General features: G+C 46.2%; 1 protein-coding gene across 1 annotated transcript; it reads left to right on the forward strand.

The window, feature by feature from the left end:
* Positions 1-25,454: 25,454 nt before the first annotated feature.
* PROSER2 (proline and serine rich 2) lies at positions 25,455-47,317 on the forward strand. The gene is made up of 3 exons (XM_052651267.1): positions 25,455-25,593; positions 44,377-44,629; positions 46,257-47,317. The coding sequence occupies exons 1-3, from the start codon at positions 25,456-25,458 to the stop codon at positions 47,228-47,230; spliced, it is 1,365 nt and encodes a 454-aa protein (XP_052507227.1). The 5' UTR covers position 25,455; the 3' UTR covers positions 47,231-47,317.
* Positions 47,318-71,760: the final 24,443 nt, after the last annotated feature.

Genomic DNA, 71,760 nt, shown 5'->3' on the forward strand with positions numbered 1-71,760 from the left:
CTGCAAACCGAAAGCTAGCCAGATAACAGGAGAAGCAAAGTTGTCCTTGGCCAAATTCAGACCAACCATGAGTCTTCAGGCTTATCTCTGGGGGGGATGTCATTCACCTTACTGTTGTTTTATTTACAGAGTCACTCCTACTCTATTTGGGGATTAACAGATGGATGGTGACCAACTAGTTTATCATTGGAGTCTCGTCTGTATCCCCCAAACCCTCCTGGATCATAAATTTTCCTTGGACAGGGAACCCATCCATACTGCTCATTGTTGCACCTCTTGGACTTTACCCTTCATAACACCTGGCACATAAGAAACCACAAATTATTTTTGGATGAAGAATGAATGGGCTCCATACATCCTCTCTTCCTGTTTGGACCTCGGTCACTTGGCGGGTCCTGAAGCTCGAATGAACGGTACTTCTTCACCATGCATCTTTTAGAAACTTGCTTCTCTTTCAGACTCTTTTTGAATTTAGATGTGATTTATTTACTACTTTATTCCATATTTGTTTCTTCCACATGCATTTTTCCTTCAGAATATGGACCTGGAAAACAAACAAGGCCGCACGTGATCTATCTGCTTTCAGGAAGGATGGGACCACTTTATTATCGTCTTTTAAAGTTTTTCTTAAAATCGTCACCAAAAGCCCTCCAGGTTGTAATTTCCTCATTGGTAGAATAATTTCTTTTTATAAATCAAGAAATTTCACTAGCAAGTCATCTTTGAAGTACATCAATCTCCTTCTATTCCTTCCTTCTATCATCTGCCAAATATTTGCTGACTGTTTGATATAAGCCAGGCTCTATGCTATGCACATTGGCATTTATTGTCTCAAAAAGATGTGTATGCCTATATTGATTTACAAAAGTCATGTAGAACCAGAACAGAAAATTTGGGACATATACAATACTGAAAATAAAAATGACATGATCACCAGAAAGAATGTTTTTTGATATATTCACTCAGTTTTTTAACATATACATGCATTTTCCATAGCTGAAACAGTAATTTACACACAATTTTGTAAAGTTCTTTTTTCCCCTTTAGGTATTTTCTTGTGTTCATGAAAAATACTTCATTTTTAAGAGCTGCATAGTTTAATAGTTTACTTAAGGAGCATGTGTGCATACTCACAAAGAGTCAGACACGACTGAGACTTTCCCCTAATTTTGGACTTTTTTGGTTGTTTATAATTTTTGACATTATGAAAAAGGGGACAGTGCACAAATTTTTGCACTCATCTCTGATTATTTCTATCGAATCCCTAGATATGGAATTATAGGGCTGGAGTATACAAATATTTTTCCAGTAAAGTTATATCAACTTATGTCCCATCAATAGTATATAAAACTTTCCATTTCATTGCACTCCTGCCAGTACTAAATATTAGACTTAAATTTTTTTCTAATATAATAGATGTGAGTATTGCTTACTATTTTAATTTTAAATTACTAGATAATCCAAGCACTTTAAAATACAATTACATGGGAACTCCCTGGTGGTCCAGTGTCTAAGACTCCATGCCCTTATTGCTGAGGGCACAACTGTGATCCCTGTTTGGTGAACTAAGATCCCACAAGCCTCACGGTGTGGCCAAAATAAATAAATAAATTTGAAAATTAAAAATATATAATGACATACACACTAATCATTTTTATTTCCTCTTTAAGAAAATTCTTCCATTATTAGAGTTTTCTTATCAATGTGTGTGTGTACTCTTGTATTGAGGATGAAATGAACTGCCAGATTTGATTTCTATAGTTTTGTAAGTTTTTATCTCTTTTCAAATTTTGCTTACAATATTTTTAGTTAGTTGTCAAAATTTTAAAACTCTCATGTAATGTAGTCTACTGGTCATTTCCTTTATTTTTTCATTTCTTTTATTCCCTCATCTTGAGGTTACATAAATATTTGCCTAAATTTTCTAGTTTTAAAGTTCTTTAATGTAGCTGAAATTTCTTTTAACACATAATGAAAGGTATGAGCTCAACTTGATTTTTTTTCAAATTACTAGTTTTCTTAAGTCCATTTATTGAGAATCTGTCCCTTTTTTATTTATTTTAGATGACTCCATCACATATTAAAATCTACACTATATTGACCCAGTGTCTTTTTCTGGGTTATTTACTCCATTTTATTATCTGTATCATTCAATATATACTACCATTCTATTTCTATATGCTGCTGCTGCTGCTGCTAAGTCGCTTCAGTCGAGTCTGACTCTTCGCGACCCCAGGGGCTGCAGCGTACTAGGCAGGCTCCTCCGCCCATGGGATTTTCCAGGCAAGAGTACTGGACTGGGTTGCCGTTGCCTTCTCCTTCCTATATGCTAACATTCACTTTATTATTTACACTATGTTTAACTACCAAGTGGGGAAATTTCCTGTATTTTTCTTCATGTTCATTATTTTCTTAACATTTTTCATCTGCCACTTGTTCAAGTAAACTTTAAAATAATTTCGTTTTAGCTTCCTAAAGTAGGTTTAATAGCTTCATCATACAAGTAAGAAACTGAGTCTCAAAAGGAATACATAGTTCAAGTTTACACATATTCTAAATGGAAGAGGCATAAATCAAAAACATGTCTTTTGGAGAATTCCCTGCTGGTGGTCCAGTTGTTAGGATTTGGTGTTCCCACTGCCAGGCCCGAGTTCAATCCTGGTAGGAGAAATATGATCCTTGCAAGCCGCACAGTGCAGCCAAAAAAAAGGAGAGAGAGAGAGAAGGAGAATCATGTCTTTTGATATCTCCCCTTTTAGCTCTAAAATACTATAATTTTTTAGTAAAGAAAACTCTTGAAATTTATTTTCTGTTCTTTCCCATTTCCCATCTACCTCCCTCTAGTGGTCATTACAGATATTGCAGTTTCTCAAGCCAATTCACACAGTACACATTTTAATACAAGAAAAATCATTAGCTTACATTTTTAAAGTTTACTTAAAAGTTGTTAACTTACACAAAGGTAATAAGAATAATCGTCTAATATTTGGGGCCGTGTATCATCGGTATTTTCTTAGCAAAGACCAGCCTCAAAAGAATTCAGTAAAAAGTCAAGTGAACAGAAAGCAAAGTTTTGTCAGTATCATGGATTTTAAAGTAGTAAAAATTGCATATCCACAACCCTCCAGATGTTTCTTTGCTCTTTTCTCCATTGATGTTACCCAAGTACTTTTAAATACAAAAAAAAGTACTTTTAAGAATCTTTAAATTCCCCCTCTAACCCATTTTTTGCTTTCTTCATTTTGTATCCTTTCTCACCATCTAACACCTTTGGGTATGTTCAGTTGAGACAGAGGTATGTGGACAGGGGTGCAGAGGACTCAGGTACTCATGCTGGGCCCTGGCCAGTTCTGCACCAGCCCCAAAGAAGGGCAGCCTGCTTGAAATTCCCACAAGGCTCGGGTCCCAGTTAGCAGGGCTGCCTTCATCCCCTACTGCCTTGGTTGAAATCTGTCTCATTTTCTCCCTGTTCATTTCTTGTTCCCTTCCCACCTTTTCTTGTTTGCCTTTTTCTTTTCCCTTTCTTCCTTCCTAATCCCATCATCCTTCAATTTCTTCCTCCTTATATTTCCTCTTCACCTGGAAGAAGATACCATGTAAAATTTAATTTGTATGCACAACATAATGTGTACTTTATAATAACTAAGTTAAGCATATGCATATGCATAATAAAAGTTTAACCAAGCTAAGAAAAACAACAACCAGTAAAGAGGAAAAAAAAAATTCTGGGAAGCACTTATCATAATGTCTGTCTAAAATCTGAATTTATGAAAGATAGAGGTTGCCTATATTACCTCCCACCCGTGGCTATTTAATATTTTTTTTACTAAGCCAATAAATGATAAATACATTAACGTTTAACAATATGGTACAAAAGAGGAAATAAAAAGAACATGGACAGAAAGCTTAGGTGCATTATTTAAGGAGGATTAAGGACTTAAGTCTCTTCTGGATTTGGTTCAGAAAGAGGGGGTAATAATACTTGCCTAATTAAGTAGTAAGTGGGGTAGATTAAAGTGTTTGTAAACATTAATTAAAGATGCAGGGAGTTAGATGAGGCCAGTGTGTTATTAGTGAAAAAGTTTTCTTCCCTTTAATCAGGTACCTCCTCCTGGGAAGGGCAAAGAAATGATATCAGGACTAAGGAATTGAGGCTCAGCCCTAAGTGTCGCCAGTGACTCAGTCATCCTTTGCCATCAACCACTTCCTTCCTTAGCTTTCTGTAAAATGGGGATAAGCACAAACAGCACTCTGCAATACGAGTTTTTATCATATCTGCCATTTGAGTATATATCAGACCCTGCAATTAATAAAACCCCATAACTCTTGCATTCTCCCTTCGTACAGAGTTGTCCCACCCCATTAATTTCCACCAACATTAATTTCCACCAACTTACAAAAGCCTTCCACAACCAGCTAATAACCTCAGTGAACATTTCCATGGTGATAAAGGAGAAACGGCACCGAGCAATAGGGTCAAAACCTCTTGGACGCGTTTCTTCGCCTCTTTGAACGTCCGTTTTCCTTCTCTGTAAAATGGAGATGAGAAATCAGGCAGCTGTTCTAAGGATTTAATGAAATTATGTGTGTCTATTAAACGCCTTGTCGGAGGCTAATAAGAATTCGATTCGTGATAGTTATCGCTAAATATAAAATAACCTCTTAAAGCTGACTATAGGAGGAGGAAAAAAATGTTTCGTTTCATTCAGACTTTCAAGTGCAAATCCGTATGTTTCCTCTGTGTAATTCAGAGATGGGGCTAGGGGTTCACTCAGATCGGACCAATTCAAACCTGGCACCGACACCAACGACCCCTGCGGGAGGCGGCTGCCTGGCAGCACCGGCGCGGGGACTGGTCCCTTTAAATGTCCCGGGCACGCGCCCTGTAAGTTTGGGGAGCGAGACAGCCAGGACCCCGGTGGGAGCGCGTACGAGCACGCGTGGCGGCGCGGCGCAGAGGGCGCAGCCGGGTGTGCGCGGAAGCGAGCGCCCCGCCGGGAGCGCGCGGCAGAGGACGCGCAAGAGCGCGCGCGCGGCGGGGCGGCCCGGGATGGTCCGCGAGGTGCGCACAAGCGGACGGGCGAGCGGGTGGCGCGGGCGCTCGGCTCCCGGTCCGCCGTCAGGGTGGGCTCCTGCGGTCCCCGGGGAGGGCGCTCCTGCCAGGTGAGTGCGGGCTTCTTTATCCGGGACAGGGTGGGAGAGCGGGAGGGCGTCCTGGCAGCGGATCCCTTCGCCCCGCACGACAGTGAACCCGGTGGTGTCTGGAGCCGATCGCTGGCAGTCGGGGTTCGGGTGGGGCCCAAGGGAAAGGGCGACCCCCTTTCCTAGTGAGCCAGCGGCTTGCGCTTCCCGCGGGTCGCTGCCGGGGCGGTCCTGGCAGGGATCTCCTCTAAAGCGCGTTCTTCGGTTCTTTCGCATCTCGTCCCTTGGAAGTTTGGAAAGACTCTGGCGCCATCCGAGGGGCTGTCGTCGGCCCTGTGGCCTCTCACCCAGGAAACTCGGGACCTCCCTCGGGATCCCGGGAGTAGGCGTGCGTCCGGCTCGGGGTCGGTGGGGAGGACGCGTGGCTTTCTGACTCCGAGGGTGTCCTGGCGGGGGGGCGCACGGTGGTCAGTGGCACGTTTCTTGCTTTGCTCGCAGAGCGGTCCGGGGTTGTCTCAACACTCCTGCCCTGGCCCCACTGCCCTCCTCGGGGGAGCCGCAGCGGCTGTCCAACTCCCGGGCACTGTGTCCCTTCCGCCGCAGGCAGGAGGGGGAGAGTCTCATATTGGCAGGAGGTGGCCGAAGCCACCTGTTAAACTTGAGTCCTACGCAAAGTGACCAGTGGATTTCCGTCCCCACCCCCGCTCCCCAGCCCCTGACCCCCAACAGGTAACAGTCACGCGGGAAACATGCAGGCACTGCCGCTGAGCTGGGGCGCGAGGGATTACAAAAGAGAAGACTTTGTGGCTGATGTGGTGCAATTTAACAAAAGGCAATAAAACAAACTCCAGTATTTCTCCAAGGCTTTGAAAGTTTCCCAGTATTGTTTTACGAAGTCTAAATTTAAGCATCTAGCCTTTTTTTTTTTTTTTTTTTAAACCGCAGGAACTAACCTCAGAAAACATTTAACTCTTTGCCAGGACCCACTTGGTGCAAAACGAACACTCACAGGAAAGGAAAATGATTTTTGTGCCTTTCCCCCTGCTAAATACAGTAGAACATTCAGGTCTGTTGCTGGAGACTGTAGGAAGAAGGTTCCTCTGGCTCTAATTTTCATGGAGAACTACTTTTTTTTTTTTTTTTTAATCTGTATTTCTGGAAGTTATAGAAACACCAAACCAGATATAAGTGTAAGGTCACAGGAGAACCTAAGTTTATTAAAGATGTTTTTCTTTAAGCACTACATTTTTACTGCTCTAGCATGCACTGAAAAAAGTCTGCCCTCAAAGCTCAGTTTCTGAACGTTAGATTGTTTTTCTAGGTGGAGGAGGTATTTTGGTTTATGAGACCAATGTGGAAATACAAACAAATGCCCTATTTACTTGGGATTGGGTGGGAAGAGTGGAAGTTGTCAAAAATCTCTCTTGCCAAACTTGACAGTGTATGTATGGAATCTTGTGTATTTTCTTGCTCAGACCTGTAATGGCCATTTTTAAGGGACTGGGTATATGCCTTGGTAACAGCACTGCAGAGGTTTTTTTACATTTGGAAGGGGGTAAGATATTGGATGCTGATAATTTAAAGGTAACACATTTTGTCTTTTAGTAGAAATCAGCCAAAATCAGATTATTTAGAGAAGTCTGGAAAGAAGAAAGATGATTTTAAGAAAATATGAGGGCGTTTGGCTCCACGTTGACTCTCTTTGAGGTGGTGGGCAGGATTTGCCTGTTTTAGTGCAGGCCCTGGGCATTCATGGGGCTTCCCTGGTGGTTCAGAGGGTAAAGAATCTCTGCTTGCAGTGCAGGAGACCGGGGTTCGATCCCTGGGTTGGGAAGATACCCTGGAGAGACGAATGGCTGCCCACTCCAGTATTCTTGCCTGGGAAATCCCATGGATAGAGGAGCCTGGCAGGCTACATTCCACAGAGTCTCAGAGTCACGACTGAGCGACTAACACACTGGGTGATCGTAAATTAATTCAGCAATATTTGCAAGCTTGTCTGACCACTTACAATGTGCTGAGCACTGACCTAGTCATGAGACACACCAACACACCTAGATAACAGTCACTCGACCCGAACTGATTAAAACCAGATCGAGTAAAGCCTTCATCGGGAGCTGAAGATACACCTGGCCCTGGTTCCAAAGCTCTCAGACACCTTAGGAGCCTGTGGTTGGCACCCTGTGTTGATTGTCAAGATCATCTCAAATAACTCCAAGAGATAGAGCTGAGGCTTGAAGCCTGGGGGAGAGAGGGGAAAGGCTTGGGTGGAGCAGAGCTGAGAACAGGGCATCCTCTGGAGCAAAAGTTCAAATGCATCTTACCCACTCGGTTGTGTACAGCTGCCAGTGGTACTGGGACATCCTAGGAGCATCCCAGAACCTGAGCCTTCGCTGCTAGGGGGCAGCTTTTCCTTTCAGCTTCCACTGCCCTCTCTGTGGCAGTGTTGGTGGCTTCAACGCTGCCTGCATGTTCTCAGGACAACGGGCTGGGCAGCTCTACCCCGGGGCCCTGCAGCCTTCCTCTCTTGAATCTGAGTGGGTTCGGCTTCTGTTTACATTAGCACAGTGACATCAGGACCATGCAGTCCCCATAGCAGCCTCTGTAGAGAACCACCCTGAAGCTGCACTTCTCAGCAAGGCTGTTGCCCCCCTCCCAAACCTGCAGCATTAATCTTGAATCGTGTTTTGAGGAAGTAGGTGCTAGGTTTATAATCCATGCAGTCTGGATCCAAGGTAAAGAAATGTGCAGGGCAGAACATGCTGCCTTATTGAATTGCGATGTGATTGTTCCCTACAAACTTGTATCTTCAGACTGGATGTTTCCAAACATCCATCAAGACTTGGTTCTCTCTCTGTCTTTGGTAGTGAAAAACATAGAACAGTGAATTTTTTCATTTTAGAGTGTACAAATCAGTGACATTAAGTACGTTCACATTATATGTGTTTGAGAAGCATGTTTTCTTTCATTTTGTTCTGTAGAGGTCTACAGATACCCGTTGAATGAACTTTATTGAAATCCTATTTTTTTGTTGTTGCCTCTTTATTATATGTCTCTCTTCGTATTAGTTAATACCTACAGTTGTAATGGCTGAATGCTGCGCTGCGTGCTGCTCAGTCACGTCTGACTCTGTGACCCCATGAATTGTAGCCCGCCAGGCTTCTCTGGCCATGGAATTTTCCAAACAAGAATACTGGAGCAGGTTGCCATTTCCTACTTCAGTAAATGAACTTTATTAATTTCATCATTGCTCACTACCTCTGTGTGTGTTTAACATGTCAATCATTGAGAGAGGTGTATTGAAAGATCCCACTATAACGGGGTCTTTGTTGATATCTCCTTATATTTGAGCTAAAAAATATTCTGAGACTATATGTACATACAATTTTCGATTTTAATTTCTAACTATGCATCTGTAAGTTTATATTGTTAGACATACACTGTCTAATAGAAATTGAATTTTTATCATCATATAGTTACTTTTATCACTAGTGAGGATTTTTGCCCTAAAGTCTATTTTGTCTGATGAGGTATAAAAAGAAAGTAAGTGAAGTCGCTTAGTTGTGTCCAACTCTTTGTGACTCTGTGGACTATAGCCCGCCAGGCTCCTCCGTCCATGGGATTTTCCAGGCAAGAATACTGGAGTGGGTTGCCATTTCCTTCTCCACAGGATCTTCCCAACCCAGGGATCCAGCCTGGGTCTCCTGTATTGCAGGCAGACTCCTTACCATCTGAGCCACCAGGACAGTCCCTGATGCAGTATAGCCAGAAGTGATCTTTTCATTGTTGCTGTTGTTAACATTTGCTTGATATATCTTTCTGTGTTAAAAATTTTCTTTCAAGTATCAGTTGCTCAGTCATGTCTGACTCCATGGAGCCCTCCAGGCTCCTCTGTCCATGGGATTTTCCAGGCAAGAACACTGGCGTGGGTTGCCATTTCCTACTCCAGGGTATCTTCCCCACCCAGGGATCCAGCCTGGGTCTCCTGCATCTCTCGCATTGACAGGCAGATTCTGTACTGCCGTACACTTGACATTCAGTAAGCTGTAGTACATTCACAATGTTTTGCAACCATCACCGCTATCTAGTTCCAGAACTTTTTCATCACCGCAGAAGGAAAATCCACACCCATTAAGCAGTCAGTCTCTACTTCCCCCCGTGCTTCTGCCCCTGGCAGCCACTAATCTGCTTTCTGCCTCTGTGGATTTGCCTTTTGGGATATTTCATACCAGTTGACTTATACAATGTATGTCTGGCTTGTTTTACTTACGGTGCTCTCAGGATTCATCCATTTATAGCATGAATCATTGCTTCATTCCTTTTTGTGATGGACAGGGAGGCCTGGCGTCCTGCAATTCATGGGGTCGCAAAGAGTCGGACATGACTGAGCAACTGAACTGAACTGAACTGAACATTCCACTGAATGGATATGCCATAGTTTACTTACTCATTATCAGTGAATGTACATTTCAGTAGTCTCCACCTTTTGGTCTGTGAGTACTGAAGTTACAAGAAACATCCAAACCGTTTTCCACGGTAGCTGCACCATGTAACATTCCCACTAGCAATGTTTGAGGATTCCAGGTTCTCCACATCCTGACCAACACTTGTTTTCTGTGTTTTTGTTTTTATTGCCACCCCAGTGGTCATGAAGTAGTGTCTCATTGTGGTGCTGATTTGTATTTCACTAATGACTAATAATGATGAGCATCTTTTCATGGACTTAGTGACCACTTCGAGATTTTCTTTGGAGAAAACTCTGTTCAAGGACTTGATTCTCTTTTGTATTAACGTTTCTATCACCAGCATCTTTTGAGTGAGTAAGAGTAGGGTGTTTTTTTTTTGTTTTTTTGTTTTTTTATTTGGCTATGTCAGTCTTAGTTGTAGCACACGGGCTCTCTAGCTGTGGTGCATGGGCCTAGTTGCCCTGCAGTATGTGGGATCTTAGTTCCCTGACCAGGGATCCAACACAAGCTCCCAGAATCGGAAGGCAGATTCTTAACCACTGAACAACCAGGGAAGTCCCAAGAGTGCTTTGTATAGTATATTCCTTCTCAAACCCTCATTCTGTTGTTTGGCTTCATTTTTTTTTTTTTTTCCCCGTTTTCTCTTTTCGGCTTCTGCTATATCTCCCAGAAGACTAGTTGTCCAGCTGGTGCTTTGAAATATTTAACATTCTACCTATTCTAGTTATCTGAAGGCCTGGTCTGTTCATTCAGCAGTATTTGTAGGCTGTTGGGGCATCTGCCATGTTCTGGTCACTGAACTGTCCCCGGAGATTCAAACCTACCACTGCTCATACACTTCTGTTTTAGATGTTTGCTGATTACATTTTATTTTCAGTTCAGTTCAGTCGCTCAGTTGCGTCTGACTCTTTGTGACCCCATGAATTGCAGCATGCCAGGCCTCCCTGTCCATCACCAACTCCCGGAGTTCACTCAGACTCACAGCCATTGAGTCAGTGATGCCATCCAGCCATCTCATCCTCTGTCGTCCCCTTCTTCTCCTGCCCCCAATGCCTCCCAGCATCAGGGTCTTTTCCAGTGAGTCAACTCTTCACATGAGGTGGCCAAAGTACTGGAGTTTCAGCTTTAGCATCCTTCCCTCCAAAGAAATCCCAGGGTTGATCTCCTTCAGAATGGACTGGTTGGATCTCCTTGCAGTCCAAGGGACTCTCAAGAGTCTTCTCCACCACCACAGTTCAAAAGCATCAATTCTTCAGCCCTCAGCTTTCTTCACAGTCCAACTCTCGCATCCATACATGACCACAGGAAAAACCATAGCCCTGACTAGATGGACCTTTGTTGGAAAAGTAATGTCTCTGCTTTTCAATATACTATCTAGGTTGGTCATAACTTTTCTTCCAAGGAGTAAGCATCTTTTAATTTCATGGCTGCAATCACCATCTGCAATTATTTTGGAGCCCCCAAAAATAAGGTCTGACACTGTTTCCACTGTTTCCCCATCTATTTCCCATGAAGTGATGGGACCAGATGCCATGATCTTCGTTTTCTGAATGTTGAGCTTTAAGCCAACTTTTTCACTCTCCTCTTTCACTTTCATCAAGAGGCTCTTTAGTTCCTCTTCACTTTCTGCCATAAGGGTGGTGTCCTCTGCATATCTGAGGTTCTTGATATTTCTCCCGGCAATCTTGATTCCAGCTTGTGCTTCTTGCAGCCCAGCGTTTCTCATGATGTACTCGGCATAGAAATTAAATACGCAGGGTGACAATATACAGCCTTGACGTACTCCTTTTCCTATTTCATTTGTTCCAAAAACTGTTACAATTAATTTTTATTGGAGTACAGTTGCTTTACAACATTGTATTAGTTTCTGCTGTAATTTTGAGCCTGGCACCGGGAAAAAGAACAGTACTTAACTCTCTCCACTAAAGGTTTCAGCACCAAATAGCTGTGTAACCATCAGGTTCGCCACTTTACCTTTGTGGACCCTAGTTTCCTGGTCTGTGAACCTGTGGGCAGGACTAAGTGGCTTCTCTGGCACTTGTAGACCTTGAAACTGGAGATGATACACTTAGGCTTTACCCTAGCTCTCCCCTACAAACCTAATTCTCTGAGTGTCTGTAAAATAGTTCTTTTTCTATAGCTCACTTCAAGGAATTGTCTTGTGTGGAAAGACAAAAGATGGCTGTGTTCTTGTATACTCAACAGGTGAGTTTGGTCAGTTGCTGTTTTCCACAATGGCACATTTGGCATTTTCTGTGAAGATCCCTAGGGTTCGAAGTGCTTTCATGAACACTCAAGTTCCTTCTGTGCTGTGCATACCTGGGAACGCAGATAGATGTCAGTGAATATGGGCCCAGCCTTTGAGAAACTTGTGATCTGGTGAGATTGATACAGGTGTCAAGTGGGAGTCGATCTCAGAGGCCCATGCATCTTTTGGAAGCAGAGGTCAGAGGCACCATGACCTTTCAGGAGGTGATGTTGGAGCCAGGCCAACAAGGGCAGGACAGTGGGTTGTCCGAATGGTGAGCCATGGCTTTACTCATCATGCTGAAGAGTTTGGCCTTGAGTTTGGGGGCATGAACCATGGACAGGTCATGAGTGGCCGGGTTCTGCAGTGGAGGAGAGGTTTGTACGTACGCTGAGGCAGTAACCTGAAGTTGAGCAGGGTGCCACGGGTTGAGGGAGGGAGGCTAGAAAGATGAAGGAGGTAAGATGGTACAGAAAAGGGGATGGCACTGGAAACGTCTGAGGTTGAGCAGAAGTTCTGGTACAGAAGAAGTCTGTAAAGGCATTCCTCTAGAGTGGAAAGCTGAAGGCTAAATCCAGCTCTCTCTGACCTCGGTTTCCTCATGTAATTTGTCCTCCACACGCATCGAGAACCAGTGTATTTGTTGACTGAGCTCCTGCTGAGCTTCACTTCATCAGTCAGGTTGTAAAGTGTGTGCGACGTAAATCTGTTGTGTATTTTTTTCCCTCCCTGTTCATTCTTACTGTGAAAGAATGTTGTGATTTCAGAGGTATTGTGTGAGGAGAAACATTTATTGAAAAAAAAAAAAAAACCTCATAGTTCCAACCAGGCACGTAAAAGATCATTTTACACCAGGGATCCCACACGGAACTCTAAGGAGCCAGGAATTGTGGGCTCATTTTCCTTATAAGCCAGAGACCTGTTTTAAATCCCTTCCACACAATTTGCAGGATGAAGAGAGAGAGTAGCGCTGAAACACACACTACCAGATGTAAAATAGATAGCCGGGGGGAATTTGCTGTATGACGCGGGGAGCTCAAACCCTGTGCTCCCTGACTACCTGGAAGGGTGGGGTGGGCCGGGGGGCGGGGAGAGGTTCAAGTGGGAGGGGACACGTGTATGCCTATGACTGATTCATGTTGATGTAAGGCTGAAACCAACACAATATTATAAAGCAATTATCCTCCAATTAAAAGGAAGTTAATTAAATGGAAAAATATTTTAACATCAACGGGTGCTAAAGCCATACTGCAACAAGAACTGCATCTCAAGAACACTTTCCTTTTTTTACAGTGTTAATTGTCAGTTCAGATCCAAAATCGTCAGGTTGACCATGGCTATTCACCTGGATTTTCGCTCTCACTGATGGTGTTGTTTTCTTATTTATTTATTTATGGCTGTGTCGGGTCTTCCTTGCTGCCCAGGGTCTTCTCTAGTTGCGGAAGGTGGGGCTCCTCTTCATTGCACTGCTCGGGTTTCTCACTGCCGTGGCCACTTTTGTTGAGGAGCTCAGGCTCCGGGGCACGTAGGCGTCAGTAGTTGTGGCACACGGGGTTAGTTGCTCTGCTGCACCAGGGATCCTCCCAGACCAGAGACTGAACTCATGTCTCCTGCATCGCAAGGAGGATTCTTAACCACTGAGCCAGCAAGGAAGCCCCAGCTATTTCTGACCTACGTCAGTGAGTTGATCCACCAACGGTGGGCCAGACGTCCGACCCTTCCCTTCTCAAGCTCTGGAAGAATGTTGTCCGAGAACTTGAAAATTCACATAAAAATACAGTGTGTTTAAGACTGTATCCCCCGACTAATTCTCATGTCAGTCAGTTTTCCAAAGCAGTGGGGAACCTGACAGCTTCAGTAACCAAGAGGCCTTTGTCACATTTTGAGTAATTTGAGTAATCATCAAATTCCAGTGCTGATTCATTCAAGGTGCCAAGTTTTTTTCCCAGAGTTTGATAAGCAGTCCTTGAAATGCTGACATCAGTATCACCTTGACTGTTCATTAGAGTCCTCTAGTTTTTTCAACAAACATTTGGTTGTCCACATTTCTTTGTTTTCTTTCCTTTTTTTTTTTTTTTTAAACTGAAGCGTTCAGGTGACACTGGTGGCAAAGAATCTGCCTGCCAAGGCAGGAGACAAAGGAAACAGGGGTTCGATCTCTGCGTCGGGAAGATCCTCTGGAGAAGGAGAGTATTCTTACCTGGAGAGTTCCAAGGACAGAGGAGCCTGGCGGGCTGCAGTCCATGGGGTTACAAAGAGCCGGACATGACTGAGGACACACACAAATAGTTGATCTACAATATTGTGTTAGTTTCAGGTGGACAACAAAGTGATTCAGTTATACCTACATACGCATATATCTTCTCTTTTTCAGATTCTCGTCCCTTAGTTCCCTGTGCTAGACAGCAGGTCCTTGCCGACTATCTATGTTACATTTCTTGTTGTTGTTTAGTCACTACATCAGGTCAGACTCTGCAATCCCATGGACTGTAGCCGGCCAGGCTTCTCTGTCCATGGAATTCTCCAGGCAGGAATACTGGAGTGGGTAGCCATTCCCGTCTCCAGAGGATCTTCCCTACCCAGGGACTGAACCCAGGTCTCCTGCTTTGCTTCCCTGATAGTTCAGTTGGTAAAGAATCTGCCTGCAATGCAGGAGACCCCAGTTTGACTCCTGGGTCAGGAAGATCTGCTGGAGAAGGGATAGGCTACCCACTTCAGTATTCTTGGGCTTCCCTTGTGGCTCACCTGGTAAAGAATCCACCTGCAGTGCAGGAGACCTGGGTTTGATCCCTGGGTTGGGAAGATCCCCTGGAGAGGAGAAAGGCTACCCACTCTAGTATTCTGGCCTGGAGAATTCCATGGGCTGAATAGTCCATGGGGTCCCAAAGAGTCAAACACAATTGAGCAACTTTCACACACTCCTGTATTGCAGACAGATTTTTTTACCGCTGAGCCACCGGGGAAGCCTATTTCATATTGGTCCTCATTTCTTGAAAAAGTCCTGAAAGCCCCTGATCTTTTCCCCTCTGTTAAAACTGGGGTAGGAGCCTGTGCCCACAGGCCTGGATTTACAGGGAGGGAGTTGAGTGCTTTGTTCCTGGATAGCAGGGGGTGTCCAGGAAGAATGCGGGCAGGAGGAAGCCTCTGGAGATGCAGGCACAGGACTTGCAGAGAGACTGGAGAAGACGGGGTTCAAAGCTGGACGCAGTGGATGGACCCAGCAGGAGGTCCTGCGGGAGTTCTGCTCCCCTCCGGTTTGGATTTAAATCTGTTCAACCTGAGATAAGACATGTAAACCAGGTCTTGGCTTCCGGTCTCACCAGGTGTTATAAATACCAGAGCCGGATGAACGTGCTCTCGGTCAGCTTTATTTTTGCTGCGAGGAGGAATGAAAGACTCAGCCAAGAATTTTTTTGAGCTTCTCAGGAGAAAGAAAAAGCATTATAGAGCAATAAGGCATACTTATTATGTCCAAGTAAGAAGTTCTATGTTTTAGCACCGTGGAGCAGCACGCAGTGGCTGCTCCGGTAACATTTGCTGAATAAAGAGAAAGCACACAAGCTTGTTTAACAAAAAAAGAACAACTTAAGCTGGGATTTTTCCTTTGATCTTTTTTTTTTCAATCTGTCAAGCAATCCAGAAATGCAGTAGGCATATGTTTAGTTGCTCAGTCGTGTGCAACTCTTTGTGACCTCTTAGACTTTCAACTTGCTAGGCTCCTCTGCCCATGGGATTTCCCAGGTAAGAATACTGGAGTCGGTTGCCATTCTCTTCTCCAGGGGATCTTCCCGACCCAGGGATTGAACCCAAGTCTCCAGCACTGCAGGTAGATTCTTTCCACTTTTAAAAAATGAGCTAAAAATATCAAAAATTGAAGTGTCTACCTTTGCAGACATTTCATCAGATGAAGCTAGATTTCCCTCCTGTTGATTCTTTTACGTTTGCTTCTTCCTAGGTCATTACTTTTTGTTATTAGTAACAAAACTCAAATCTGGTTAAATTTGTTTTCTAGTGAAGATTTCCGTTGGGGAGGTCTGATTTCTGCCTCCTCTGTTCAGTGGTAGTACACTGGAGTGGAAAGACTGCTCCCCTTGGGGCAGGTTAACCAGCCTACCTGGGTGAGGCCTCTGATGTGAAAGTGTTTGCTTACATGCAGGTGAATCAATTACTTTCATGTGCCGTATGGCCTTAAGTAAATTAATTACTGCCTCCTATCAACAGTTGAAACTATTCACAATTGAGATGATCTGAAACCAACCTTGTTTTTCTATATTTTTCAGTAAGAGCTTTTTTTCTAATTAAAAAAAAACAAAAAACCTCTAAATGAAACCATGGAGATTCTTCTGCAGAAGTAAAACTGCCAGGCTTTGAAGTGTTTAATTGTCTTTAATACCCTTGAGTGCTAGTTAAGAGTTTAAGGTCCTAAGTTCTTACAGAAGACATTTTCAGAAGTAAGGAAAATACCCAACTCAGAGAAAAAGCAAAACCGTAGGAAAAGGATGCTAAACCACTGACCACGTCAACGATTTAAAACTCCAGACAAGTAAGCCTCTGCCCGCAGCTCTCCCAACAACTACCAGTCTCTACCTGAGAGTCTCCTTTGATGTTCTGTGCTAGGATCTAGTCTTAGTTTGCTAGTTCGCATAGTGAGTATTTTTGGAGGCATTCTTTTCTTTTCAAGGCTTTGTTTTCTTGACATGGAGAAAGAGCCCATACTAAAGAATAGCTGCTATATGCTTCTTTTGCTTCTGCTGTCTGTTTCTGTGGCAGCCCATTTTGAGATTTCATGTTGGTCCTGGTCACACCTGTGGATGTACACATGGGTGCATGTATCCTGTAACTTGTCACGTGTTAATATCAGGAAGCATTACTGGTTTAGCATGTCCGGTGTTATTGCTACCAGGCTTCTAACACATCATCGTTCGTGCTTAACGTTCTCCCCTCCTGCTCCACATTTGTCCTTGATTGAAATCTCTAGGTTGACTGGGAATAATTTCTCCTAAATTTCAAGGCTTTGGTCTCTGAATATGACAGAGGGATAAAGGGTGATTACCGCAACGAGGTTAACGTGTCTAAAATGATTCTTACACGTTTAACTTCTCCTTTAGGTCAAAGGTCCATTTTAAGGATACTCTAATGGTTTTAGAGTTTTAAAATATAAATTCTGTGTTCATATCAGTACTATTTACAATAGCCAAGACATGGAAGCAACCCAGGTGCTCATCAGGAAATGCCTGCATTAAGAGGATGTGATGTATACACAATATAATATTACTCAGCCACAAAAAAGAATGAAATACCGCCATTTGCAGCAATGTGGATGGACATAGAGAGTTTTGCCTAGTGAAATAAGACAAATACCATATATTGATTATACATGGAATCTAAAAAATCATACAGATGCATGTAAATACAGAAACAGACTCATAGACATAGAAAACAAACTTATGGTTATCAAAGGTGGGGGCAGGGACAAATTAGGGGTATGAGATTAATAGATACAAACTATTATAGGATATCGTGTATAGCACAGGGAATTATAGCTGTTATTTTATAATAACCTATATGGAATTCTCCAGGCCAGAATACTGGAGTGAGTAGCCATTCCCTTCTCCAGGGGATCTTCCCAACCCAGGGATTGAACCCAGGTCTCCTGCATTACAGGCAGATTCTTTACTAGCTGAGCTATCAAGGAAGCCCTTAATAACCTATAATGGAATATAAATGCACAAAATACTGAATCACTATTCTATACACCTGAAGCTAACACAATACTGTAAAGCAACTATACTTCCATAAAAAATTTGTAAATAAAATATAATAATTTTTTCTTATATAATGAATACTAAGTCAATAGTTTGGGACTAATATTTCCAAAATCCCCAGCTATAGTTTAAAAAGAGAGAGAGGGAGCTTCGCCTGCAAGTCCAGTCTAACTGAGGAAGAAGAATTACACGCATAATGAGATCTGGTGTGTGAGTTGTATCCAAGGGACAGAGGTGGCATTGCATGGTTAACAAGTGGTGGGAGATGAGCAGTAGGTGGGAGGAACAGGTGAAGAGAAGGGTGACGAGCAACTTCCAGAAGGAAGGGAGGGTGGAAGAGGCTTGCCGTCGTTTCTGAGCCAGGCTCTGAAGATGGGGAGGAGAGTGACAGGAGGCAATCCAAATGTGGCTCAGAGCGTTAGGGAGACCAGGCTGGATAAAAGGGTTCGTATCGTGGAAAACAGGTTTGAAGAGATAAAGTTAGGCCGATTCCAGAGACACTTGAAAGCCCTGGTTCTTGCAGGTCAGCTCTTTGGCAGGATTAGTTAGGAAAATGAAAACTGCCAACTTTGACAGGCCTGTGGTCCCAAAAGGAATCCAGGATTTCAGAAAGGTTAATTAGGTCCGTGCAACTCACTGGTGAATGTTGCATTGAGTCTTTGTTTTATTTTTAACAAAGTTTTGAGAGCATAAAACTTGGAGGAAAATGAATTTCAGGACCTCAGAAGTACTTTGGCCCACCTGCCAGGTCAGTTCTGTATGTTTGTGTCTACGCGAGCATTTTTGGTACCTTGGGGGATGGTTGGGGGGGCATGCAGAAACTGTCCTTTATGTGTGAAATGGGAGACAGGATGGAGCTGTGTTGCACTATCAGGTGTGTTGTGATAACCAGAGCATGATTGTTTCTGTGGAGTTTGTCTGTAAATTACTAGAGGGAGAAATGAGATGATTATTTATAGCCTAAGAATTCTACTGAAGCCCTAATTAAGTTGAATAGTAGAAAAGAAAGAATATCAGGACTCTGTTTCCTTTTAATTTATGGACTGGGCTAATGAAACAATCACAGCTTCATCTTCTAGGTAATTCCTCATTATGAAACTCATTTTTGTTACTGCACATCACCACCATAGAACTAGGAATGAGCACAGAAACTGAAACTATAGGAAACCATAAAATAGGACTCCTGCCATCTTTGTTTGAGTAACTCAGAGCATGTTAGGACAAATGAAGATTGTTAAGAACTGCCAGCATTGGGATGACCCTGGTCCAGTAGCTAAGACTCCGTGCTCCCAGTGCAGGGGGTCCGGGTTTGATCCCTGGTCAGGGAACTAGATCCCACATACCACAACTAAAGATGCCACGTGCTGCAACTAAGACTTTGTGCAGCCAAAATAAAAATATTTTTTAAAAAACGCAAAAACTGCCAGCACTAAGGCTAACAATGTCTATTGTGTATATTCAGATTATTTTATCTCAGAGTGTATACCTTCCATGTAATATGATTCTTATCTTTACTTGCACCCACTGCTTGACCAGAGGAAAAGCCCACACCTGGTAATGATCTACGGTAACTCAGAAACAGTTTCCACTGTGAAGCTCCTGCATTTTTAATATCCCTGAAGGTCAAGAACTTATCTTTTTGGAAGCAGCTTGGCTGCTAAATCATTATATTGGGATTTCTCAGGATATAGCCGTCAAGGTAATTTCTATCCTCAGATTGTTTTTCTAGGTTTAGGAACAAAACTTCCCAATGTTCCTGTGAGTGGAGAATGAGATGATGGAAGAGCGGGATGTAGGTTTGCACATGGATCCGGCCTGCCCTGGGAAGCGGGGGTGTTTTTAAGGAGCTCGTTTCTCCCCCTTTCCCAGCCGAGGCTGTGCTTCTGCCGACAGTACCTCGGCTCTGGCAGTTCACAGTGGGATCTGGACAGGAGTTGGGGTCTCTAAGCCTGGATCATAGTCCGCAGGGTTCAGAGCCCCAAGACCCAACCCAGATCTTTTGTGAAGAGTTTGCCTTCGCAGCAAGTCGGAGCAGTTCTCATTTTAGAGCTGTCACACAGTCGTGCTAAGCAAAATTAGTTCCACATCACTTGGTTAAGGAGGATCATTTTCCCCTTCATGTTCGGAACTGCAAAGACAATAATCACCCTTGTGATTCCGTTTAGCTTGTCTGCAGGGAATCTTAAGTCTCAGAAGAAGTTGATCCCCTCCCCCCACCCCAGTGGGACAAAGCCTAGTAGCTGAATGGAAGGGAACTCATCTGTTCCAGTTTAGACTCTTTAGTAAACTGGGTCTGGTCAGCCTTTGCCTGGCTAATTTTGAGCTAAGTTGTGGTCCAAGAAAAGTTTAAATTCAGGGTTTCTCCCTCCAAGTAAAGCCAGGCTGTCTTCAGTGTTTCCTTTCTAGACTGTCCCCAGGTTTCTTGACTGTGGGTGTCTCCTCTGCTTCTCTCATTAAATCCAGACTCATCTGTCCTGTATCACCTCCTGAGACACTGGGCCTTTCGGAGTTTCCCAGGCAATAAAATGATCTGATAAGTCATTATTCCTCAAATCTCTAGGGAACCTGGTCGAAGAATTAACATCCTCACGTGCCACGGGCCAGCTAAGCCCGACTGCCACAACTGGAGAAGCCTGTGTGCACCGCAATGAAGACACCCCCCACATTTTTTTAATTTTTTAAATTAAACAAAACAAAATTCACGCCCTGCTTTGCTCAGGTCTGCTCCTTGTACATCTATTTGCACTTCCTCCCTTTTCCAGCTCGCTCGGCGTTGTGCTTTAGCCCAGTTCAGCGCTTCACCTCAACCACTCACCACTTTTCAAACAAGCCATGTGTTTCCATAGCTTTGCTTACTCTCCGTTTCGAATGCCCAGCCCGGTTTGCTTAATTAGCAGTCTCCTGAAATCTCAAACATCTCTTAGTGGTGGCCTTTCTGAAAGTCCCTGAGCCCTCCCAGGGAGTGTGGGCACCTTCCCCTTGATTCCCGTGTGCTGTGTCAAGGCGCTGAACACAGTGATGCGTCCGTCCTCCGTTACAGTTGGCACCACATGGCAGAATTACTAGTGGAACTTGATAAAGATGCACACGCTCAGGTGTTACCCCCGAAGCTGTATTCAGTAGGTCTGGTCTGACCCGTTGCTAGATTAAGGACCAATACCTTGATCAAGTTCCCCTGAGGAGGAGATGCTTCTTATTCACCTGCCTGTGTTTTTCTAGTACCTGGAATCTGTTTCTTGTGAAGTAGGAGAACGGTAAACATCAGAAGAATATGCTGAGATTAGAGAGGAAGTTGGATTGCAAAGGGAAGCAAGGATTGATGGGTAGGCGTGCGTGCTAAGTTGATTCAGTTGTGTCCGACTCTTTGCGACCTTATGGATTGTAGCCCACCAGGCTCCTCTGCCCATGGAATTCTCCAGGTAAGAATCCTGGAGTGGGTAGCCATTCCCTTCTCCAGAAGACCTTCCCAAGCCAGGGATCGAATCCGGGTCTCCTGCATTGCAGGCAGATTCTTTACCGTCTGAGCCAGCAAGGAAGCCCGATGGGTAGGACAAACTTTGAATCTGCAGCCTGGCGGTGGGGGTGGGTGATTGCTTTGAGAAGGGTGACGTCACAGTGGTGTTTCAAGATTAATCCAGCAGGATGGCCAAGAGTGGAAAAGGTGAAGAGCAGAGTCAAATGTGGTAAAATGTGGTCCTGTACTCTGGAGGGGCCCAGACAGGAGGTGGAACCAGCTGACACTGTGCAGGAAGAATCAACAGGGCCGGGCGGCTGGCTGGCTGTGAGTGGCAGGAGGAGCCAGTGATGTCCCCAAGGCTGTTTGTGTGACGAGGCTGAAAGCTGCTGTGCCTGAGATGGGTCTTTGACAAGATGACTCAGCTCTAGGATTTGGTGAGTGATGGAAAGACCCAGATCCTTGGATTGCTCTGCAGACCTGACTGTGGGCAGTTGGAACTCTGATGGACGGGGGTGATGGTGGAAGGAGGGCCGGCTGCCTTCCATCCAGGCCATTCTAGGTCTTTCTGGAATGTACAGGGGAGGGTGGGGGGCGGGCAGCCACCCTCCTTTCTGGCTCCCATGCACTTGCTGGACGTGCACTGGCCTCACCAGCCACAGCCCCGTCAGCTCCACCAGCACTGCCAGCTCCAAGGGCCACGACTGGCCGCACTCGGCACACGGAGATTTACCAAGACCGTGGCTCACTTGCAACCGTGTCCCGATAAACTGGACCTCAGCAGAAAAGGATATTCCTAGTAAATGCTGAGAAACATTTACTCAGCATCATTTGGCTTCTATCGAATGAACAGAGAACGTGCACGCCCGGCTGTGGTTCCCTCCATGGTGTTAACCTGAGACGCCTCCTGCTCTGCTTCCCGGGGAGAAGGTGGTTTTCATCTCTGGGGCCCTGTTAGCAACCCCGGTCTCCCTTTGTATAATGCGTACATTTGCAGCCATAAAACGTGAGCCCTTGATTGGGCCAGGAGATGAGACATTGTGAGGTGGTCGTGAACTCACAGACCCTCAGCTTCTGGCCACTGTCAGATGGGTCTGCTCCTGCTTCTTTCTCTCTGGCTGTCCCCTTGATGGGGCAGACCCGGCCTCCTCCCGCTCAGAAATCTGCCCCCCTCTGTGGCTCTCCTGGGGAATTCTATATTTTTGGCTCCTGGAGAATGAGAACCAGGAGCAGCGCCTGGTTCTTGATTCCTTAAGAGATGAAAGAAGCTTGACTCTGTGAGCCTGTGAAGGGTATTGAGCCAAGGTCTCCACTTTCTCCCCCACAACCTCTGGCTTCTGAAGAATTCTGATTAGTTTCCTCATCTTCTTTCAAGGGAATGTCTGTAGAAGTCTAAGCACTGCAGTTTTACAGTGTCAGAATAACTTTTAAACTGCAGGTGTGCACGCTGGCTCAGTCATGTCTGACTTTTTGCAACCCCACGGACTGTAGCCCACCTGGCTTCTCTGCTCATGGGATTCTCCAGGCAAGAATACTGGAGTGGGTTGTCATTTCCTCCTCCATGGGATCTTCCCAACCCAGGGATTGAACCCACGCCTCCTACATCAATCGGCAGGCTGATTGTTTACCACTGAACCATCAGAGAAGCACAGGAGAAAGGCCTGCTCTCGGATGGTGGGGTCAGTTACTACCCCCGCCCCACGTGCTGCACTCTGCACAGACCCCGAGCCAAGTCTGCCAAGGACTTGGCAGAACAAGCCAGGTCCTGTCCCACCCAGCACACAGCCCCCGGGGTCCCTCACTGGAGGTAAATCAGTACCTCATTTCCTGCCTTTCCTCTCGATGTTGAAGGGACACCTCACTGCCCGCCCCCCCTTTCTGTGAGCCTTGATGACTTAGTTCAGGATGAGGCAGTGCTGAGTCAGGAGGTAGGAATCTGCAGGGCAGAAGGAATCTAAGAATTCCTGTCCCACTTCCCCCGTGACCCCAGGATGCAGCTGTGATGCCTCTGTCTGCCTTCACCTGGCTCTGTCACCGGCCACGCCATTCACACACTGAGTGTGTCCGCTGTGTGTGTGCGTGTGCTCAACTCACAGCAGGCACTTAATTCATTAGAGTGATACTCTTGGGAGTTTCACCACCAATACCTGAACTTCTGAGTCGCATTTTATTGGCTGTGTGGACAGTTCAGGCTTTCTTATTATTTATTTGTTTAGGCTTTTTCTTCTTTTTAAAGACTTATTTGTTTAGGCTTTCTTATTGTTAAGTTGCAAAACTTTTAACATTTTCTCAAGTCTTCTTTTTTTTAAAACCATTTGGCATAATAGCAACTTACAAAAAGGTATATATATATACACTCAGAATTTTCTGTTCCCTAGCCTCGCTCCTAAATTGCCATTTGACTAGTGCCGATTGACCTGGGAAATAAAGAAAAATGGGGGTGAAGAATAATTTCTTTTTTTAATCTGTTCTAACGTCTCAGGATTTCTGTGAGATTGCGCAGTAATTCTGGATGTCTTAAATGACAAGGTCCACCTAACAGTGTTCAATACTGATTATGTTTTCTCTGAGAATAATACACGCATTGGGACTGCCCTGGTGGTCCAGTGGCTGAGACCATGCTGCCAACGCTGGGGGCCCGGGTTCAATCGCTGGTCAGGGAACTGGATCCCACATGACGCAACTAAGAGTTCCCATGCCACAGCTAAAGATGCCACAGTGAAGACAGACGATCCCAAGGGCTGCAGCCAAAGAAAGAGTCGAAGTGATGTACACACTAGTGCCTATACCTAACCCGGATAGTGCCTAGGGCTGTTTTCGCTCACGGCCCCGCAGGAATCTTCAGGGGCTTGTGAGGCCTCCCAGCGGCGCCTTCAGTCTAGGGAGGGGAGAACACCCATGTCTCCACTTGCTGCAATGTCAGGTCACACGTAGCACAGGCGGCATCTTCCCGTATTCCCCGCTAGGCTTGCTTGGTCTTCTAGACAGTTTTGTTTACCTCGATTGTCTGTTGTTCAGGGGCTGAACTGAATTTCCTGCTGGAACAGCCAGAGGACTGTACGAGACTAAGAGGCTTGGGTTGCAGGATGGGGACAGTTTCAGTGTCTTTGTCCCTGAAAGTGAAAACATGAGCTTCCCGAAGGTATTAACTAACTGATGGGGCCTTAGCATCTTACGTAGAAATTGCAGTAGCATCATGGCCTCCAAGGAGTCTAGGATCTCCCAAGTGTCAGTCTTGTGTTAGCAATTCATTAGGTCTTGTCACTCCCCCTAAACTCTGAACTGTAATGAGGCTGGAAAGGAACCATAATGTTGTAGTGTCTGAGGCAGAAAAGGCTAGAATTTATGAGCAGCACGGGGAAGCCAGAACCTGAACATGACGGAGCGTGCGGAACATGGACGCACAGACCCAGAGAGCAGAGGACGGTGTCAGGATATGATTTCATCAAATTTTCAGCACCGAAACAGCTTTTAGTACACCCATCTTTCCTTAAAAATAATTCTTACTATGAGAATCCCCTGACACTCCAGTGGTTAGAACTTGGTGCTTTCACTGCCATGGGCCCAGGTTCACTAAGATCCCACATGCTGTGCAGCCAAAAAAAAAAAAAAAATCTTATTACTATTCAGCCATAAAGAATAAAATAATGCCATTTTCAGGAACATGGATGGACCTCAAGATTTCATACTAAGTTAAGTAAGTCAGACAGGGAAAGACAAATATCATATAATATCACCTATATGTGGAATCTATATATGAACTTATCTACAAAATAGAAACAGACTCACTGACATAGAGCACAGACTTGCGGTTGCCAAGGGGGCGGGGGGCAGGGGAGGGGAGGACCGAGAGTTTGGAATTAGCAAATGCCAACTACTATCTAAGATGGCTAACAACAGGATCATGCTGTTTACCATAGAGAACTATATTCAATATCCTGTGATAAAACTGTAATGGAAAAGAATGTAAACAAGCATGTGTGTGGGTGTGTATACATACATATATATATATAGATATATATATGACTGAATCACTTTGCTATACAGCAGAAATTGCAACATTGTAAGTCAACTATACTTCAATAAAAATAATCCTTACATCTTCACAATGAAGAAGGAGATAAAGGAGAACTGGAAATGAGCATCACCAAACAAGTTGACCCTGGGGGGTCGTACTTGTCTTAACAGTGGAAGCTGTTAGGCCAGCTGACTTTTCTCAACGCCCATGTGTCTTGCAGGGGGCGAGGCCTTCCCCATCTGCGCTGACTAACCCTTGTCGCCTTGTGCTTACTCCTCCAGGGGTGACCACCACCTGGGCATGGGACACTGGCCCCTTCCCCACTTCCTCTGAGTGAGCCAGCGGCTGGGGTTACTGGGGGGATGCCTGTCCATCACCAGAAGTCAGACTCTTGGGAGATGGACCCTGATTCACTGCCCGGCTGCAGGCTCGGTGACCTGAGCAGAGGGAGCAGTTTGGAGAGCCGGACCAGCAGCTCCCGTTCCAGAAGCCTCACTCTGGTGAGTGACTGTTTCTCTGGTGCTCTGTGTGCTTGGATGTTGGCTGACTTCACCCCCCTCTCAGGAGTATGTTACAGCATCCTTTTGGGGTAACTGGCCTGATGTTTTGGAATATTTTCTCTCTGAAGTGGCATTTTTCTGTTAATCATCTTAAGTTTTGCACACATGCAGAGCAGAGAATTGGCTGCTGCAACCCAGAGCACACTGTACCTGAAGGCGGCCCCCAGTCCAGCCCAGACACCTGCCTTTACGGTCCAGTGACGGGAAGATGGGAAACACCTCACAAGATAAATCAAATTCACTTTAAAACAGATGTTTAACTCCTTTACAAGTATAAATGCTTCCATATCCCTTTCTCTCAGCGTCCAGACCTTTACATGAGTGTCAACAAGCTTTGGCCACTTGAGTGAAGAAAAAAGTCTTTAAAGTTAAGAAATGACCTTTTGGCCCTCCCCACCCCTCAGGGTTAGGGATGGAGACCTTCAAATTCATAGAGGGAAGGACAGGAGAAAGTTCATCTTGAATCTTAATAATAATGGTCCATTGTTCATCTCAGCCTGTCTTCTAATGGGAGCATGAATTTCCTTCAGATACATGGAGCCCTGACATTAACTTCAGCTGTGCTGAACATACCCACTGCAGTATCCTTGCCTGGAGAATTCCATGGACAAAGGAGCCTGGTGGGCTACAGTCCTTGGGGTCGCAAAGAGTCTGACACAACTGAGAGACTATTACTTTCACGTTCATGCTAAACATAGGGACTCACCTGGTGGCTCAGATGGTAAAGAATCTGCCTGCAATGCAGGAGACCTAGGTTTGATCCCAGGTTGGGAAGATACCCTGGAGAAGGGAATGGCTACCCATTCAAGTATTCTTGGATAATCCCTGGAGAATCCCACGGACCAAGGAGCTGGTGGGCTACAGTTCATGGGTTCACAAAGAGTCAGACATGACTAAGCAACTGACACTTTCACTTTTCATGCTGAGCATAAGAAAGAAATAGATAGAGGGCAGTTAGTAGTAAGAATAGAATCTTACAGACTCCTACTTGCATATTTTCTTTCTTCAACCACCCTGTTAAGTATGTAATAAATTTTATTTGATTGATTCACCAAAGGAAAAATATGTTAAAAATTACTCTCTGAATATCTGAGAACCTATAAATCCTGAAGTATGGAGAATTTGGGACTAATTTTTTAATTTAAAAAATGTATATGTTGAAAGACATGTTGAGACTTCCCTGGTGGCTCAGTGGTAGAGAATCCCCCTGCCAGTGCAGGGGACACAGGTTCAATCCCTGGTCTGGGAAGATCCCACATGGCATGGGGCAACTAAGCAACTAGTGAAGCCCACGTGCCCTAGACCTGTGCTTCAGAACAAGAGAAGCCACCTCAATGAGAAGGCCGGGCACCAAAAGGAAGAGTAGCTTCTGCTCACCACAACCAGAGAAAGGCCACACAGCCACGAAGACCCAGCACAGCCCCAAACAGACAACTTGTTTTTTTAAAAAGACACGTTGAAATACTAGGTAAAGAAGACATACAGATTAATACTCCAGTCATTAGTGGAATCTATTCTCCAAAGCGCAGCTTGGAAACAGCCCTGCTCTGATGTGAATGTGGTGCGGCTAACTGAGGAACACAGTCTGAAGGGCTGCCCTGTGAGCCTGGGGAGAATAAAGTTGCGAATGGTCGTCAGATGACCTCCGTCTCTGAGGAAATAGGTGCGGTGGATATTATGTCAGTGTTTGAATTATTTTTGTGTCTTTCACATTCATTGTCTTGTTGAGCTTGAGGCAGATCTCTTAGCATCCTCTTAGGGTTCCGTGACCCCTTTTGCTAGAAAGTAAAAATAATCCCTTCTGCTTCCTCCTGGGAGAGACCATGGCCCCAGGTGTGTCAAGTGCTCTGAATCTGGGGCCGGCAAGTCGCTGCTTTTCCATCTCTGGTGCAGTCCTGCGGGGCCCCTTCTTCACATGAGGCGTAACGCCCCCTCCCACCACAGCCTCTGGGGTGGCTCACACTCATACACTCAAAGACAGACAGGACTTGAGGGAGCTCTGCAAACCTGCCCATGGAGGACGCTTTCTGTCTCTTCTATGTGTGTGATTTTTTGCGTGCATGTATGCTAAGTTGCTTCAGTCGTGTCCGATTCTTTGCGACCCCATGAACTGTAGCCCACCAGGCTCCTCTGTCCATGGGATTCTCCAGGCAAGAGCACTGGAGTGGGTTGCCATGCCCTTCTCCAGAGGATCTTTCTGACCCAGGGATCGAACACATCTCTGGCACTGGCAGGCGGGTTCTTTACCACTGGCGCCACCTGGGGAGCCCGTGTGTGATTTCTCCCTTTGCTCAGACACTGAAACACGTTCTCAGAGGTGAGGATGCCGGTGGAGCCTGCACTCTGGCGGCTGTTGTCCATCCTGACAGAATAGGCTGCGGGTTTGCTCCCTGGGGCAGCAGATTCTGAGATGGAGGTCACAATGCAGGAAGCTTCTTAGGCCCATTCCTGGGCTCAGCATCTGGAAGGAAGAGGAAGCAGGACTTGAGCAGAGAGAGAAGCTGTGATGGAGGCCCAGAGAAGGCCTCAGCTCATCCTCAGGAAGCCCTGGTGCTGGGAGGCCCTCCAGCTGTCTCGCAGTGGGCTGAGCATGGAGCCTGGACGCCCACTACTCAGCCATCAGCCCTGGGTTGGGACAGTCCTGGAGGGAGGCCGACCTTGACAGGACAGTTCCCAAGGGGACTGCCAGCTGAGGGCCGCCTACCAGCAGCATGCCCAACAGGTGGGGGACAAGTCCTTCATCCCCAGGGCGCATCACACTCTCGGCCACAAAGGTGTAGGAGAAAAGGAACAGAGCCTTTCAGAGGGACGAACGTCACCAGAGCAGCTATAAGGTGTTTGAATCAGAAGAAGCAAAACTGTGATATGAACTTGGGGAGTTTGTAAGAGACCACCATGTAAATAAAGCTCTTTATGCAGTGTCCGTCTAGGCAGGTGGGGCTTTCATACCCTCTTCTGTCAGATTTGGAGAACATGTGTGATGCTGACTCTTTGTCAGGACGTCAGACCCAGGAAGTCATCTTCAGAGACCAAAGCTCTTCTTTGAAAGGAGGTCTGTTAAGTTTCAGCTCCACAGTCACAGGGAGAAATGGATTATTGTGAAATTTTTATCATGGATATATTTATGGTAAAATATTAGAAATACCTTTCGGTTCAAAGATGAGAAAGACTGTTGATCTTTTACATTTGTAAACCCCAGGGGGGTCAAGGTGAGCAGGGTGAGCACAGCCTTACAGCTCTGAGCTGCCTGTGCTGGAAGGCATTTGTGGGCCTCAGTGCTGGGGGACGTAGTTTCCACAGTGGAGCCAAGCATAGATCAGAAAGCCATTCCCCAAGGTGTTTATAATTCCTCTTAAGCCCTCCCAGAAATCTGTATGCATTTTTCCAGTTGCTTTCTTCTTTACTGATGCTATTCAGTAGCCTGAAAAGCAGCTCAGAATAGTAATAAACACAGGATATTGGAGACATGCCTGGGTTCAAGTTAAATTTGCCTCCCTTTGTAAGCTGGAACAGCTACTTAATCACTTTCTCCATCAGTTCAAAAAGGTGTGGGGGGCTGAGACGGATAGTGGTTTCTTTCTCCAGGGTTACTGTAGAGATGAAATGCCCAGTGTCTAACCGGTGCTTCCTAATTGCTGGTACCAGCTTCTCCAAGTGCCGTTAGCCCAGGTGGAGAACAGCACCACTTCTTTTTGCCTCTTCATCTTGTTTGGGCCCGTGCTCTCTCTTCTATCCATCTCTTAGCAGTAGCCTTCTGAACGTCTTTCTTTGACCAGTGAAGAAGAGATGGTAAAAGGAAAACTCTCCCTCCTCCCACCCAATATCTCACCCATTTTGTAATTCCACCCATCTTATTGTGGGGCATCACCTTGACTTTAAATTAAAGAATGCCTGCCCTCTACTCTTTTCCATCCGGTAAAATCTTACAGTAGCACTGTGACATATTTGATTCATCTGTATGTTCATCCTTTTATGTAATAGAGAACAGCTGTGGAAGCGGCATTACGGGATCCATACTTTTATGAAGCACGTCATTCAGTTATATTCTTATATTCTGCTTGCTTGATTCGGTCCATACCCCACTCACCTACCTGCTTCTCACTGTCTGATGGAGGATGTGTTCCCATCCCATTCCAGTACTTTCTACCTAGACCAGTGGACTCTTTTTAAGCTTCAAGCATTTCCCTTCATGGAAGAATCATCGGGCCAACTTTAGTTGTCATCTCTTTTTCTTTCACAGTTGTGTATCTTGCTTAGATAGAATAGATACACGGAGAAAATCTGGCATTTGATTTTAAATGGCAACTAGAGTTTTCTAAATGCCTGTGGAACATTTGACTTTTACAAAACACCATATTAGCAGCCAGGTTCCCTTGAATGGTGAACTGTCTACACCACTACAGAATCTGTAAGTTTTTAAAAAATTTGTTATCCTTATACTCTGCTTTCTAAGAGTCCAAATTTGTGGAGGATATATCTAAATACATAGTCTTTTTATGATTTGTCTCTTTAGAATGAGAATCAACCATAGTAGTTTCTACACTCCCTGTTCTTGATTCTCTGACCTCATAAAAGATTCATCAGCAATAGTGTTTTTAGGCCTCCAGATTGTATGGGATTAAATGCACCCCTTGTAAGACTCTTTAAGTAAAACATAGTCAAGTTCTGGTACTTCCCTGAAGCTCAGACTCTGCATTCCCAATGCAGGGGGCCCAGGTTCAATCCCTGGTCAGGGAACTAGATCCTATGTACCGCAACTAAGACCCAGGGAGGCTAAATAAATAACTTTTAGAAGACAGTCTGATTCCACTTTATAAAAGTGGGTATTTCTTTTAAGCAAAGGTTATTTTAAGAAGAAGATAAACATTAATGCCTAATGTTAAACGAGAGTATCGTAAAGCTTTTAAACTCCCGTTGCCTGGAAGAGAACAGATCTTTGTTCTTTAGAAACCTTTCTCCTGAGCCAGTACAAGTTAAAAATTGAAAGAGCTGCTTAGGTAGGATTGTTGTGGCTATCCACATGGCTGCCGTTATGACCTAGGCTTTTCTGGAAAGGTGAAGTAAATGAACTCTTTATCACTCAAGAGGTTGGTTGTGTTGAACTTCCCTGGTGGTCCAGTGGTAAAGTCTGCCTGCCAGTGCAGGGGACACGGGTTTGATTCCCTGCCGAAGAATTGATGCTTTTGAACTGTGGTGTTGGAGAAGACTCTTGAGAGTCCCTTGGACTGCAAGGAGATCCAACCAGTCCATTCTGAAGGAGATCAACCCTGGGATTTCTTTGGAAGGAATGATGCTGAAACTCCAGGACCTTGGCCACCTCATGCGAAGAGTTGACTCATTGGAAAAGACTCTGATGCTGGGAGGGGTTGGGGGCAGGAGGAGAAGGGGATGACAGAGGATGAGATGGCTGGATGGCATCACTGACTCGATGGCCGTGAGTCTGAGTGAACTCCAGGAGTTGGTGATGGACAGGGAGGCCTGGCGTGCTGCCATTCATGGGGTCGCAAAGAGTCGGACACGACTGAGCGACTGAACTGAACTGAAGAAGATTCCACATGCCACAGAGCAACTTGGCCCGTGGGCCACAGCTGCTGAGTCTGTGCTCTGGAGCCCGGGAGCCGCAACTACTGAAGCCCAGGTGCTCCAGAGCCTGTGCTCTGCAGCAAGAGAAGCCACCGCAGTGAGAAGGCCAAGCATCACAACTGCAGAGCGGCCCCACCTCGCCACAACTAGGGAAAGCCTATGTGCCCCAACGAAGCCCCAGCCCAGCCAAAAAGAAGTCAGCCCTTCAAGCGGCTAGTTGTGGTTGTGTACATGTACTGGTTTTTTTCATAAAGAATTCTTCCTCTGAACATTTTCTAGCAGAATGTACAGCTAGAACTAGAACGAGTGGACCAAATCTTTGTACACTTGACTAAGAGGGTCTCTTTTTCCTCTGAAATGTAAGGACAGCTTCAGTACAATACAAAGTTGTTGTGGTGGTTCTGGAACTTACAGCCTCGAGAGGTGATGGGATTCAAAACAAAAGGTTCAGGAAGGATTTGGAGACATTCATAAATGACAGCTCTTCAGGGTGACAAAGGAAGCTTTGGGTGTAGGTGACCTATATTCTTAACCTCTTAAGGAGAGTATCTCAGACATTCACGCATCTCATCAAACCTCTGGGGTTCACTGCCAGGGACCAGTGCTGCCCCATGCCAGGATCCCTAGGTTCTTCGACTGTCTGAAGAACACAGTCTGAAGTCTTTTCTGCCCTGTGGGCACCCTGGAGCGTCCTCCAGGAAAGAATATGATTTGGCTAGCTGGAAAGAGCAGGACCCTCTGAATACTGTAGGAATTAAGGAATTTCATAATTTGTGTGCCACTTTGAGAGTGGATTGGAAACATCCCAAGTCCCAAAGCATAGTTCCTATTCATTTTTACCTCTAGCTTGGGCAAAAATGATGACTTAAATTCATTGCTACATTTTTGAAGTTTTGATATCCAGTAAGCTGCTGGATGGGGAAACAGTGGAAAAAGTGTCAGACTTCATTTTTTTGGGCTCCAAAATCACTGCAGATGGTGACTGCAGCCATGAAATTAAAAGATGCTTACTCCTTGGAAGAAAAGTTATGACCAACCTAGATAGCATATTCAAAAGCAGAGACGTTACTTTGCCAACAAAGGTCCGTCTAGTCAAGGCTATGGCTCTTCTAGTAGTCATGTATGGATGTGAGAGTTGGACTGTGAAGAAGGCTGAGCACCAAAGAATTGATGCTTTTGAGCTGTGGTGTTGGAGAAGACTCTTGAGAGTCCCTTGGACTGCAGGGAGATCCAACCAGTCCATTCTGAAGGAGATCAGCCCTGGGATTTCTTTGGAAGGAATGATGCTAAAGCTGAAACTCCAGTACTCTGGCCACCTCATGCGAAGAGTTGACTCATTGGAAAAGACCCTGATGCTGGGAGGGGGAGAAGGGGATGACAGAGGATGAGATGGTTGGATGGCATCACTGACTCGATGGCCGTGAGTCTGAGTGAACTCCAGGAGTTGGTGATGGACAGGGAGGCCTGGCGTGCTGCGATTCATGGAGTCGCAAAGAGTCGGACACAACTGAGCAACTGAACTGAACTGAACTGAACTGAAGCTGCTTCCCTGGTGGTTCAGACGGTAAAGTGTCTGCCTGCAATGTGGGAGACCTGGGTTCGATCCCTGGGTCAGGAAGATCCCCTGGAGAAGGAAATGGCAACCCACTCCAGTACCCTTGCCTGGAAAATCCCAGGGATGGAGGAGCCTGGTAGGCTACAGTCCACGGGGTCGCAAAGAGTCAGACACGACTGAGCGACTTCGCTTTCCCTTTCCTTTAAGCTGTCTTGAAACCCTCCCTGGTCCCTCAGCAGACTAATCCTGTGGCCCTCAAGTCACAGAATGAGGCTGTGATCAAATAGCGGTTGTCAGCTCCTGACCACCCCTTCCCTCTCCAAAACCTTTGAGGTCGTTTGGTCTCACCCATCAGTTGTGGAAGGAGAAGGTAAAACAAGTGGAGGTGAGGTTGTCTCCACACCGGCTCCACTGAGGTCTAAACAGGACACTAAGAATCTGACACACGGGTCACCAGACAGTTTCAAGGAGAAGACACAGAACAGAGGCATGGAAAGGAGAAGAGACTGGTCAGTAGCAACCCCACTGTCCTTTCAGCTCTGGCTCCTTCCCCAAATTGAACCCAAAACTTCCTGGACAGGACGGCTATTTTAAGACAAAGCTAAATAGCTTTGATGAAAGGTCAATTCAGTAAACATGTAGTAAATGCCTGCTACACACCAGATCAGATAGGTGATGGAATAAAACTCGACTTTAATCTTTTCGGGACCTGACAGTGTGGTGACCCAACAGCCGCGTGGAGCTCTGGGACGTGTGACAAGCTGATGTGGGGTCTCACACATGACGCCATGCACTTAAGGCGTTCCCGTATCGGTCAGGACCGCTTTATAACATTGCCAGTTCAGAGAAGTTCAAGGCAGCCCTCAAAGCCATGACTCTTTCGATCTGTAATCAAAACTGCGCACATATCTCATCCCCCACTGGCTTGTTTGTGTCTCTTTCCGGCCAGAAGTACAGGTTTACGTTAACCATAATGAAAAATTACAATGGGGACTAGTTAAAAATCACCATAATTAAACTCCTGTGATGAAACCGTGGGAAAGGCCACATGTACTTATGGGCTTTCTTATGAGGTTGCCAAAGTAAGCGTGGGATTCACAGAAGAGACTGATTCCTATTCTCTTCTTGCTGCCCCTGTGTTGAGTTTCAGCTCCTAGTTGATGTGTTGGGGGTGGGGGCTCTCATCAACTTGGGTTTTTAAATTAGTAAAGCCTTACTCAGGTGTCAGGGAGATCATTTTGGTGTCTGTAGAAAGAAAATGTGAGCATCAACTCAGATTCTGCCAAAACAAACACCCAAGGTGGCCTAATCCCGGAGAGTAGGGGTTAAGAGATCTGGGTTCATCTCAAGAAATTTTTTAGCCATCATAATATTTCATAATTGTGGTGCTGGAGAAGACTCTTGAGACCCTTGGACAGCAAGGAGATCAAACCAGTCAATCCTAAAGGAAATAAACTCTGAATATTCACTGGAAGGACTGATGCTGAAGCCCCAATACTCTGGCCACCTGATGCGAAGAGCCAACTCAATGGAAAAGATCCTGATGCTGGGAAACATTGAGGGCAGGAGGAGAAGGGGGCAACAGAGGATAAGATGGTTGGATGGCATCACCGACTCAATGGACATGAGTTTGAGCAAACCCTGGGAGATAGTGAAGGTCAGGGAAGGCTGGTGTGCTGTGGTCCATGGGGTCGCAAAGAGTCAGACAGGATTTAGCAACTGAACAACAACAACATTCATAATTTCCATCCCCCTTCTTTCTTTTTGGTTTAAGACACACATGATTTCTGCTGGTTCATTTTTTACCCCCTCCCTCACAGGGAGTTATCACCGTCTTAATCTGCCATTAAACCCAATTTCTTTGTTTAAAAGAAAAGCAAAACAAAAGAAAAAAAACCCGGGATTTCCCAGATGGTCTAGTGGTTAAGACTCCACCCTTCTAACACAGAGGGTGCAGGATGGATTCCTGGTTGCAGAACTAAGATCCCATATACTGTGCAGTGTGGCCAAAAGATAAAAAAAATAAAAGAAGTCAAAGGTAGAAAAGAAGCCTCAAAACTGAATTAATTCAGGATTTTTTAAAGTGGGGTTTTGGGAGCTTCCCTGGTGGCTCAGACGGTAAAGAATCTGTCTGAAATGCCGAAGACCCAGGTTTAATCCCTGGGTCCGGAAGATCTCCTGGAGGAGGAAATGGCAACCCACTTCAGTATTCCTGCCTGGAGAATACCCTGGACAGAGGAGCCTGGGGGCTACAGCCCATGGGGTTGCAAAGAGTCGGACACGACTGAGTGACTAACACTGCTGCTGCTATTTTAGTATGAGTGTTTTAAGCCTTCTTGACGTTTTTCTTCAACGATATAAAGGTTTTATTCTCTCTCCCATTTCCCTACAAACACATCTCCTGTCCCACCCCAGAATTCCCATAAGGATGTCTAGGATTGCTGACTGTTATCATGGCTGGTCGGAGTCGCTGGAAGAGTTTGTCGTCCGGCCGGGAGTATGTTCCCCTCGGAACCCTTCGGGGACCAGAGGGACGCTGCGCTGTCATCTTTGCTGGAGAGGGCAGACCTCGCAGAGACCGGGATCTGTCCTGCTCCTAGGAGACTCGAACTTCTGTGTTACAGTTACAGCAGTAGATTTGGCATTTTGAATTTTCTGTTTGAATACATTAGAAATTATTTCTTCACCATCACAGTACACAGATTAGGGTAGAAATGTCTGTACTCCCCAGTTCTTGAAGCAAAGCAGTGTTTCCCTGGGAGGCCTGTAGACCCCACCCACAGGCAGTGTGGTGGGAAGGGTAGCACAGGTGAGAGATGGTTTTCTAGACGGTTCTTTTAGCTTCTATTTTATCATCTGGAGACTTGAAGCCATAAAGAACTTCCCTTTACTCCACAGCCCAAATATGCACTTTAAAAACTTCATTGATGGGGGTGGGTGGGAGGCTCAAGAGGGAAGGGATATATGGCTGATTCACACTGTTGTACGAAAACTAACACAGCATTGTAAAGCAACTATACTCCAATTTTTAAAAAAGGAAATGAATATTAGGAGGGAAAACATTTTAAAAATAAAAACTCCATTGATAGAAGGGGAGTTTAAACAAAAAACAATTCTGTCAGCCTACCACCTTCCAAATGATAGGGACAAACGTACATTCTCTCCCATTCACCCTTTCCAAGAAAGCTGCTGTGTGTTTTATCCTCATTCCCTCTCCGCTTAGTTTTCCAGGGACTGAGGTAGCATGTCTCCTGTCCAGTAGCACCAGCGATCAAGTAGGGGCCACCCCACCAGGACGCCAGCTCTCTTCCCTCCTCTCGTGGGGGCGCCCAGGCCACTGCCTTGCATTTTTTTTCTTAAACATATTATGACAGCTGTATTGACATATAATTCACAGACCCTGTGGCTCACCCATTATAGTATGCCGTTCAGTGGTTTTTAGTAGATTCACAGAGATGTGCAGCCATCATCACAGCCAAATTAGAACATCTTCATCATCCAAAACAAACCCCGAGCCCACTAGCAGTCACTGCCCCGCCCTCCAGCTGCCCCCGGCCCTGGCCAGCCTCCCGTCCACTTCCTGGCTCCATAGACGCGCCTGTGCTTGCCGCCTTGCCTGTCAGGCTTCCCCGAGGCCAAGGTCTTCTTCTTTAACATCCCTGCCTGAGAGAGGCAGCAGCAGCATCTCCCGGGGTCAGAGACACAGACGGGAGCTCTCTCGGCCACCTGCCATCTGCCCCTTTCCTGGCCCTCAGCACTGGGGCTTCCCTCTGTTTCTGCTTCCTTGACTCTCCTGGGTACACGCAGAGTGCAGGGTCATGTGGAGGGCAGCGGCTTGTTTGGGGAATTAGTCAACAGACTGAGTCCACGGTGTGTTTGGCCCTTGGTCAAGGCTCAAGGCCAGGCTGATCACAAACAAGTCACCCAGCCCGCCCTCTACACTCTAACTCGAGTGAGAGAGGCTGGACAGAGGAGGATGCAAGAATCTGAGTCTGCCAGGGCCGGGGGCTCCGACTGCTGACCTGCCCCATTAAAAACGACTTATGTCTCGTGTTTTACAGTAACACTGAGGCAGAAATGTTAGCTTGAGGAACTCCGGATCAGATGTACAAAAAGAGCAGGCATCCAAGCACAGGTCTTGGATTAGTATGTGATTAGAAAGGGAAATGACTAGAGAGAACAGAGAGCAAGCAGAGAACTAGTTCTGGCCTTGGCCACTCTATGAAATACTTCAGCCACTTAGGAAGTCACAGCAGTACCTCTGCAGCCAGTTTTCACACTTTCAGGGAGGGAGCTGGATGGGTTGCATGCTCTCTGGGTTGCTTCTCTCAGCCCCTGAGTCCCACAGTTTGTTGCACAACATGAAATGGTTGAATGGGAGTTTCCCTTCCTAAGCTTACTCTCCAAATGAAATCTGATGTTGGGACTCCTTGCTCTGAGGATGGATTAGAGGTGCCAGGTTTATATAACCCATTCTTACTTTTTTTGTTTGTTTGTTTTAAATCTTTGGCCACACTACACAGCAAGTGGGATCTAATTTCCTTGGCTAGGGATTGAACCCAGGCCCCATGAACTGGCAGCCTAGAGTCTTAACCACTGGACCACCAGGGAAGCCCCCCGTTCTCACATCTGCTCCTCACTTAATGTGTGAAATGGGCATGTGTCTTAAGCTGATGGTTTCTTCCAGCCCAGCTGCCTATTTAATTCTACTGTCTGTCCAACCAAACAGAAATCATGGTACCTCCCAAAGTAGATTATCTCAAAGTCCAGGGAATAGAAACATGGAGTTGGGAGAGTCAAAGTAGGAGGAAGAGGGTAGACAGCAGTAGTTTATTTCCCAAGACATTTGATTCAATGAAAAGTTGGGCTTAACATTTATCTTTGTTCCTGGTTGTTAGCATTTTCATGTCACCCTAACGACATCGGTGGTGGTTGTAATTATTAACTAGAGGGACATCTGTCATGCTAAAAGTGAAAGTTGCTCTGATTCAGTCGTGTCTGATTCTTTGCAACCCCATGGACTATAGCCCACCAGGCTCCTCTGTCTATGGAATTCTCCAGGCAAGAATACTGGAATGGGTTGCCATTTCCTTCTCCAGGGGATTTTTCCCAACCCAGGGACTGAACCTGGGTCTCCTGCATTGCAGGCAGATTCTGTACCAACTGGTAAAGAGCCACCAGGGAAGCCTTCGTCATGCTAAAAACCCTAATCCTTTTAGACTTGCAGCATTTTCTGTTGTTATTGTATTACTGAGCTGAACTGCTTTGCATGTTCAGTCGCTCAGTCATGTCCAGCTCTTTGCAACCCCATGGACTGCAGCACATCAGGCTTCCCTGTTCTTCACCATCTCCAGGAGCTTGCTCAAACTCATGTCCATTGAGTCTCCCATCCAACCATCTCATCCTCTGTCATCTCTTCTCCTCCTGCCTTCAAATCTTTCCCAGCATCAGGGTCTTTTCCAATGAGTCAGCTCATCACATTAGGTGGCCAAAGTATTGGAGCTTCAATATCAGTCCTTCCAATGAATATTCAGGACTGATTTCCTTTAGGATTGACTGGTTCGATCTCCTTGCAGTCCAAGGGACTCTCAAGAGTCTTCTCCAACACCACCGTTCAAAAGTATCAATTCTCTGGCGCTCAGCTTTCTTTATGGTCCAACTCTCACATCCATCTGTGACTACTGGAAAAACCATAGCCTTGACTAGACAGACCTTTGTTGGCAAAGTAATGTCTCTGCTTTTCAATATGCTATCTAGGTTGGTCATAGCTTTTCTTCCAAAGAGTAAATGTCTTTTAATTTCATGGCTGCAGTCACCATCTGCAGTGATTTTGGAGTCCACCAAAATAAAGTCTGTCACTGTTTCCATTGTTTCCCCATCTATTTGCCATGAAGTGATGGGACTGGATGCCATGATCTTCGTTTTTTGAATGTTGAGTTTTAAGCCATCTTTTTTCACTCTCCCCTTTCACCTTCATCAAGAAGCTGTTAATTCCTCTTCACTTTCTGCCATAAGGGTGGTGTCATCTGCACATCTGAGGTTATTTATATTCCTCCCAGCAATCTTGACTCCAGTTTGTGCTTCATCCAGCCCAACATTTCTCATGATGTACTCTGCATATAAGTTAAATAAGCAGGGTGATAATATATAGCCTTGACGTACTCCTTTCCCAGTTTTGAACTAGTCCATTGTTCCATGTTCTAACTGTTGCTTCTTGACCTGCATACAGGTTTCTCAGGAGGCAGGTAAGGTGGTCTAGTATTTCCATCTCTAAGAATTTTCCACAGTTTGTTGTGATCTACACAGTCAAGGGCTTTAGTGTAGTCAATGAAGCAGAACTTTATCTGGAATTCTCTTGCTTTTTCTATGATCCAGTAGATGTTGGCAATTTGTTGGCTTTGCATAGAGAGAAGAAAAATGGGAAATGTCTTATGGTGACTCTGGGAGTCATGAGGGGTGGCATGTGCTGAATGATGGATGCACGATAATCCAGCAAGACTGAGGCAGACAGGAAAGAGGAGACAGGAAGCTCTGTGCCATACGTTGTGACCGAGATGATCCCACCAACATGCACTAAATCTAAAAAAATCACAGATTGAGTAGCATTGCTGGATTGTTATGAAAGCTCTGTGTCTGGTGGCCAAAGCACCAGGACAGACCTACATGGTGAGGAGGCAGCTGACACATGGTTCCAGGGCCTGCCTCCTGGACACACGACAGCTCTGCAGAGTTCATGGACACCTCAGATGTGGGTCTTTCCTGTAAAGTCTAGCAAAGGGGAAATGCATGGGTGATGAACAACTACCGGAAAAAATAAAATTTTATACAAAGAGTTGATTCTTCCTGTTAAACATCCCTCAGCTCCATCTCCTTCTCTCTCCTTCTCCCATCACCACGGCTCTTCTTTAGGTGACTTTTAACTTTTGTCTAAATTGTTTCCGTGTTCAGTTGTCCAAACTCTTCCCTGTTTTCCACACTATGGCCAACAGGATCTCTCCAAAATACATATCCCTGGATTTTTTTTGTTTAATTTTCACCCAATTCTTCAACGTTAGTGACAATCATTTCTTCTCCAGAATTTTTCCATATCAGACTCCTTGTCCCAAAAGTGTGAATTGATGCCCATTCTGTGTTTCTCCAACACCCCATAGTCACTTTGTCATAGTCTTTTCCACCCACTAAAGTAAGTGTTTATTTTCTTTTCTGAAGCCCTCATTAAAGGGACTAAACCAGACAGCAAGAACATCATTTACACCCTTGTATTTACATTGTCCAATGCTTACTAGATGCTCAAATATTTGAATGCATGATTCAGTGGATGCTATGGGAGTAGGCTGGAGGTGTGGTGTCATTTAAATTGGATCAGGAAGGACAGGTAGATGTGGCTGTGTAGACATGGGCATTGCTGACAGAGAAACAGGTGTAGGAAATAGCAAGTGATTTGATTTGATTATAGGGCAAGAATTAGCAAACCCCAGCCTGTGGACTAAATCTGGCCCCCCAGCCTGCTTTTGTAAATAAAGTTTTGTTGTAACAAAGCTAAGCTCATTCATTTACATATCTCATGTAGCTTTCACACCACATTGACAGAGAGGAATAGTTGCCACCATTAAGACTGCAAAGCCCAAAATGTTTATTATCTGGCCCTTTACAGAAAAAAGTTTATCAGCCCTGCTATAGAGTAGAAAGGGGAAAGAAGTAGGAGTGACATTTAAAAGCCAGGTAGGGCCAGATCCTGGAGTTCTCAGAATAAAGTGTGAATCCATTAGTCATATATTCTGTAGACACAGAGGACTTCTAAGATGTTACACTGGTTTTTTTAAAATCTGCTCCTCTCTTCTTTGGTTCAGTGCTTAATAAAAAGTATTAAATAAGGAATGCATTGTGCCCATTTTCCCCTATAGTATCCTGCTACTCTCCTAACGTGCTTCAGACTGACGCTCTTATTAGAAGGAAAATAGTTTTTAGGGGCTGCTGCTGCTGCTGCTGAGTCGCTTCAGTCGTGTCCGACTCTGTGTGACCCCATAGACGGCAGCCCACCAGGCTCCCCCATCCCTGGGATTCTCCAGGCAAGAACACTGGAGTGGGTTGCCATTTCCTTCCCCAAAGCATGAAAGTGAAAAGTGAAAGGGAAGTCGCTCAGTCGTGTCCGACTCCTAGCGACCCCATGGACTGCGACCTACCAGGCTCCTCCATCCATGGGATTTTCCAGGCAAGAGTACTGGAGTGGGGTGCCATTGCCTTCTCCATTTTAGGGGCTACACACCTGTTAGGTATGTAAGCTGACAAACTTAGATCTAGTTAATATGAAACTATTACAATTTCAACTGGAAAAAAAATTGCTCTTAAAATCAGTCTGTTCCTTCCCCAACCCCACTCAGCCTCAAAAGAAGTGGAGCAAAGGGACTTCCTTGGTGGTCCAGTGGCTAAGACTCCACACTCCCAATGCAGGCTGCCCAGGTTTGACCCCTAGTCGGGAAACTAGATCCCACATGCTGCAACTAAGAGTTCACATGATGCAACTAAAGATCCTGCATGCTGCGCTGAAGATTGAAGATCCCAAGCGCCACAACCAAGACCCGGTGCAGCCAAATAAATAAATAAATATTTGTAAAAGAAGTGGAGCAAAAAGATACTCTGTGAACTAAAATCTTAGAGCACACTGTTTTCTAAGTTTAAAGTTGAAAAAGGAAATACATACAAAACTTGATGACAATGAGAATTATCTGTCTTATTAATATATATGCAAAAATTCTAAACAAAATATTAGCAAATCACACTCAGTGATGTATAAAAAGGATAGAATCACAACCAAGTTGGGCTTACTCCAAGAATGCAAGGTTGGTAATAGTTGAAGATCAATCATTGTACTTCAGTGCATTAACAGAATTAAGGAGAAAACTGTGACACCAGAATTGTCTCTGGACATTGCCAGTGACCCATGCAGGGTAAAATCACTCCTAGCTGAGAACCACTGCAACAAAGGAAGAAAAAACCTTTGACAGAGTTTAAAACCCATTCATTATTTTAAAGAAAAACACACTTAGCAAACTAGGAATGGAAGAGAGCTTTCTTAATCTGATGAATATCATTTTTTTAAAAAACCTACAACAAACACTATGCCTAATGGTGAAATATGGAAAACGTTCTCACTAATATTGGGCAAAAGACAAAAATGCCACTCCTGTTCCGCTAACTGGAGGACCCTGGTGGTAGAATAAGACAAAATGAAAAAAATGAAAGGCATGAGGAATGGAAAGGAGGAAATAAAAGTCTTTCATTTACAGACACCACTGTATATGCAGAGTACTGAAGAGAACCTACAGATAAACTTAGTGTTGTTCAGCAAGTTTGTTAAATTTACTTATTTCAAGGTCAGTATATCTTGTATTTCTACAGACCAGCAACAATTAGAAGACATTAAAAGGTGATGCCATATCTGAGCGATCCAGTGGTCCAGTGGCTAAGATTCCCGTTCCCAGTGCAGGGGGCCCAGGTTCGATCCCTCATCAGGGAAGTAGGTCCCACATGCTGCAGCAAAGACCCAGTGCAGCCAAATAAATAAATAAAAATATGTTTAAAGTGATGCCATTTCTAACAGCATCACAAAACATCAAATACCTAAGAAGAGAAATAACAAAAACTGTAAAATCTGTTCACTCGAAACTACAAGATATTATTGAGAGAAAATAAACCAGATCAATGCATATCAAATGTTAGTGCATCAGTATTACCTGGAGGGTCTGTTAAAACAGGCTGAAGGCCCATTACAGTGCATCAGAATGAGCTTCTGTGTATGGTGTGAGTTCACGATTCACTGTTCGCAGCACAACTGCCTGAAAAGATCAGTGTTTTCCCACTGCAGGCTCCTTGGTTGTAAATCAGGTGACGGTGCGTGGGTCAGGCTGTTCCAGGTTCTCTTCTCTGTTCATTCATCATCTTCTCTCTTTGTACACTGATAAAATTCCATTTTAATTATAACTTTATAACTGATCTCCCGTGGCTGAAACTTCAAGGGATGGGCCTGGTGTAGCGCTGGTTTATTGTTTATCAGGTCGTTCTCACAACCCTTTGATCTGGAAACTTGCATCCTTCTGTTTAAGGGCATTTCCTTGAATTATCTTGCCTGTTTACTTTGATCATTTCCTCCCCTCTGTTTTTCCTGATTCCTGTTTCTGGAATTCTTATCCAGTTGTTGGCCCTCCCACACATATTCTCTCATTTTCTGCTTTAAAAAATGTTTTTTTTTTTTTTTTTTTTACTTTTTTGTTGTGCTTTTCCAGTTACTCTAGTTTATTTCTAGGCTTTTTTTTTTTTTCCCTGTCATTTTAATATCTAAGAGCTCTTTTCTTCTAGTTTTTTAAAGTAGCATCAGATTCTAGTTTATGGATTCGGTCTCTCCTCTGATCTCTCTGAGAATGTTAATGATCTTCTTGGAATTTTCAGTATTCCGCATGGTTTATTTCTTGTAAGTTGCCTTTTTTTTCCTTCTTGTTTTGATGTGTCTTTCTCCTTAAAGGTTTTTCTAGCCTGGTTGGTGATCATTAGCTATATGCACGTGCTTAAGAGTGAGATATTAAACTGATTATAAATATTCTGTGCTGGGGTGGTTGACTGTGACTTCACTGGTAGAGTGATCTTTTGGAGCCTCTTGGCACTTGGATCATTCAGTTCCCCAGAGAAGGTCCTTCTGATCCTCTGTCCAGAGAGGGTCAGTTTGATTCCCTGACTCCCCTTTATCAGTGTGATTCTTCACCGTAAACTCAGCTTGATGCCCCTACCCCTTCTGATCCCTCCTTTACCTTCTTTAAGAATAAACGTCTAGTTTTCTGCCTGGGTGACCTAGTTGCTTCTGAAAGAGCCTCTCATCCAGTTCTGCTCTTTTCAGTGTCATCTTAGCCAGACTTTCAGAACCTCCCAGCACCCCCACACTGTGCTGACCCCTGTGAAGTCTGAGCCCTAGACCACAGGAAGTTCGTTTCTGCCCCTGCCCCCAGATGCTGACTAAAATTCACTTTTCTTGGGTCTTTTGCGTCAGTTCCCACTTTTCTTTCTGCTGTCTACCTTCCCAAATATTGCTGTCACCTCTTTTCCTATTACAGTTGTCTTTGTGACTTGTATTTAAAAAAAAATAAAGCCCATTTTAGTTTTAGTAAGGTTTCTGGAGGGAGATGAGATAAATATGTAAGTTCACTCCACCGTCTTTAACCAGAGATCCCCCCACTGTTGCTAAGGGGAAACCACGTGTTATCTGTTAGTGGTGAGTTGAAAAGGCCTCTTCTGGAGGTACTGAAGAATTGCTTTCTTGTTGTTGACTCACGAGGAACAAAACTGTCTAAGATCCATAATTTGCCACAACTTTGGGACAACCTCGTTTTTCATGCAGGTCTAATGGTGAGGGACACACAGGCAGAGGTGTGCCGGAGTGGTTACCTGGGTGGTACACTCTCCCCAGGTGGGAAGTTGGAGGGTCCATGATTTCCACCCTGGGCTCTGTATTGATCTCTGTGTCGTTGTGGGTTTTTTCCCTTCTGTGAAGCCACTGTTGGCTTATCTCATTCCTCACGCCCAAACCTTTTGTACAGGATGATGAGAGCCTGAGGTACCTCACACACGAGGAAAAGGACGTCCTCCTGTTTTTTGAAGAGACAATTGATTCCTTGGAAGATGACTTTGAGGAGCAGGTCCTGGGTACCGGTGACACCCAGTGGCACTCTCTGAGGCCTCTGGGAGAGAGCACTTTCGCTCCCTCCCAGCCAGAGGATGTCGTGGACTTGGTGCAGCCGGGCCCTGGAGCCGGGGAGCCTGAGAGCCTTGAGGAGGTGAAGGAGACCACAGGTGAGGACAGGAGCACCCTGACGTGGATCCTTGTGTGGTGCCAGACACAGAGGCCCTCCTTCTTCTCGTGGTCTCTGCGTTTCTAGCCTGTACGGAAGCTTGTGAAGCTTGTGGGGCTGATCAAATTTTTTGTAAGGGGGAAGCATCCTCTCTGTAGTTTGACCAACCAAATAGATGTTTTCATGGCATATTAGAATGACAACACAGGAAGGGAAATTCCAACAGGGTGAGAATAAAGAATGAGACCAATCGGTTCAACAAGCAGATTGCATGTGTGGATAAAAGAAAGAAGGGGAACTGGAAATGGCTTCAGGTAACAATCCCATTCTACAAAGAAAACATACAGAAGACTAGTACTTTAGCCCTAGAGGTTTAATCTCCACTCTTGTGTAAGATTATACCCCTATTCCAAGGTGGGAGTATTTGAACTGAAAAGTCAGCTGGTTCAGGAAAACAAAATCGATCAGAACAAAAATTCAGCTCAGTATCTATTTTGCTTGACTCAGGGTGGCATTAGAAGAAAGCTCTGCTTTTTGTCCCTTGAGTCCTGTGACAGAAACTGAGGGGCATGCATGGGCAAGGAGAACACTTTCGTCTAGTTTTTTTTTTTTTTTTTCCTGGTTGGAAAGAATATTGGAAATGTGGGCAGGGGGTTAAGGACTGAAGAAAGATGAGGGAAAAATAGGAGGGGAAATATCTTTACCCTGCTGTCTGCAAATATTGCCACTTGTCACATGCCTCTAGAAATATATCCCTCTCACACCTTTATTTTTTGTAAGCAATGCTGTGTATGACACAGAATTTCACATACTATTGGTTTTATGTTCCAAATATGGGGCTCAATTTTCAAAGAAGAGACTTAAATATGAATTTCCCATTTTTATCACACTTCTCTGAAGAATAATTCCTAAGATAAATTTGAACCAGCTGATCTTTAAAACATGTCAGATCGCATAATTGTGCTAAGGAAAACACATTTTGAATGTAAGCCATTTGCCCATCAATTCTCTAACATGATGTTTTCATCACAATTTTAAGTATCCATTTGGTGGCAGGCATTGTGTGAGATTCTGAGGATACAAAGATAAATACATGGTTCCCAATTTTGTAGCAGATATGAGTATAAGTGCAGAAAAGTGTTAGGTGATCTATGATCAGGCATGTTAGACTATATTAATAGTAAAGGTTCACAGGTTGGCATAGTAACCTCTATCAGAGGCTGTCCGGAAACATTTCTATTTCTGGAGGAGAGGGACACATCCAACTATCCTTTACCTAGAGGATCTGAGGGAGGGGTTGGTGGGTACCACAAACTACCCCACCTCCTTTCCCTTTGTAAAAATCCCCTATAACCTAAGGTGTGGTTTCCTCCTGGTACATGTCTCAGGATGATGGCTCCTGTGCATCCCAGGTACTGACTGCTTCTGGCTTGTACTTCCTTTATCCCAAGAATCATACTACCTTCTCTTTCTCTAGTTCAGGGGCCATAGAAGGACTTTAGTACAGGAGGTACTGTTAAAACTGGTATTACATCCCTTGAGACCTTTGTAAAGTCAGTGGAAAGGAAAGGTGATGCATTTATTTCTACATATGGCCGTAGCTTATGAGGATTCTCGCTACTTTTCAGGGGCTGTCCCTTTTGGAAAGGAAGACGCCCCTGACCTTGAACCCAAGAAAGAGGATGCAGAGAAGTCTCCCCCATCAGACCCCCCAGGGCCTGAGGCCCTGCCATCTTCCCCACCTGCCTCACCTGCAGCAGCTCTGGACCACCCCAGGAGAGAGCCCCCCACTCCTCCCGCAGAGCACCCCAAACTGACCCGCTCGGTCCCCACTCCGCTCGTCATCGCCCAGAAGATATCTGAGAAGCTGGCAGGGAACGAAGGGCTTTCGCCCACATCTCCGTCCAAAGAGGGCAGGCCTGCAGAATGGAGGACGCTGGCTTCTCTGGCCCCTCGACACGGAGACCACTCACCGTGGCACCGACATGTGGCCCAACCAGCGCCCAAGATCCACCGCTTCCCGAGCAACATCAGCGTGACCAACAGCGCGGGGAAGGACTTCAATAAGACCATCTCCAAGGCCGCAGTCAACGTGCAGGAGCGCAAAGCCCAGGTCCTGGCCAACATCAACGGCGTCTCCTTCCTCTCCTTGGGGGAGACGGAGGACCGGGCCCAGAGAGGCGAGCCCACCGAGCAGAGAAGCGTCTCTCCCGAGCAAAGCCAGCCAGGCCCGGCCCAGGAGGCTGTCCCCACGCGAGAAGGGGCCCGCGGCGCCCAGCAGTCCAGAGGCGTGCAGACAGAACAGCCCTTGCCGCTGGCCAACGGCTTCCAGAGCATCCACGACATCCTCAGGAGCCAGGCCGGGCCCTTCGTCTCCACCGGGAAGACGGTGACCTTCCGTCCGGACCCGGCCCTCCCCAGCAGACTTGCACCCCAGCAGCCGGACTGCGGCCAGGCGGCCAGGAAGCGGTCAGGCTCGCTCCCCAGGGCTGTAGGGTTCAGACCCCAAGGCATCACTGTCCAGTTCTCGGGCCGGGGCTCCACGGAGGAGGCCCGCCGGGAGGCCCTGCGGAAGCTCGGCCTCCTGAAGGAGAACTTATGATGGAGCGCGAGCGGGCGCCGCGGAAGGCAGGGTGGTCTGTTGCGCAGAGCCAAAAATGGATGTGCACATGCGCGCAGCGCAGCTGCAAAGCCCCAACTGGGTACCCGGCTGATGACTAGAGATGAAGGCCTGGGAGTCAGTAGACGAGCTGACCCCCTCCATTCTGCATCCGAGCTGGGACATCCTTCCATGTGAGAGGGCCCGCACCACATCTTGTCTTCCCTTTTCCAAGAGCTCAGAGAATAACCTTGAAAACCTACAGGTTTCTATGATTTGTAAATGCCGTATGTTTTTTGGATCTAGGAGGAAGGGGATTTGGGTCTGATTTTTTTTTGCTGTTGTTGAGACTCTGATCTAACCTTTAATCCTCGAATGCATGAGAGGAAAGCCAGTGTAGATCTTATACTCGTATCCCTAAGAAAGGGAACTTCCCCTTCTTTTCAAGAAAATAAAGAAGTGCTTGTTCAATTTTCATAGTGTCTTAAAGTACTGTTTTGGTCTTTTGTTAGTTTTTAAAGGTGAAAGTATGTTAGCCTGAGATATGCCTTTGTTTCTTGACAAAATTTGGTTTGCCCAGGTTTTTTTCTTTTAGTTGAAAATTAAAGCCTTTAGAGTATGATTTGCTGTAATGTTGAGTTATGAGAATGGAATGTAAGGGTTCAGTTTGGAAAAGGGGGTAATTTTAAGAAAGTCTTATCAAAGTACAGAGCCTTTGTTACTGGGAGATATGTGTATGATCATGTATTGTGTATATACATGTATATAATGTATGTTTATAGGGACATATATACAGATATCAGAGAAGGTGATGGCACCCCACTCCAGTACTCTTGCCTGGAAAACCCCATGGACAGAGGAGCCTGGTAGGCTGCGGTCCATGGGGTCGCTAAGAGTCGGACACGACTGAGCGACTTCACTTTCACTTTTCACTTTCATACATTGGAGAAGGAAATGGCAACCCACTCCAGTGTTTTTGCCTGGAGAATCCCAGGGATGGGGGAGCCTGGTGGGCTGCCGTCTATGGGGTCACACAGAGTCGGACACGACTGAAGTGACTTAGCAGCATATACAGATATAGGTGGTATGCACACACATTATTACATACATATTAACTTCTTAAAACCCTGTTGCATAACTGCAAGATTCAATCACTTCCTATTCTTTTGATACACAAACCATCTCAGTGTTGAGATGATGCCACAGAAATTGTTACTTCCTAATCAAGAAGTCTTTTAAGGACACATCTCCATAACATTTCTGTGAACTAAAGTGCTTTTTCTTCAACAATGTGTTCTGTTCCCAATTAAAGTAATAATCCAAATAAGCTTCCTACTAGGCATGAGAGTTCATTTTTTTACTGAAAGTTTTTTTTTTTTAGTGAAATATACTTTTTGTGTGTGTATGAAGTACACTTTTAAAGATGTCATGTATCACCTAATTTTAACCTAATTTTATCACCTAATTTTAGTTTTGCATGTTCCAAGGTGGCTGGTAAACAGAAGGAAACAAGAGTCTTAACAGCCCCCATGTTCCATGGGCAAGATCTCAGGATTAATTTAAAAGGGAAAAAGCAGCAAACTAGGTTACGCAGCATGAAACTGGATTTCTCCCATACAGTATCTCCCATGCTGAGTTGTAACCACCAGCTTTATTATCAAACTGTTTCAGGCTGGAGTCTAAAACCTCTAAAAATAGACCAGGAAGGCCCACACTTGAAAGTCACACTCTTTTGTTGTATGTCTCAGCCACTGTCACAGAATCTGTTTCTTTCCTGTTGAGTATTATTTAAACTCAAACTGCTAAATGTGCTGTGAAGGGTGTTTTTCATAGTATCAATTTGCCTTGTAAGTTACATAAAATGATTGTAATGTTTTCCTTAGAATGACAGTATTTAGTGACTCGCCTAGCTCTTGTCCTCCCGAAATCATCTCATAGATTCTCAGTGGTCTTAATTTAAATAGGTGCTTTGATTTTATAGGTTTTTAAAAATAGTTTTTATTTTGCTTCTCTTTATGTTGGATTTGTTTAAAGGATTCTTGGGGGCTGTTATTTCCTTTTTATAAAGCGAGATGCCATGTCACACAGTATTTTTAAATGGCTTACATTTTTTAAATCGCTTATATTTGATGATTCTTTTTTTCTTGTCCTATGACTTCATTGTGATTAAAACTTAACTGTATGTTAGTATATTTGTTCTTATAATGATATTTTTGAAAAATAAATTTAGAGATGTCTCTTAAGTATAAGCAACTTTGTTTTTGCATTTTACCCTTATTCTCAGGTATTTTCTTTTAAATGGTTATATTCTTTCCTTCTGTCTATTCATAATGTTTTCTACCTACTTATTCATAATTATACTGACTTACTCTGGCCACTTCGTGCCCAAAAGCCTAGCAATTAAAGTCGTATATCTTGTACAAGACTCAAATTTTAGCCAGTAATGAACTAACTTGTATTTGTATGTATCACCTTAACAAAAACAATTCGTTTTCTGAGGGGCATTTGTTTCCTTCCCATAACTCTGTGATAGGACATCCTTAAAGGATCATCTTCAAGGGAATTTTAAGGACCATATTTCAAAGCAAACTTGTAACAAAAAGGAAATATGAATCCTAAGTGCTCAGTTTTTTTTCAACTGATGCTTGTAAATCAACCCCCATTTTAGTCCCCATTAAGATAAAGATGAAACTTTTTTTTTTTTTTTACTGATTTGAAGTATTAAGATAAAGATGAAACTCTTTAAGTTAATACTTAAAAGCAGGGAGTGGGGGAAGGGGGGATTCTCTGCTTTTGGGCAGGTATGTTCAAACTGGCAAACCAGAGTCATCTGCAAAGGGTAATACCCTGCAGTTTCCAGGGTAAGAGTCCAGCGTCCTCCACCTCCTCCAGCTCTATTGGCTAGTGTGCATGGCTTATCTTCACAAATTTGGTGGAAATGTTGATCTTTGCTTTTGTCTGCCCAGGGTCATTCCCCTCTTATAAGGCTTGTGGAGGAAAGGCAGAGGTGGAGGTATCCCTCCCATGTCTCAAGTCTCTCAAGACCAGAGGGCTCAGCTGGAGCTGCTGCGTTCTTGCTCTCTCTCCCCCTCCCCCTCCCCCCGACAAGCTGACTTCAAACTGACTTCAACAGGTTTCTTCACGCAGAGTTCCTATTGGGTGGCCTCCAATGTAGGCTCCCCAAGAGTTTCACAGAACTGATAAGTCATGGAAGGGAACCCTGAAGACTGATTGACTGTTTTGTTTTAAAAAAAATTAGAACTATGCTCTGAAGAATGCCATTGGCAGCAACATGGATGGACCTAGAGATTATCATACGAAGTCAGTCAGACAAAGACAAACACCATGTGGGTCACCTACATGTAGAATCTAAAACACAACTCAGATGAGCTCATCTATGAAACAGGAACAGACTCACAGACATAGAGAACGGCTTTGTGGTTGCTGAGGGGGAGGTAGGGTAGAGGAGAGATGGACTGGGAGTTTGGGATTAGCAGATGCAAACTAGTATGGACAGAAAGAATAAACACCAATATCCTACTGTACGGCACAGGGGACTATATTCAGTATCCTGTGAGAAACCATAATGGAAAAGAAAAAAAAAAGAAAACAACTGTATTCTCTTTGCTGAATTCCCGCAGCGCTGGCTATGAGAAATGTGACCTTTCAGAGGATGTGATAGGGGTGTTTTTTTATGCAGGTGATCTAAGAAATCAGTTCTTTCCAGAGGAATGGAGAAAAACAAGATAAATATAAAAACAATTTACTTTTATCAAGAAACTTTTCCTGAAACGTTTGTCACCGAGTCACCACATTCTCTGAAGGAGCTGAGTGAGCTGTTTGGTGTTTTTCTTCCCTGCCTGTGAACCAGGAGGAAGGGGAGGCTTAAGGGGAAAGCTCACCTGTGAGAGGCTTATGTTTTCATTGAAATGACAAGTCACCAAACAGGTTTTGTTTCTTCTCTTCACAAGAAGGCTCTTTTTCCCTGCTTCAAAATATGGGGAACAAGTTCCCATATCCTGTCCTAATCTACCCACTGGACAAGCCTGGCTTTCAGATACCCGAGAAAAGAAGGCGGGGCTGTCAGCGGCCGAGGCCTGGGGAAGTTGGAGCCCTGCTTGGCCCCGCAGAGAAGAGAGGTGCCTGCATCGCCTGCTCGCTGACCACAGACCGCGGTCCTCTCCTGCTGGCCCTCCTCCGCCAGAAGCACCTTCTTCTCTAAGAGAAAAACCGGTGTCAGGGACCAAACCCACCTGTCCACGAGCAAAGTTTGGGCAACACGATGATGGCTGAAGGGCATTTTTCAGCATAAAAACCTCCCAGTCCTTTCAAACTGTCTCTTGACTAAAAAAAAATAGAACAGAACTCTCCTACACATTTCAAATTCTAAGATTCCAGAAATGCTAATCGCTGCTATCACCAGCAGACTCACTCTCCCTCCTGGTTGTTGTCCTTCTAGCGGGGGCACTGATGACCCCAGGTGAGGCTGCCCTGCTAGGTTCAAACCTGGCTCTGAATGATGCTCTTTGGCCTTGCTTCTTATCATCAAGACTGCACAAACCTTTTGTTCGACAAGCTAAAAGAGGGGTGACATGGTGGTTTCCAGAAATGACCTGAAAATCCTCAATGACAAACAAACCCAATATTCTCTGACCTTGGTTGGGAACACCATACGTCTCTCTAAGGAGCAGAGGGTGCCTAGGGAATTGGGTGACCCTGGGGTGCTCTCTGCCCCCTGAGTCCTTGGCAACCCCTTACATCTGTCTGCCATAGTCCCCCATGAGCCTACCTGCTTGGTGTCACACTGGGGTCTGAGTCAGGAAGACTCACCCTGCCTCCTGCTTATATTCAAGGAGGCTTTCCTGATTCTCACGACTTCTTTGGGACCCTTGAGGCCAGCTACTTCCCCAGCTGAGCAGGACTGCTGAGGCTCAAGGAGCATTTTGAAAACCCACCCTAGTTCTGAGGAAGCCACAGGTTTACTTTCTGGGTGTGGGAGCCCCTAGCCTGGTGGGATAGGCTCAGGGTTCCATGACTGCCCCCACCCGACACTGCCCTGCCTGCCCCTAGCACAGGCAGCAGTTGTGACCGTCTGACTTGGGCCAGAGGTAAGAATTCACATTTGGAAGCTGAGGTTAATGGAACTTAGTCATTGATAAACAGGTCACACTTCGTAAACTTCAACCTCTGAGTATTTGTGTGTAAAGCAGAGCTGCCAAGGGCAGTAGTAACCTAAGTTCTAGAAATACCTTTAAGGGGTGGGGCTGAGTCAACAGGGACTCTAAGCATCCAGGGAGCTGGGAGCTCTGAGCACGTGTGTGCCCGCGGGCTTCTCGGTGGCTGGCTGGCTTCCGCCCTTGGCATCCTCTGACATTTTTGTGTGGTTAGACTCCCTTTGAGCATTGCGACGTGCGTAAGAGGCCTGCTCTTATTACTAAAGATGCGTTCAGATCTCAGGGGCCCTTAAAGACATTATATAATTCCTCATGGGGCCACATCCCTGGTAAGTCACAGAGATGGCCCTGCTACAAGGTTTTCTTCGGCTTCCAACTATTTCTATTGTATACCCATTTCTGGGACTGTTTATTTGGTGTCTAAGCATTTTAAATTTTGGGGAAATAACCTCTGCCTTGTGAAGATAATTTCAAAGAGCAGGAAGGTACGGGGGGGCCTGTCTGTGCAGGGCACGTTGTAGCCAAAAAGGTGCCTTGCCTTCCTTGGTTCCCAGACCCACAGTTCTGGGCATGCGTGACTGAGCTCTTCTCAGCTCACAGTCCATGTGTTTGTGAAACTCTGTGTGTGTGTGTGTGTGTGTGTGTGTGTGTGTGTGTGTGTGTGTGTGTGTGTGAGTCACTCAGTCATGTGCAACTCTTTGTGAATCCATGAAGCCCGCCAGGCTCCTCTATCCATGGGATTCTACAAGCAAGAATACTGGAGTGGGTGGCCATTTCCTTCTTCAAGTGATCTTCCCAAGCCAGGGATCAAACTAGAGTCTCCTATATCGCAGGCAGGATCTTTACCACTAGCACCACCGGGGAAGCTCGGTGAAACTCTGTAAAGCTCTTTATTCTATCTTAAAGGCCAAATGAACCGAATGAAAATGTTTAGAATGTGAAGAGCTGTCTGGAACTTGATTTCTTCGTTTGTGAAGCTTAGGAGCTGACCCAGGTGGTACTGAATGAGACAGACACAACAGGTGGTGCTAAGCATCATCAGTTAGTCCTCCCAACCTTGGGCTCCTCCTCTCCTTTTCACAGGGCCTTGTGGGGGCCCTGGCTGCACACTCCCTCTTCCCGAACCTTCTGTGAAGCCATGCAAGCTGTACCAGCCAATGTCGTCCACTCTTCTTTCTGTCCTCCTTCCCTCGTACAAGGCTTCTCCCCTCACCCCCTGGCCTGCCTCCTGTGCCCAGCTCTCATGAAGTCTCATCTCTGATTCGTACTGTCCTCATGTTTCCACCAACAGTGCCAGGGCTTGTCTTTGGGGATGAAAAGAGAGACAGGTAAAGCCGTTGGAAGTTAGGCTGGGGGTAAAGAGTGGGCCAGTGAGCTGCAGGGGACTTGAAAGGGGAAAAGGAAGGCAGAGGGTGGCCCCAGCCTCCCTGCCTCCTTACCAGCCCTACTGGGGGCGTCTTAAATCACCACTCGTGACCCCTGCCTTGGGGGGTCCAGTTCAGAGCAGATACGTTGGCTGCATCCCTCCTCCACCCTCCCTCCAGACTTGGTTCTGGAGCCTGGAATTGCCAGGGGGTAGTTTCCAACACGCTTGTGCTCGGGACACCCACGCATGCAGCCGAGTGAGTTCACTGGGGAAACTGCCCAGTCTGTTCGCTGGCAGTCCTTTGAAGTCATGGTTGTTACTGGAAAGGCAACCAGGCTTCAGTGGAAAATCCAGGACCTGGCTCCATGGAGCTGGAGTGCTGGGGCAGGGCGAGGCAGGACAGCCGCCCACACCTGCATTTGGCCTGGCCCCCACCAGGGGCCACTGGCTCCATGGCACTGAGGTGGGACTATTTCACCATCGTAAATTCCCAGCCACATTGCAGTTGGGACACAGCTGCAGTGCAGATTGAGCTGGTGGTCCCTTTCCAACCATGTCTTAAGTTTTTACACTTCTGATATTTAAAAGCGGCATTGTTGAGCAGATGTGCCGCTCTCGGAGAATTGAAGTGTCTCCCTGCCTTGGGAGGGTCTACATGTTACCTGATAATTTTGCTATTGTTTAAATTATTTTTTGTAAATTCCTTCTAGGAATAACTGCTTTCAGGGACAGTTTGGGCCCCGTTTTATAATCACTAGATTTGATCTTTGAAACCAAATTTTTTTCTCATCTCAATCATCCATCTCACAAAATCTTGATTCCAAAAGACCATTTGCTGCTTCTAAAAATCAGATCCACCTTCAAAGGTGTATTTTGCTCTAAGTGTATCATTCAACTTCCACACTGACTCAGGCCACTCTTTATAAGGGGCAGACACAATTGACAGGAGTGAGCATGTCTCGCACCAAAATCAGTTCAGTCAGTTCAGTCACTCAGTCGTGTCCGACTCTTCATGGCCCCATGGACTGCAGGACACTAGGCCTCCCTGTCCATCACCAACTCCCAGAGTTTGCTCAAACTCATGTCTATCGAGTTGGTGATGCCATCCAACCTTCCCATCCTGTGAAGTCCCCTTCTCCTCCTGCCTTCAGTCTTTCCCAGCATCAGGGTTTTTTTCCAATGAGTCAGCTCTTCACATCAGGTGGTGAAAGTATTGGAGTTGCAGCTTCAGCATCAGTCATATGAATATTCAGAACTGATTTCCTTTAGGATTGACTGGTTCGATCTCCTTGCAGTCCAAGGGACTCTTCAGAGTCTTCTCCAACACCACAGTTCAAAAGCATCAATTCTTTGGCGCTCAGCTTTCTTTATGGTCCAACTCTCACATCCATACATGACTACTGGAAAAACCATAGCTTTGACTAAATGGACCTTTGTTGGCAAAATAATGTCTCTGCTTTTAATATGCTATCTAGGTTTCTTGCAAATAGAAGAGGAGAGAACCAAAGAAGCTGTGAGAGTGATCCCAGAGGCAAAGAGCTGTCACAGTACAGTTCTGCATGGCCACAGAGATCACACCATGAGAGATTTCCACGAACACTGGGAATTCATAGCACTGAGAGCCGACTGAAAACGGAAACAGCGGTTCACAGGAGTGTCAGTGGCCATCTCTGTGGAGGTGTGCAGACACCAGGCAAGCGCTGTGCAGAGGAAGTGACCGAAATTGCATTCAGTGGCACCCCTCCCAATTCTGAGATTTCATGACAGGCTCGTATAGTGCAGGAGTTGTCATTATCCTGACCTGACCCAGCCCTGCAATTGCTGTGTGACTTAAGCTCCCTCTCTGAGCCTCACTTTCTTCATCTGAGAAAATAGGGGGGAACCGTAATTACCTAATTGTTGTAAGGACTGAATGAGATCACATGTGTTAAGAACCACATATATCAAGTGTATGCCTGGCACACACCATCATTACTGTCATCAGCATCATCATCACCATCATCACTATCGCCAAAAGCACCACCACAAAGGCCAAATGGGAATTCCTATAGAGCCTTCCAGAATGGCTCTGTTCAAGCCCAGCAGTCTGGAGGGATGAGCAAGTGCCGGTCTCACAGCCTGGTTCAGACTCTGCCATTCACCACTGTCCCATCCCCAAGTGCAGTCCGGTGGCTACTTCAGCAGGGAAGCGAGTTTTAGATTTAAATTCCACTGCCTACTGAGAAATAGGTTTTGCCACTTTCTAAAAATAGGTCTCCAGAGTTTATTTTCCTTCTCCAGGGCTGGGCAGGTCTGGCTTCCTGCTTAGATACACATGGGAGGACTCCCCATCCAGGCTCACACTTTTCCACGTCTTCTGTCCTCTGCCTGCAGAGCTGGGCTCCCCCGCAGGCCCCTCCCCACAGGGCCTCCTCCCAGAGGAGGAAGTGCCCAGCCCAGCCCTGCGCCACGAGGCTCCAGGGAACACTGGGGGATTGTGCAGCCTGAGCCCCTTGGTCACCATGGGGCTGCTGGGGAGGAAGTGCTTGTTCCGAGTTGCCAGCTGGCCAGGCTGGGCCCTCAGACTTTCCGTCCTGCCTGGCACACTCCCAGCCATTCCTCGGGGAGGGCAGTGGCCTCACCACCAGAGATTTCAGAGCAGCCCTCAGGGAGCAGCCCTACCTCCAGAAGTAGGTAGGTTGACCCAGGCCCCAGTTAAACCTGCCTCAGTTAAACCCCTGGACGGCCCCTTCCTCTGCAGCATCGCCTCCTCCTCATTCTAGGCAGACAGGGCCATTAGTCCTTCTTCAGCTGTTTTTCAGCCCCTGTTGCCCCAGCCAGTCTCCTTCCAGGGTGGAGTGGTAGACCCTCCCTCCAAGAAATGTCCTCCTGGCCCCTTCCTCTGCAACTGGAGCCCCGCTTACTCCAACCAGACCCGTCATCACCTCCACCCAAAGGTGGTGGAATTTTCTTCCTTTTTTTTTCTTTTTTTTTTAAATTTTTGGCCATACCCTGTGGCATGCGGGCTCTTAGTTCCCTGACCAGGGATTGAACCCATGCCCCTTGCATTGGAAGGCAAAGCCTTAGCCAGGGACATCCCAACACGGTGAGGATTTTCAGATGCCACCCGATACATCTAACCTAGCACAGTCTTCAATAGAAAGACCTGGGCTTACATTCAACTTCAGCTCTCACCAGCTCCGTGCACTTAAGGTACTCAGGTGAGAGACTCTGAAAGACCAAATGAGATAATGGGTGTGCAAAACATCCAAAGGCAGTATGAGCAGTATAGTCAAAAGCAGTGGTTCTCAAAGTGTGGGCCTAACCAACAGAATCACCATCACCAGGAAACGTGTTTGAAAGCCAAAGTAGCAGTCATCTCAGATCTAGTGAATGAAGAACTCTGGAGGTGGGGCCCCAGGAGTCTGGTTTGAGCAAGCCCTCCCTGTGATTCAGAGGCCTAGGCTAGAAACAAAGAACAGGCCCCAACTTCTAAGGTGCACAGATGGGGAAGTGAGCAAAGATGCAGAAGAGATGCAGGACTGTGATATCCTGAAGGGTGGGGATCATCCCAGTGCCTGGGGTGGCATCTGGTGCATAGTAGGTGTTCAATGAGCAGCTCTTACATAGAGTGGGTGTGTGAACATGAAAAGATAGGAGGCTCTCTGAAGTCTTCCAGTGAGGATGTTACTTTTAAATTTTCAAAAGCACAGATAATCCTGTTTGAGGGAGGGAGAGAGAGACAGAAAGAGACAGAAAGATTAGTAGACTCAGGCCACCATCTTGGCCTTACCCAGAGCAGCCCTGGGGGAGAGGGTCTGTGAGAACCCTCACCTAGATGAGGGGCCAGGCCACACTTCCTGCAGCCTCACCACGTGGCCTTGGGGTCTCCCACGAGTGGATCAAGTGGTTACATGTTGGCTGGGATTGCCATGCACCGATTCATCCGACAAGTATTTGAGCACCTGCTATGTGCTGTCCCCGGGGAAGGCAATGGCACCCCACCCCAGTACTCTTGCCTGGAAAATTCAATGGACGGAGGAGCCTGGTGGGCTGCAGTCCATAGGGTTGCTAAGAGTCGGACACAACTGAACGACTTCACTTTCACTTTTCACTTTCATGCATTGGAGAAGGAAATGGCAACCCACTCCAGTGTTCTTGCCTGGAGAATCCCAGGGATGGGGGAGCCCGGTGGGCTGCCGTCTATGGGGTCGCACAGAGTCGGACATGACTGAAGCGACTTAGCAGCAGCAGCAGCATGTGCTGTCCCAGGGACTGAGGAGACAGCCATGAGCCTGGCACACCCAGTGCCATCCTCCCAAGCTGGCAGTCCAGGGATGAAAGAGACAAGGAAGCAAGGTAACTGTGAGAAGGCAGTATTTGTTGGACACGACTGAGTGACTGAACTGAACTGAACTGAGGCCTCCCTGTCTATCACCATCTCCCGGAGTTCACTCAAACTCACGTCCATCGAGTCAGTGATGCCATCCAGCCATCTCATCCTCTGTCGTCCCCTTCTCCTCCTGCCCCCAATCCCTTCCAGCATCAGAGTCTTTTCCAGTGAGTCAACTCTTCGCATGAGGTGGCCAAAGTACTGGAATTTCAGCTTCAGCATCATTCCCTCCAAAGAAATCCCAGGGCTGATCTCCTTCAGAATGGACTGGTTGGATCTCCTTGCAGTCCAAGGGACTCTCAAGAGTCTTCTCCAATACCACAGTTCAAAAGCATCAATTCTAGGGTGCTCAGCCTTCTTCACAGTCCAACTCTCACATCCATACATGACTACTGGAAAAACCATAACCTTGACTAGACGGACCTTTGTTGGCAAAGTAATGTCTCTGCTTTTGAATATACTATCTAGGTTGGTCATAACTTTCCTTCCAAGGAGTAAGCGTCTTTTAATTTCATGGCTGCAGTCACCATCTGCAATGATTTTGGAGCCCCAAAAAATAAAGTCTGACATTGTTTCCACTGTTTCCCCATCTATTTCCCATGAAGTGATGGGACCAGATGCCATGATCTTCGTTTTCTGACTGTTGAGCTTTAAGCCAACTTTTTCACTCTCCTCTTTCACTTTCATCAAGAGGCTCTTTAGTTCCTCTTCACTTTCTGCCATAAGGGTGGTGTCCTCTGCATATCTGAGGTTATTGATATTTCTCCTGGCAACCTTGATTCCAGCTTGTGGTTCTTCCAGCCCAGCATTTCTCATGATGTACTCTGCATGTAAGTTACGAGGAGGAAATTCAGGGCCAGGGAGAGAAGCGCAGGCAGTGATGAGGTGGGTGGCTAAGCTGAGACTTCAAGCAGACACAGGAGCTCGTGAGACTGCAAGGGGAGTGGTGGTCTAGGCTGAGGGCACGGCCAGTCCAGAGGCAGGTCAGGACTAAAGCGGTTAGGAGGGGAGGGCCCTGCGAGGGGCTGTCGGTCTCCACAGTCGCTGGTATGAAACTTCGAGTGAGGTGGAACTGCAGAGCAAGGGTGCGGCCCTGCCCACACAACTCGGTGGACTAGCAGTCATTCAGCAGACAGGCCAGCACCTTTCCTGACACCAGGAACAGAGCAGATCAGAAAGAGCACCACACAGACCTTGCTCGCGAGAAGACGGACATCACGCAAAGCCAAGGACGGTGCTTGTGAGAGAGGGAAGTGCAAGGATGGGCAGAATGCCTGATGAAGGAGTGGGGCTGAGGAAGGTGAAGGCGCTGACATCACCAGGCAGGAACACGCCCAGCCCTCACGTCACCCTTGCCACTCAGGGCCCTGGCTTCAACCAGATGGTCCCAGAGTCCTGCTTTGCACTAAAAGAAAGAGGACATCACCAGGCTCTCACAGGAGGAACAAGACGAGACAAGACTACACTCCGCTGTGCTGATCCTCTCCTCTGGGCACAGACTCTACTGCTCCATCCAGGTTCCACCAGACACAGGATGCGATGCTGGGCTAATACCATGCGGATACCAAACCTTCTCCAAGACACTACTCATGCCAGACAATACACGCTCCACTATCGAAACAGCCTGATGCCTAACGCACAATCCACACTAAATAAGTGTTTATGGGAGCTAATGCCTCTCCAGCAGACAATGGGGAACTTTATTTCTTCTGCTTGGCCTTTGGGGACTGTGAGATAAGAAGAAACATATATTGATTTCTGCTATATTGCTTCCTGGGCTTCCCAGGTGGCGTTAGTGGTAAAGAACCTGCCTGCCAATGCAGGAGCCGTAAGAGACACGGGTTCGATCATTATGTCAGGAAGATCCCTTGGAGAAGGACACGGCAACCCACTCCAGTATTCTCGCCTGCAGAATTCCATGGGCAGAGCAGCCTGGCGGGCTACAGTCCATGAGGTCACAAAGAGTCAGGAACGACTGAAGTGACTTATCACGTGTGCACATGGATTGCCATGGAATTTCCTGGGTGTCTTTTGTTCTAATGAGGAGGCTCTAGGTGGGCTCCTGGATGGAGACCAGTTACCAGAAAGATCAGGCCATGACTAGAAGCTTGACATTTTCAGCACCACCTTCCCTATACCCACCTCCCCCATTCTCCAGGGAGGGGAGAGGGGCTGGAAATGGAGTTAATGCGCGATCATGCCTACGTGAGAAGCCTCCATAAAACCCCACTGTGGGGCTGGTGAGCTGCCAAGCCAGTGAGTACAGCCATGTACTGTGAGGGTAACACCCCCTACCTCCACAGGGATGGAAGCTCCTGCACTCAGGACCCTCCCAGACCTTGCCCTCTGTATCTATCAAACTGCTTGTTCATCTGTATCCTTTATCATATAAGAAGCTGGTAAAGTAAGTGTTCTGAGTTCTGGGAGCTATTCTAGCGAACACTCTAATCCAAGGGGAAGAGGTCATGGGAAACTCCAATTTGTAGCCAAATCAGAGAGAAATCAAGGGTAACCTGGTGATCTATGACTCGCAATTTGAATTTGCGGAGGGGATGGGACTCAGCCCTCACACGTTGGGCTCTGATGCACTCGCCAGGAAGACAGTGTCGGGATTGAGTTGACTTGTAGGTCTCCCAGCTGGGGTTGCAGAGAATCACTTGATGGGAGAACATCCCCCACACATCTGGTGTCAGATGTGCTGAGGGTGGTGACAGTGTGAGATACAGGGGGACACAGGAAGAAAGAACTGAGGTTGTCCCAATACAGGGCCCAAGTTCTATGCCCTGAGAAAGTCACCTGTAAAGCTGCTTCTCTCTGTCCAAGCACCAGATTCATCCAGATAACTCAGAGGGGAGGGGTAAGTCCCAGGCCAGGAGGGAGGCTTCAGGCGAAAGGTCAGCCAGGCTAATGACGGCTAATGGATCCCAGACACCAGCTGAACCTGCTGATCCTCTAACAAACAAGCAGGTCTGGCAGGTGTGCCTGCAAGCTGGCCACTTCTGGAAGCCTCCCGGTGAGGGTGTCCCAACCGGTCTTCCTTGGAAATAGGGTTTTGAACAAAACTTCCTCAGATTCACAGTATTTCTGAAAAAGCTTTTGGGAGGGGAGAAACCCCTTGGGTGTGGGAGGTAGGCACTGTGTACAGTGAACATGAAGTTCAAACCTGGCCAGGCCCCGCCACTAAGCAACTGTTTAACCCGCCAAGTCACCTCCACGGCTCCATCTCCTCATTGCATTAGTCAGGATAGATCAGGCTGTTCTGCGGTAACAAATAAACCCCCGCGATCTCAGTGGCTTACCAAAATAAAAGTTCCTTTACTCAGAGTCACTTTATGGGGCAGACATCCCTCCTTGTCACGTGGCTACAAAGTCAGGGACACCTGGTCTCCATGGGCCCCGACCGGGGAAGGAAGAAGCACCTGGAGGGTCTTGTCTGAAAGTGGCTGACATCACTCCACCACATCACTGCCTGGACTCATCGTGGGAATGCAGCCCCTCCCAAGAAGGAGGAAGCGCACAGAAGTGCGTTCTTTACCACTCAGCCATTAAATCCATGGAGTCAGTCATCACATTTCGGGAGGGGCTCCTAACGTGTGCCAGGCATTATGCTGAATGTAGAGCTACAGAGACGTCCCTGTCCTCGTGAAGTTCAGATGTGGGTCAACGTACAAACTGGTGCAGCGTCACAGTCCTGCGGGGGCAGCAGAGAGGCACTGTGCCCAGCCTGGGTGAGGGGCGGGCAGCCTTGAGCAAGCAAGCAGTCCACACCGACTCTGAAAAAACGTGCTTGCTGACATATACACGCTTGTGTTTTTTACAAACGTAACTGATATAAAGGATGGGTTACACACGATTTACAAACAATGCTTAAAATACACAATACAGGCTCACCTCAGGGATATCAACAGCTTGGTTCTAGACCCCAAAATAAAGCACATATGGCAATAAAGTGAATCACGTGATTTTTTTGGTTTCCAGGCACATATAAAAGTTATGCTTATACTACACTGTAGTCTATTAAGAGTGCAACAGTGTTATGTCTAGCAAACAATAGTAAAGTGAAAGTGTTAGTTGCTCAGTCCTGTCCTACTCTTTGCCATCCCATAGCCTGCTGGGCTCTTCTGTCCATGGAATTCTCCAAGCAAGAACACTAGAGTAGGTAGCCATATCCTTCTCCAGGGGATCTTCCCAACCCAGGGATCGAACCCAGGTCTCCTGCATCACAGGCAGATTCTTTCCCACTGAGCCAGTAGGGAATGTGTATACCTTTATTGAAAAATACTGTATTGCTAGAAAGTGTTACCATTATCTGAATCTTCAGCAGGTCTTAGTCTTTCTGCAATGGTGACATCAAAGATCACTGATCGCAGATCACCAGAACAGATACTATAATAATAATCATTATAATGAAAAAGCTTGAAACATCATGAGAATTACAAAACCTTGTCACAGAGACAGGAAGAGAGCAAAGGCTGTTGGAAAAATAGCACTGATAGACTTGCTTGATGCAGGTTGCCCCAAATCTTTATTCTGTAAAAAAAAAAAAAAAAGCAATATCTGCAAAGCGCAATAGAACAAGGTCTGCATATAGTCCACACCGTAAGGCCCACAAAGCCAAATGGTTCTCATAAGACATGTTCACTGATTTTGCTAAGCCCTTCCACTCAACCATTATTTGACAAACGGAGTTGCACCCCCATAAGCTCTTTCCGCAATACAGTTCAGTTCAGTCGCTCAGTCATGTCCGACTCTTTGCAACCCCATGAATCACAGCACACCAGGCCTCCCTGTCCATCACCAACTCCGGAGTTCACTCAGACTCATGTCCATCGAGTCAGTGATGCCATCCAGCCATCTCATCCTCAGTCGTCCCTTTCTTCTCCTGTCCCCAATCCCTCCCAGCATCAAAGTCTTTCCCAATGAGTCAACTCTTTGCATAAGGTGGCCAAAGTCCTGGAGTTTCAGCTTTAGCATCATTTCTTCCAGAGAAATCCCAGGGCTGATCTCCTCTAGAATGGACTGGTTGGGTCTCCTTGCAGTCCAAGGGACTCTCAAGAGTCTTCTCCAACACCACAGTTCAAAAGCATCAATTCTTTGGTGCTCAGCCTTCTTCACAGTCCAACTCTCACATCCATACATGACTACTGGAAAAACCATAGCACTGACTAGACGGACCTTAGTCGGCAAAGTAATGTCTCCTCTTTTGAATATGCTATCTAGGTTGGTCATAACTTTTCTTCCAAGGAGTAAGCATCTTTTAATTTCATGGCTGCATGGCCCTCAATTCTGATATGTGATCTGATAAACAACTTCTCACTTTCATATGAGATACATTTACTAATTATACCACACAGCATGTGGGATCTTAGTTCCTCAACCAGGGATCAAACCCATACCCCCTGCTTGGAAGGTGGAGTCTTCATCACTGGACTGCTGGGGAAGTCCCCATACTGATACCTTTTTTGACCTGAGTAACTTCTTGGCTGAATCAGATAACTTCTCAAATGCTAGGAAATGGTCCTTCCTTTTTCTGTCTTAATCAAAAGTGTCATGGATATGGACACAGTAAGCTTTTAAGTTCAATCTACATTATTAACATTTTCTGTCTTTCATATACTGTTATGATACTCCTCTAAAGTATCGACAACCAACAAGACAATAAATCCTGCCCTGGTGTATAGTGCTTGCCAATGTGGATGGTGTAATTACTCCCACAGTAGACAATCCCCAGCTACCCCTCTGTGTCACTGAAGACACAGTTGAGAACAGAAATGTAGGAATCAATGAGCCCATGGTATTCCCATGAAACAAATAAAATGGACATGTGGTGGTTTAGTTGCTAAGTTGTGTCAGACTCTTGTGATCCCATGGACTGTAGTTTGCCAGGTTCCTCTGTCCATGGGATTCTCCAGGTGAGAATACTGGAATGGGTTGCTATTTCCTTTTCCAGAGGATCTTCCCAACCTAGGAATAGAACCCTTGTCTTCTGCATTACAGGCAGATTCTTTCTCAACTGAGCTGTGAAATATGTATCATCAAAAGCAAAGAAAACAGTAATATAATGAGCAACTGGTGGATTTAGAGCATTTATTATCTAAATTGTAAGTTTATAACTTTCCACTTTAAGGTGATGACAGCTGACCTGAAAAATTCCTGAAAATCTAACAATCAGTTCAGCAAACCAGAAGCTGGCTCTAGCCCACAACAGGGAGCTGGTTAGGGGAGACAGGTCTGAGTGGAGTGAAAGCAAGTGTTGCCATTATTTCAGCAGAAAAAGGAAGGAGGAAGGTCCAGGCCTGGCAAGGGTATCAGCTGAGCATGCAGGCATGACATGGTGGTGGAGCAGGGTGACCCACAGCTTCAATCACTAGGACTGTCCCCTTTGATTTTCAAAAGTGTCTCATTTGGAATGAAAATGATAAAAGGTGAAAAACTTCAGCCCTTTGGGTCCCCAGGTAACTAAGTAGGATCCTTTGGGGCCTCCCCAGGACAGACACTCTCCCCACCACCATGCCTTCTGTTTGGAGAAAAAGTTTAGCCTCCTAGGCCTTCTCCAAGTTTCCAAGAATAAATTTAATCTGAGAAGTGAGAAAATTCAGAAATAAAGGAAGACAAAATAATAATAGTTGAGCAAAAGTCAAGGGCCTTTGGTTCTTCCTCAAGGGCTACAGATACTATCCTGGGCCATAGCCTGTGAGCAGCTCAGCAGAGACTGAAAACCCACCAGGTGGAAGAAGTGACGTGTATGCTGACCGCAAGCACATAGACCCCAGACTGAACAGAACTCAAAGTGTGATGATGGTGACCCCTGACTCCCTCACCACCAACCAGTCAGAAGAATGTCCACGGGCTGACTGGGCACCCTGTGACCCAGTCCCTCACCCTGTCTTCAGAACTGCTCCCTGAATACTGTCAGGGAGTCTGGGCCTTATGAACATTAGCTGCCTGTGCTCCCTGCTTGGTACCTGCAATAAACACTGCCCTTCCCTTCACCACACCCTGGTGTCAGGAGACTGGCTCTGCTGGGTGCAGGCGAGTGGACCTAAGTTTGGTTCAGTGATGCCCAGAACCTCGGCTTGGAACAAGAGTCAGAGAGGGAGGTGGCAGAGAAACCAGGTTAGAAGAGGAAGCAGCAGGGAGGAGATGGTGGTGGGGAGTGTGGAGGACATGTTCTGGGAAGCTGGGATGACAAGGGAAGGCATGGGACTGGCACCTGGGGAGGGTCTCTGGTGGGGAGGAGCTGAACCCCAAGCCTCCCAAAAGGGACCCTGAGCCAGCATGCCTGCTCCTCAAGCTTGGCCTCACCCATGCCGGCTGAGGAAGAAGAAAGGAAAAGCAGGCGAAATTCAAGCGTTTGAGCCCCCAGCTTTCTGAAACAAGGGAGAGGTGGGCAGGATGGTGGGCAAAAGGGGTGAAAACTTCCCACATGGCCACTCTCTTATAGGTGGCTTGGAATCCCCAGGGCAGCAACTCTGAGGCTGCCTTTGTGGTTTTTTCCCACAAGCCAGTTAACATCCACCTCACTTTCTTCCCAGCTACCAACCTTCCCAAGTGTCCAAACCCTCACCCCTCCCAAGCCCTCCTGGGCTCTCATTTTCTCCCCATTTGGAGCCAGGGGGTGGCTGGCTCTCCTCTGGGGACGCAGCCAGGAGGCAGCACAGGGCCCGGGCTGAGGCTCCCTCACTGCCAGGGAGCACCGGGTGTGGCAGGAGCAGGCCAAACCGCTCTGGGTGAGCAGCCCAGGACAGATGGTCCCGAATCAAAATGCTCTGAAACTTTAGAGTCTTTCAACCCAGCCCTAAATAAAGCAAAGAAGTCAGGGAACAATCTTTGGCCTTGAAGCAAGGGGGGAGGATCAAGGGCTCTTCAGGTTTTGGGACATGTGACTTGTGACTTTCATGGCAGCTTTTTATAAAGAGCGCTTATTTTTTAAAGACAGACTTGAAGTGCTGTCTGGGGACTCTTTTTGTGACTCTCTCTGTGTACACAGATGATAGAGTTGATAGATACACAGAGTAGATAGACAGGGAGATAGATAGATAGACAGAGTTGATAGACAAATAGACAGACAGGTGGACAGACAGATGATTGTTGTTGCTCAGTCGTTCAGTAATGTCTGACTCTTTGCAACCCCATGGACTACAGCACGCCAGGCTTCCCTGTCCTTCACAATCTCCAGGAGCTTGTCCAAACTCATGTTCATTGAGTCAGGATGCCATCCAACCATCTCATCCTCTGTTGTCCCCTTCTCCTCCTGCCTTCAATCTTTCCCAGCATCAGGGTCTTTTCCAATGAGTCGGCTCTTCACATCAGGTGGTGAAAGTACTGGAGTTTCAGCTTCAGCATCAGTCATATGAATATTCAGGACTGATTTCCTTTAGGATTGACTGGTTGGATCTCCTTGCAGTCCAAGGGACTCTGAAGAGTCTTCTCCAACACCACAGTTCAAAAGCATCAATTCTTTGGCTCTCAGCCTTCTTTAGGGTCCAACTCTCACATCCATACATGACTACTGGAAAAACCATAGCTTTGATTAGATGGACCTTTGTCAGCAAAGTAATGTCTCTGTTTTTTAATACGCTGTCTAGGTTTGTCATAACTTTTCTTTCAAGGAGCAAGTGTCTTTTAATTTCATGGCTGCAGTCACCATCTGCAGTGATTTGGGAGCCCACCAAAATAAAGTCTGTCACTGGTTCCACTGTTTCCCCATCTATTTGCCATGAAGTGATGGGACCGGATGCCATGATCTTAGTTCTTTGAATGTTGAGTTGTGTTTTTTTTAATGTTGAGTTTTAAGCCAGCTTTTTTCACTCTCTGCTTTCACTTATCAACAGGCTCATTAGTTCCTCTTCACTTTCTGCTACAAGGGTGGTGTAATCTGCATATCTGAGGTTACTGATATTTCTCCCAGCAGTCTTGATTCCAGCTTGATGATTCCATATATCAGCAGAGTATGATGTACTCTGCATATAAGTTAAATAAGCAGGGTAACAATATACAGCCTTGAGATACTCCTTTCCCAATTTGGAACCAGTCTATTGTTCCATGTCTAGTTCTAACTTGCTTCTTAACCTGCATACAGGTTTCTCAGGAGGCAGATAAGGTGGTCTGGTGTGCCCATCTCTTTAAGAATTTTCCAGTTTGTTGTGATCCACACAGTCAAAGGTTTTAGGGTAGTCAATGAAGCAGAATTATATGTTTTTCTGGAGTTCTCTTGCTTTTTCTATGATCCAATGGATGTTGGCAATTTGATCTCTGGTTTCTCTACCTTTTCTAAATCCAGCTTGTACATCTGCAAGTTCTCAGTTCACATAATGTTGAAGCCTAGCTTGAAGGATTTTGAACATTATCTTGCTAGCATGTGAAATGAGTGCAATTATGCAGTAGTTGAACATTCTTTGGCATTGCCCTTCTTTGGGATTGGAATGAAAATTGACTTTTTCCAGACAGATGATAGATAGATAAACAGAACTGATAGAGTTGATAAGAGTTGACATAGATAGAGTTGATAGGTAGGTAGATCCAGAGTTGGTAGAGTTCATAGACAGATAGGAAGGCAGATTTGAAAGATAAACAGACAGACAGACATATATTGAGTCCATATATATATGGATGAACGTATTTACTCCTCATATCAGCCCTGTGGGGTGAGGCAGGTACCACTGGAGGAAGTTGAGGACAGCATGGCTAGGTAACTTCTGGAATCTTGCAGCTGGTAGTCATCAGAGCTGAGGTTCAAGCCCAGGCCATCTTGCTCTTGGTGACAGTGACCACTTTCCCACACAGGGTCCTGCACTGGTCATTTCTCACCCTCTAGGGCTCACAGGAGCCAGGAGTCATGGTGCATATGACCTTGGACCCAGGGCAGGCCAGGCAGTGGGGCCCGCAGGTTAGACAATCTCGGAGCCCCTCTTTAAGGCACAGACTACAACACGATGTTGACTAATCCTACAGGTTTTGGAAGCAGCTGGGCCAGGAACAGCCCCGGGTTTTCAGCTCTGCTGGCCTCATGTAAACAAGTCTCTGCCCTGGTGGTCTCTGGGGCTGTCAGTCTCTGATTATCTGTGCAAGGGATTCTGGGATTTTTCTGTCCACTGGCACCTTGCATATCTCTTCTCTAGGAAGAGGAATGATACCCCAGGAGGGGAAACCATAGTGGGGTCCACAGGAAACCCCCAAATCCCCAGGCTCCCCCTCAGCCCACTTCTGAGACAAGGGCTGGGATCTGGGGCCCTTGGGCAGGGCACTGAGTGCAGGCTGCTTTGAGCCACGCAGGCTCGGAAGCTGCTGGCCCTGGGGCATGCTTTCAAAGGCATGAAGAGCTGCGGGAAAGCTATGGAACATTTCCTGCCCAGACCTGAAGCTGATGGGATCATTAAAATGTAACCTGTCCAAGGCCATGCATGGGGCCTAACACACAGAGGGAGAAGAGGCCCAGCGACCCCTAACCAGAGGAGCCTGGTTAAAGTTAGATCAAGGAGAGTCTTGTCACCATTCATTCTCCACTAAAAAGAGTCAGTGCTCTGGGGAGGAACAGCTGATTCCACAGCTTGGGACCAGAAACCACAAGATGAGCCCAGAACATATGCTTGTGCTAGAAAGGGAGGAAGTACTCAAGGAATGGTGGGGCCGTGTCAAAAAGACACAGTGGCTGGCCTTAATGGGCTCCCAGAGACCAGATCTGGGATGATCTGAGCATCAGGGTAAATAATGATAAAAATGAGTCATAATCCACTGGATGAAACGGAAAACCACAAGTCGACACATATGTTAATTGATTGATTGTGTTAATTAATTTACTCAGATATTTAGAATTATTAACCATAATTATATTTGATGCATAATTGGTTACTTACATAGTTTCAAAGTATTTCTCCACAAAACACTTACTAATTAGAGACAAAAACTCATATCGGTGGAGAAACTTGGCAGACAGACCTTAATCAGGAATTAGTTGCATCAGTGACAGAGCAAAGAGAAAATTGTGCCATGAGAACAGGAACCACTTCCGTTCCTACCAAGATTCAGACCCTGAATCTAAGCATGAGGCAACATCAGAAAACTCAAATTGTGGGACACGCTATAAAAAGTAGTGTCTGTGATGCTCAGAAGTGTTGAGGTCATGTAAGCCAATAAAAGACTGAGGGGCTTCTCTGATGGCTCAGTGGTGAAGACTCCACCTTCCAATTCAGGGAACACAGGTTTGATCCCTGCTCCAGGAAGATTCCACATTTCACGGAGCAACGGAGCCCATGTGTCCCAACTATTGAGCCCGTGCTCTAGAACCCAGGGGGCTTCCCAGGCGGCGCTGGTGGTAAAGGACATGCCTGCCAACGCAGGAGACGTAAGAGATGTGGGTTCGATCCCTGGGCTGAGAAGATCTCCTGGAGGAGGGCATGGCAATGTACTCCAATATTCTTCCCTGGAGAATCCCCTGGACAGAGGAGCCTGGCGGGCTATAGTCCACAAAGAGTTGGACACAACTAAAGAGAATCAGCCGGCCCTGGAGCCTAGGAGCTGCAGCTACAGAGCCTCTGTGTCCTAGGGCTTGGTGCGCTGCAAAAGAGAAGCCACAGCCATGAGCAGCCCACGCACCACAGTTAGAAAGTAGCCCCCACTCACCACGGCAAGAGACAGACCTGTGCAGCAACGAAGATGCAGCACAATTGAAAACAAACACACAAATTAATTAATAAGGACATAAAAAAATGCTTTTAGTAAAAGAGTGAGAAATGCCTCCCAGGCAAGGAGACCAAAGAGATGACAACTAAATGGGACACAGGACCCTTTTGCTTTACAATGGACAATTACTAGGATGACTGGATGGTAGAACAGGGCAGACTGACTTTATCTGATGGTTGTGTTGGTGGAGAATTCTTGTGTGTAGAAAATACATGCCAGAGTATTTGGGGCATGGCAACGATGCCAGCAGTTTATTTCTTAACACTTCTGGGGAAAATATCTATATTTTTTCACCAGGTTTCACTAGGAATTTCACAGTTGTTTCTAGTGACTCAGTCTTCTGCAGAACTGCGGGTCTCAGAGACGGCAGGGAACCCAAGAGACTAGACAGTCTGGTCCCTTGTCTGAAGGGGTGAAGGGTTTTCTTGCCCCCTCATTTCGCAGAAGACACAGTTGAGACTGAGCTGGCAGTGTGATGGGCCTTCGGTCACTCATTTCACAAGCGGATGAGACTGGAGGAAGAGATGGCGGGAACCACATACAGAACAGCAGGGCACCTGGGTGCCTTTCCCTGGAGCCCCGCTTCCACCCTGTGCCCTGGAGTCCTTCTTGAACAGGAAACTGCTACATTGAAAGCAGTAAAGAAAAATCAATAGGAATGGATGGTCAGGGCTCAACTTAGATGACTGGGGACCTTCTGCCTGTTTTCAAGTCCTCCCAGCAAGAAAAGGTCCCACTGCAGCCATGCAGGGCCCCTGCAGCTGGTAGGGACGGGGTCAGGGAGAAGGAATTCCGCAGAAAGAGTCTGCTCCAGGAGAAAGGTGAGTATTACCTATGGAAGGACAAGGAGTCAAAGACATTTATTTCACGGAAAGTGTCTCTGGAAGAAGCAGACCTGGAGACAGGAGAGGTTGCCCTGGCCGCTCTTCCCCTTGACTGTGAGAGAAAGTCCTATCTGTGCCGGGAGGGGTCAGCCCACACGAGACCAGCTTCCCCTCATTGCACACAGCCCAGACAGACCGGGAAGCCAGAGTGATGGTTATTGCTGTTCAGTCGCTTAGTCTTGTCTGACTCTTTGTGACCCCACGGACTGAAGCACACCAGACCTCCCTGTCCTTCACTGTCTCCCAGAGCTTGCTCAAAATCATGTCCATTGATTCGGTGATGCCATCCAACCATCTCATCTTCTGTCATCCCCTTCTTCTCCTGCCTTTAATCTTTTCCAGCCTCAGGGCCTTTTCTAATAAATTGGGTTTTTGCATCAGGTGGCGGAAGTATTAGAGCTTCAGTTTCAGCATCAGTGCTTCCAATGAATATTCAGGGTTGATTTTCTTTAGTGATAGGCTTGTTATTTAAAAGGAGAAATAAGAAAAGCTGCTAAGTCTTGTGACTGGGGTGGGACAGCATAGAAGGACCAGCTCAAGAAACACAAATGCGACATCAGGCTGGAGATTCCTACAGCTTTGTCCCCTGAAGTCAAGCTACTTGAGACATCAAATCAAAGAGGCCAGTCATCTTTAGAAAAGACAAGCTGTCCTAAGCTTGATGAGACTTTCCCCAGGCTCCTGGGGGAAAGATCATGGGCACAAGGCCCTGTGGATGGTGGTCAGGGTCATGTCCATTTTCACATCTGGAGGAACTGGTCCAGGGCCACAGCAGGGACTGGTAACACAGCATCAGGGTCAGAACACAACCGTCCCCCCATTTGTCCCCATGACTTTCCTTCCCTTGCCAACTCTTTCCACCAAGTGAACCTCAGTCTAATGAAATGGAGCCAAGGCTGGTCCCATTGTTCTAGAGGCAGTGACCTGTCAGCCTGCCTGAAAGTAGTCATGGGTTAGCAGGGAAGGAGGCTGCCTGTTTCCCTACAAACTCACCCAACGGTTTACACCCATGAGATATATGCAGGGCCTTATAGCATGGTGTTTCATCTGCCTGA

This window comes from Budorcas taxicolor, chromosome 13 (genome assembly GCF_023091745.1).
Source record: "Budorcas taxicolor isolate Tak-1 chromosome 13, Takin1.1, whole genome shotgun sequence".
NCBI lineage: Eukaryota > Metazoa > Chordata > Mammalia > Artiodactyla > Bovidae > Budorcas > Budorcas taxicolor.

What these genes read in the sequence shown, in the direction of transcription:
- PROSER2 (XM_052651267.1), top strand. Translation starts at nt 25,456, where the DNA reads ATGCCTGTCCATCACCAGAAGTCAGACTCTTGGGAGATGGACCCTGAT. An exon ending in GTTCCAGAAGCCTCACTCTG is followed by an intron (nt 25,594 to 44,376) that starts GTGAGTGACTGT and finishes CCTTTTGTACAG; the next exon opens with GATGATGAGAGCCTGAGGTA. An exon ending in GGAGGTGAAGGAGACCACAG is followed by an intron (nt 44,630 to 46,256) that starts GTGAGGACAGGA and finishes GCTACTTTTCAG; the next exon opens with GGGCTGTCCCTTTTGGAAAG.